This window comes from Panthera onca, chromosome B3 (genome assembly GCF_046562875.1).
Source record: "Panthera onca isolate mPanOnc1 chromosome B3, mPanOnc1 haplotype 2, whole genome shotgun sequence".
Lineage (NCBI taxonomy): Eukaryota > Metazoa > Chordata > Mammalia > Carnivora > Felidae > Panthera > Panthera onca.
The window spans coordinates 71844549-71916637 of NC_138344.1; the positions used below are offsets into that span (position 1 = coordinate 71844549).

At 37.0% G+C, this 72089-nt stretch overlaps 1 protein-coding gene across 10 annotated transcripts; it reads right to left on the reverse strand.

The window, feature by feature from the left end:
- Positions 1–4680: 4680 nt before the first annotated feature.
- Positions 4681–59623, reverse strand: HNRNPC (heterogeneous nuclear ribonucleoprotein C). Of its 10 annotated transcripts, XM_060619151.3 has the most exons (11): positions 59471–59621; positions 58802–58847; positions 55279–55442; positions 54923–54948; positions 32621–32898; positions 27056–27170; positions 26410–26457; positions 6207–6367; positions 5553–5666; positions 5150–5310; positions 4681–5050 (listed from the first exon to the last, which is right to left on the reverse strand). In XM_060619151.3, the coding sequence occupies exons 5-11, from the start codon at positions 32859–32861 to the stop codon at positions 4967–4969; spliced, it is 924 nt and encodes a 307-aa protein (XP_060475134.1). In that variant the 5' UTR covers positions 32862–32898; positions 54923–54948; positions 55279–55442; positions 58802–58847; positions 59471–59621; the 3' UTR covers positions 4681–4966. The 10 variants fall into 10 exon arrangements, with proteins under 10 accessions (XP_060475134.1, XP_060475140.1, XP_060475142.1 ...); XM_060619157.3 differs by lacking the exon at positions 55279–55442 and having other exon boundaries at positions 5150–5307; positions 59471–59623; XM_060619159.3 differs by lacking the exon at positions 55279–55442 and having other exon boundaries at positions 5150–5307; positions 27095–27170; positions 59471–59622.
- Positions 59624–72089: the final 12466 nt, after the last annotated feature.

Here is a 72089-nt window from a genome sequence, read left to right on the forward strand (position 1 = left end):
TCACATTTGTTCACTAAGTCATCTGTACTTGTTTGAAAACTGCTCAGTATTCTCTAGCACTACACTATCCAATAAACTGGCCACATGCTACCTGTGGCTATTTAAACTTAAATTAAAAATGAATAAAATTTGGGGCGCCTGGGTGGCTCAGTTGGTTGAGCATCCGACTCTGACTTCAGCTCAGGTCATGGTCTCAGGGTTGTGGGATCAAGCCCCTTAAGATTCTTGCTTTCTCTCCCTCTGCCCATCCCCTGCATGTGCTAATAAAAAATAAAAGTAAAAATTAGAATCCAATTAGTCACACTACCTACATTTCAAGGGTGGCAGCCACAGGGCTAGCATATTGGTCAATGCATTATGAAGTAATTCCATTACAGAAAGCTCTACTGGACAGTGCAATAGCTTTAAGAATGGTGGATGGATAAAATTGGGCTTACTTTAACATGTGTCTCTCTTCCAGCCGTAGCTTTTCTCAACTTATAACCCTACCCAGACACCTCCCCCTCTTCAGTGCTTTCTATACTTTGGCCATAGATTTCAATGCAGGTACACTCTCACCCTTTCACCTGACACTTTCATTTTTTAAAATAATGCGTTGCCACCATACTTTCTTACTGTAAGCACTTCTCTTAATCCACTTAAGTCCCAACTGAAGAGATTTAATTGGTCTGGAATGTACACCTGGGTGTCAGGATTTTAAAAGCTCCCTTGGTAATTTTAATGCACAACCAAGGTTGAGATCCACTCAACTAATAATTATTTTAAAACTGTTTGTGAAGAGGCCAGCCTGCAGGAGTCATTTTGCACAATCAAATCTTGGGCTTCTATTATGTAACTGCTTTGCCTTTTCGCACTCCATTATACTGTCCCTTCTTTCTATTGTAGTTCTGACTTAAGTGCGGGGTGGGGGAGGCTGACTAGCTCTCAACAGGGCTTTAAACAGGTTTTGCTTTTCCAAATTGGGATTTTAAGTTTTTGGATTAACTTGAAAGTTACTTATGAACCATATATTGTTTTGAGGCCTTCTTTATTAGGACTAATTTGATTAAAATTCAAATAGGTATTTTCCAACACTCCTACTTTAGTCACCCCTCTAAATATTTGGAATTGTCATCCCAGTCACATATATATCTAAAAATCTAGCCTTTTCTGTACAGTTTAGCTGGGCAGATTTTCACTTTATCCTAAGGTCTTTCCAAACACTAAAAATTCTCCAACATAATGCCCCATTTGTCAAACACAGTGTAAATGATACCTGTTCTCTATGAGATTCAGCATTGATAAGGCAAATGAAGTTCTTTATAGTTACTTACCAGCCCATACTCTGCATATTATATGTAGCTCATTTACTGGTCGCTCTCATTTTATGTCTTATCTGTGTGTCTACTATTGTTAACTGGCTTCAACTCATCACAGTGTCTTTTTTCCTTAAATCTATCTAGAACTCCACTGAATTGCAATTTTTGGTGTGATCTGAACCAGGGTCCAGAAACTCAAACCCCATTTGACACTGGTGCAGCTGAATTTCCCTCACATTCAATAAAAAGGTCAACGGATATGGCTAAATCCTTCATTCTCCTAGGCCACAATGATGAGGCTTTCTGGTTTTCCTAAAAATAATATTCATTAGTTCATCATTAGTCAATGCTGTCACAGGTCAGCTACATGTGCTCAGAACTAAGTATAGCTTTCAATTGATCTCATTAAATACACAGCTATTTCCTATTTCCCAACTACTTCCATAACATACCTCATTTGGTAGTCTAAAACCATGTCTCATCAGTTCTGTTTCTTTACTTTGCATATCATATCCATGGGCTTTGCTTCTCCTAGCTACTTATTCTTTTGAATAAACCTATTGCTAGAAGTCATCCAGTAGACTCCTTTTTTGGATCTTCTGGTTACTGTATGGCTGGAATGATGCCTATTTTTCTATTCCTTCCATTACATTTTTAATATTCATTTGACTTGTTTATTCCCTGGTTCCAATTTACCATAATCCTGTTGTTCTTGTTTACATTTTCCTATTTTGTTATGCCTAGTTCCCTCTGTAAAACAGAGGCTTTAAAACAAGTATTGAATAGTACTAACAATCCTTGCAGTTTTCAGATGAAACTTGAAACTACCTTAGCCAGTCAACTCCAAAGAAGTTTCTCCATTAAAAATTGGGTATCAGGTATGTTTCAAAGCCTAGGGGGCTCAGTTAATCATCTAACTCTTGATTTTAGTCATGAGATAGAGCCCCACACTGGGGTCCAGACTGGGTGTGGAGCCTGCTTGGGATCCTCTCTCACCCTCTTCCTTCCCCTGCTTGTTCTCTCTAAAAAAAATTAAAACTCATTAAAAAAAAAAAAGTTTCAAAGATTTCATTTTAAGTCATCTACCTTCTTAATTCCTGGCTGGAAACCATTCTTAAAAGCTTCCAAGCTATTTTTTCTATTTCTTGGCATATTGGGGGAAAAAAGGAAAACATTATTCTGAATTTTATACCCAACAAATACATCACCATATTTTACTGTTTTAAATCTTCTACTGAATAGCTTTAAGGTCCTGGAATTTGAGATTGTTGTTACCCAGAATTCCCTCTAAACAATTAGCTGAGTCTGAAACTCAAGCTTTTCATCCTTACCTGCACTGCTAACAAAGCCCACCACTTGCTCTGCCTAGATTTCTATTAAAACTACTCCAATCTCTTTCCTGGGGCCCAAAGTTAAGTAACGTAACAGTGACTATAAACCTTCATTAGATCGGTGGTAAGACGATGGCCTCTCTTTTTTTAAAAAAAAGTTTGTCATCTATCCATTTCATCAGATTGCAAGATGTAGAACTATATGCTATTTCAATCATGTTTCCTTTACTTTTGTACAGTTTTGGCCTTGGAGCCTCAATTTCAAAGTATTAAAAGAGTACACCTATGACTATAGAATTCTACAGTATTGTTCTTAGTTCTAAGAGGATCTTCAAGTATGAAATGATTCTTCCCCATCAAGATAAACTAGAGGTCTCTTGGCATTGTATCAATAACCCTATGTGTATATGTTTTCTAACAGCATATGATCATTTCTCTAAGCTTTCTGCAGTTTCTTTCAATATTTGGTTTCATACGAAATTATAAAAGTGGGTATTTTTAGGCCTGGCCTGACTAGTCTATTACCTTTTAAGTACTGATGGCTAACATTATAACCTTAAACAGGTTTTATTAACATCTTAGAACCGTGTCCCTTTCTTCTAAGCATCCAATTTATTTTCTTGTTGGGAGTTATGTGCCGAAAGGGAGTTTGTGTAACATGAAATCATGTCAGATCAGAAACAGGGTGGGTAAAAAGCTACTTTCATACTGTGGACATGAGGTCCAAAGGTAGTCCATAGTTCAGCTCTTCCTTCTTTTCTGCTTTGTCACCTGTTACATAAAATGATTTATGAAATTCTAATAAATAGGACAGGACTTCTCCTAGTAGGCTGGATACAAATGCCTTGTTGCAACAACTTTTCTGGGGAACCCAAGGTTTGTGTGAATGATAGTAGTCTAAACTAACCATGTTTTTGTCCTGTTCGGCTGGAAACTGAAGTATAAAACATAAATAAACTGGACCTTTCAGGATTAGGCAAACATCACAAATCTAGAAGCTGTTTAATAAATCTGTCCTTAGAAGTTTGGGTGCTAATTAGTATCGTGACTAAAAATCACAACAATTAATCATATTGGCAAAGGCGCAAAAATTACTTACAGGGATTAAACCAATTTAAAGTAAAATACATGTTCTCAGCAACCTTGCAAGGTTATTATATACTATAGAAGAGAAGTAAAGAAAGAGCTTTCCTATTTTTAGTAACAGTGAGGCATAGACTCAATCCAGAAAGCAACTGGGACTATATCAATTAAAAGGATAAAATGGGAGAAAAAAGAAACTTCGTTCTCCAGTTGTTTCAATTTTCCAAAAATCTTGACATGTCTGAGCCTCATCTATTTAAGGAGAAAACAATTTAGCACACAACAAAAATCTCAAAAAGGGTGCCAACTGGACCACAAAACATTGATGAAAAGGCTTAATGTAGTTCCCAAACCTTTTCATTTGGAAAGAAGAGCCATTCTGCAAAAGAATTTAAGTAACTTGTCTCCTTAACACAATACCCACCCCAATGATACATCGTTTGAGTAGTGTATGTTGGTATGCATAATGACTATGACTCAAAGAAAAATATATTTAGTACATTTTAAGGGTTTTGTGGAAGCCGCTGTGAAACAAAGAATTGGAAGTAAACAATTATCAACTACAAAAATAAAAAACCAGGTTCTTTTTTTTCTCCAAATTCCTGGTTTAATAAGGACTTGTTTATTTTGAGAAAAAAGGGTCCCAAACATCAGGCTGTTCACAAAAATAACCCACAGTATCAACTTTAGAAAACAAATCTTAAGACTATTACACTAATTTTTCTAGAGGATGCATTTGACATGCCAACTCTCATTCACAAAAATACATTGTTACATTTGTGTTGAACATCCCCACATAAGCACTCTTATGTGGGGTATAACACACATACCTCTAACTCAAAGCTCTCTCAGGTGCTACTCAACTAAAGCGATTGCCTTTGCAGTTAGGGAAGCAACTACTGAGCTCATGTATGAATGGAAATAACTGCACTCCCTGCATAACAAGAGATTATTTTGGAGACAGTTGATAAAAACCACACATCCTTTTTATTGTTAAGTCATAAAGAGGTATCAAAATTAAAAGCAAAAATTACAGGGTAAGACTTAACATAACTACTAGGAGCGTCAAAGGAAGTGAAAATGGGACTAGGCGCAGGGCAATATGAATTAATGAACATGGGAAGGACAAGGATGGGGAGAACAGTGAGCATGTGCTGAAGATACTAGGGGAGAGGATCTGGTGAAAATTTTGATCTTAGACAAGCGCCTAGGTAAAGAAATAATGGGACAAGATTTCTAAACCCCACTATGTGCTTAAGAGTCATCCTCGCCATTGGCGCTGTCTCTGTCATCCTCTCCTTCCTCAGCCTCTTTTTCATCATCCTTGATCAACTCCAGCTGTGAGAAACAGACACAAATAGGATGGAGTTAGAGGCACTCCATGTGTCCCTGATCCCCCCTCCACCACCTCTTTCTTTCCTTTCCCGTGGTTTTCACCTGGTCATCCCCCCGATCTTCATTATCATCATCATCCAGTAGGTCCCCCTCCTCAGCAGAGTCATCTGCACCCCCCTCAGACTCCATCTTCACATTAGTCTCATCTTTCTTCAGGGAGCTGCTGCTCTGCTCCTCTTCTGACTTATCATTCTTCATCTCTACTGGGGATGAGAAGGACAAGTCTGTCTAGGGGCAAGTAATGTCCACAGGATGTAGACAATCCCCACTAATGATCACAGAACTGCAGCACAAACCTAAATCCTCCCACACAAATGCCCTTCCCAATTCAAACTCCCCAAGTTTCATATTCAATTGCTTTATATCCCACTACTCCAACATATACCTTCAACTATCTTAGGTGGCTAACCCAACTTTATACCCAACAAGCAGGAAAACCATTTACCTCCTTGTTTGCTCTGTTCTTTCTCAATTTTTTCCAGGCTTTCCAGTAGAGAATCCACTTTTTGCTTTATCTGGGTCAACTCCTTCTTAATGGTCTGAAGGTCATCGCCTTTCACTTTAATACAAACGAAACTCTAGATTAGAATCAACTATACCAGAAAGCTGCCAGTTGCCAAATTCATCCCCAGCTAAACCATATGGCCGTAGCCAACAGAAGATCACTGGAGAGAAATGGAGCCAGGACCATATTCTCCCGGTAATGTGGGGACCCTCGGTTTTATAGCTGGTAGCTAAAAACTAAATCTAATGTGCCTGCTCACTTAGCAGTAGAATCTTACTTTTGTAGGCCCGCTAAAGACCTCAATTATATTTGAAAGCATTTTTTGTACTGTTTTTACTGACCTACACATTTCATAAATTTATAAATGCTTAGTTAGCTCCCTAAAGTCTAGCAACTTTTTTCAAATTACCAAGGCCTTGTAATTTATGTAACTTATAGAAGGCAGTCTAAATTGGCCCCTGAACCACTACCTTCTCCTCTTCCACTGTTTTGATAATGCGGAGCTATTTGTATAAAAATTGACTACTGGCTGCACTAATTTCCCTATTTCAACACAAGAAAATAGCAGAATCACAAAACTGCAGTAATACATACACTTTCCAGACTTGGACGAAGATCCTCGCTGTCCACTCTTAGAATTAAAGCCACTTTTGCCTCTTCGTGAGGTGTTTCCTGATACACGCTGGCGTTTTGAGGGAACCACAGCCCGAGCAATAGGAGGAGGAGGAGGAACGCGTGCCGGGTAACTATACATCCTATTGGATAAAAAGAAAACAGAATTCCTTCACAACTAAAATTAAGTCAGCAAGACCCAACAGTGATCTTATACAAGAATAATATTCACTGTCTATTTGTTTCTTTTGGCTAATTTCATTCAAAAGTCCACTTCAAACCTTTCTTCTTTACTGCTTTGAATACTGCAGCTACTTCAAGAAGATGCATACCCAAGGATAGTTGGTTGATCTTAAGGGATGGACATAAAAGCCTCCTTTGTACTAGGGCAGTATCAATAAAGCACTGCTTTTTATAATGAATAGTCTATATTGATCTCTTTTTATACGTGTTACAATACATAGTAACACAACACATAATATATAACTCAAAAAACAAACAAAAACAATCCCAAATAAAGTTCTCACAAGAAGGGATTGCAATTACTGGTGTCTGCCAACAGTGGTATATTTACTGTTAGCTAAATCCCTGATTTTTATTATCCACAGAATTATACAGATAAATCATTACTGCTAACTAGTTTGTGATAACAGACTGAACCACATAAAACTGCCAAGATTAACCAGCTTAGGACTATAAAAACAAAGAGCCACTCAAATGTGTTTGCTGTGTATAAAAAGCCATGATTAATTCTAACAACATTTAAACATAAGATGTACTCATAGTTACAACAAGATGGAGAATATTGTCTGTCTTATTTGCTATTCACTAGTGCCTAAATCCAATGCCCAGCATGCATTCAGCTCTCAAATACAGACACTGGTTGCTCAGTTGGTTCTTCCACTGGGGAAGTATGGCTCTACAATTTGTAAAGAGAAAATTCAAAGCACAACAAAAAGCTTCTTCCATGGGTATCAGTTTTAGAAAATCTCTACATTCCATGTCATTTTTACAAAATACTGTGGCAGCATAAGAAGGTAAGACATAGCAGTAGGAAAAAAAATCTTATAATTCTAGTTCTGCACCTTTTTAGTAACTAACTTAATTTCAAGGCCCAGTTTTCTACGAAAACTACCCACCAAGTGCTGCTCTGCCTAACTTCCAAAGTTTTAAGGAGCAAATGTGATGTATTAAAATTATGTAATTCATATATGTGGACTCTCCCTCTAATATACTTCATTTGTGGCTAATCTCTGAAATCTCTAAGGTTTCAATCCTCCTGGTAGTGAAAACAGTGATTTTATATGGTCTTTCAGAGAATTCTCTTCTCCTCAACCCAATTTAATATAAAATGTTTCCATTATACTTTAACATAGTAGTATTTTAGTTTTTCCTAGGAGTAGCTATCACAGGAACATTTTCCTAAATTAAGAAAGAGCACATGTACATTGCCAAACAAGTGAGGGCACAACTAAATTTTCACTTAAGCAGTTTTCAGTCAAGACCACCCTTGAAACACAGCAGTTATTGATTTGCCAAGTGAAAAATGATGTTAAGAGTTACTGAAGTGCTCATAATTCTTGTTTTTAAGCTCTATCAAAAACAATTTTTTATTCGAGAGAGAACGTGAGTGTGAAAGAAGACGAGTGGGAGAGAGAATCTTAAGCAGGCTCCACACTTAGTGCAGAGCCCAGTGCAGGGCTCAATCCCAAGACCCTGGGATCATGACCTGAGCTGAAACCAAGAGTGGGATGCTCAACTGATTGAGCCACTCAGGCACCCCTTAAGGATCACTTTTATGTTTGAGCTCCAGGAAATAAGAAAATGTATGATTTAGAAGGTAGGGAGGTATTGGTGCTTCTACAGAGGTTGTTGCTCAGTAGACAAATTTGTTAATGAGGAAGAAGATACTTTAAAAGCAGTTTCAGTCAATGATGGTGAGTTAATCCATATCTTTGGGCATGGAACAACTCATGGCCCAATCCTGTTGGATTTAGAGATCTAACCTACCCCTCCTAACCAACCCACTCACTGTCATTGGCACAAGTCTCCAAACCAATGACCTTGCCAGTTCACATTCCTTATACTTCACCTCACTGGAAATACACAATTTCACTCAATGCAGGTAAATCGTCATAATGAAAATAAGGCAAGAAATGCAGTTTTCAAGTCAAATGCTCCAATTTTCAGAACAAAAGTGTATTTTGGAAGATAAACTGTTAGTGCTGAATGGCTTTTAGTGCCATGGAACTTAACTGCTACTCAAACAAAAATGAACTCTTGAAAAACTCTAAGGAAGAAGTTTAAGTAGACCTTCCTTGTAAAATCTCAAAGTGTATGACTGAAAACATGAGGAGAAAACCATACCTACTATAACCCTCAAGGTCAAAGGGATAGGAAATACAAAGCTGAGTATGACACCTTCAAAAACCAGCTACAAATTTAAGTAACCATTTTCCCCACAAGAAAACCTTATTAAGATGAACATCATGTGCTGATCCCCTACTGATAATTGATAAAAGCCCACGTCCTTAAAAAGCCTTCACACAAGTTTCACTATTACCAAAGGAAAAAGCACTAGAAACCCTAAACGGGTTATGACTGCCCCATAAACCAGCAAACTGGACATTAAGTGTTGGTATAAAATCTAGCCAGAATAAAAAGGTAATTAAAATACCGTAAAAAAAAAAAACAACCCTAAATCACTTCTGATCACACATGAGCCAGCTAATTATCTGAACAGATAAGACAAAGGAACTCTGTCCTAATCTCTAAGCAAAACATACGCCTAACAAGTCATTTATTAAAAATAAAAGTTTAGGGATGCCTGGGTGGCTCAGTTAGTTAAGTGTCTTGACTCTTGATTTGGGCACAGGTCATCCATCATCTCCTTTCATGAGTTCAAGCCCTGGATTGGGCTCTAGGTTGGGATTCTCTCTCTTCGGCCTTCCCTACTCTCTCAAAAATAAATAAATAAACTTTAGAAGTTTACAGAGGTGCCTGGGTGGCTCAGTTGGTTAAGCGTCAGACTTTTGGTTTTGGCTCAGGTCATGGCTCAGGTCATGCATGGCCCCAGGTCCAGCCAGCTCTGTGCTGGCAGCACGGAGTCTGTTTGGGGTTCTCTCTCTCTCTGCCCCTCTCCTGCTTGCTCTTGCTCTTTCAAAATAAATAAACTTCAAAGAAATAAAATAAAAATAAAAGTTTATAGAGGCGCCTGGCTGGCTTAGTCTAGCGTGTGACTCTTGATTTTGGGGTTAAGTTCAAGCCCACGTTGGATGTAGAGATTACTTAAAAATAAAAATCTTAAATAAATAAAGTTTACAGAGTCAAGCTTATTAAATGTCTAGATGTAAAAGTGATCTTTGGGTCTCAAAAACCCTGATTAATAGTATTAAATTTCAATCACTATCAAAGCAGAAACAACTAGAATATATTAGTAAATATCTATATTCTCCTGAATTTATTTGTTTAATGTACCATACCTGCCTTCAGGTCTTAAAAATTTAGATAGATTAAAAATGATGGTTTAGGTTAATATTAATTATCAAATTATCAATTCTGGAAATAACTGCCAGATAGCTTAGGCCCACAAATATGTTAAAAAAGTCATTCAAGTGTTAGGTATTTTCTTCTGCTTCATTATGATCTATAATGGGATTTCAAGATGGTGTTTCTTCCTGCTTACCTTTGATTTTCCTAGGATTGATTTTATAGGCTACCATGTTGTTTGGGCTTTGGAATGTGTAAGCATCTCTGAAACTGCTAAAATTCTACAAATGTACCTATTCCCAATAAGGTGAAAAATCACTGAGGCAGAAACAAGAGGAATCTTCCATTCTATTTAAGCTAATCAGGACCAAATCTAAAATGACTGCTCATTTCTAAGAAATGTGCTCTAATTCACTAAAAAAAAAAATTTTTTTAGGTAATCTACACCACACATGGAGCTCAAAATCATGAGCCCAAGAGTCATAACGCTCCACTGAATAAGCTAGCCAGACACCTGAAAACGTGCTTTAATTTAGAGAAATACAGGGGAAATTATGTACAATCCATGTTATACAAAAGGCATGATCTTAAGAAAGTGACAGGAACAAAATCCTGATGAATAAATAGAAGTAATCTATTGGATAGATCTAGATGAAACCATAGAAATCAATGTGACACAATAGCAAATATGTATAGAGTTTAAGAGCCAAAAGAGCAGATTTTTTCCATCCTAGTTCCAGTAATTACTAGTCGATGACAGATACCTCAAACTCTGTACCCACGATGACTCTACACAGAAACTAGCACACTAACAATTCACTTAATTTTTTTAAACTAAAGCCCTAAGTGAAGACCTATTAACTGTCCGGAGTTTGATTCTTGTTAGTGTACTCTCCTATGACAATCTACAACTTTAACTACAGGTTTCCCAACGATTTATCCAGGGTAAACCTTCAGAATACACACCTTACATTACATTCTGTATGGTTTTGTAGAAAAGGACTTTACAAATTTTACTTTATCTTTGGATTGTGTAGACTGAAGCTAAGCGTTGCACTACACAAGATGACTGATACTAATGAATACCAGAATCTTAAGAACTATTCAAGAACCAAAGCCTTCAGCAATTGGTATCTTTGAGAATTAGAAAAGAATATTTCTTTCTCACTTTTTTTCTTAAAAATTTTTAAATGTTTTACTTTGAGAGCACCCAAGCAAGCAGGGGAGGGTCAGATAGAGAGGGAAACACAGAATCTGAAGCAGGTTCCAAGATGTCAGCAGAGACCTACCCAGGGCTCAAACTCATGAACCATAAGATCATGACCTGAGTGAGCGTAAGTTAGACACTTGACCAACTAAGCCATCCAGGCACCTCTGTTTCCCACTTTTTATAAAAGCTTCTATGGGGGCGCCTGGGTGGCTCAGTCGGTTGAGAGTCCGACTTCGGCTCAGGTCATGATCTCAAGGTCCGTGAGTTCGAGCCCCGCATCGGGCTCTGGGCTGATGGCTCAGAAACTGGAGCCTGCTTCCGATTCTGTGTCTCCCTCTCTCTCTGCCCCTCCCCCGTTCATGCTCTGTCTCTGTCTCAAAAATAAACGTTAAAAAAAAAAATTAAAAAAAAAAAAGAGCTTCTATGAAAACATATTTGAATGATTTAGATTAACTATTTTCCATTATCCTTAAGACTACCAAAACTTTTTCACTTGACTACAGATAGTGCAACCCCTAAGACTTTTAAAATCATGTTATTAAAAAATAAATAAAATAAAATCATGTTATTCATTTTTAATGTGCTAGAATTAACATAATCAAGCTACCTTAAATGCACAATTAAACACTAGTATAAAATTCATTTTACATGTACACAAATAACTAAAAACCAAAATTTTTACTCAACATCCTAATGGCTAACAAACACGTGAAAAGATATTCAACATCACTCATCATCAGGGAAATACAAATCAAAACCACAATGAGGTACAAACTCACACCTGTCAGAATGGCTAAAATTAACTACACAGGAAACGAAAGATGTTGGTGAAGATGTGGAAAATGGGGAACCCTTTTACACTGCTGGTGGAAATGCAAACTGGTGCAGCCACTCTAGAAACCAGTAAGGACGTTCCTCAAAAAGTTAAAAATAGAAATACCTTAAAATTCAGCAATTGCACTAATACGTATTTTTCCAAAGAATGCAAAAATACAAATTCGAAGGGGTACATGCACCCTGATGTTTATAGTAGCATTATCAACAATAGCCAAACTATGGAAAGAGCCCAAGTGGCCAATGACTGATGAATCAATAAAAATGTGGTACACATACACACTGGAATATTACTCAGCCATCAAAAAATCTGGGGTGTCTTGGTGTGAGCACTCAGTTAAGTGTCTGACTTTTTTTTTTATTAAAAAAATTTTTTTTTAACGTTTATTTATTTTTGGGACAGAGAGAGACAGAGCATGAACAGGGGAGGGGCAGAGAGAGAGGGAGACACAGAATCTGAAACAGGCTCCAGGCTCTGAGCCATCAGCCCAGAGCCCAACGCGGGGCTCGAACTCACAGACTGCGAGATGGTGACCTGAGCTGAAGTTGGACGCTTAACCGACTGAGCCACCCAGGCGCCCTTAAGTGTCTGACTTCTGATTTTGGCCCAGGTCATGATCTCACGAACCAAGAGACTGAGCCCTGTGCTGGGCTCCACACTGACAGCGGGAAGCCTGCCTGGGATTCTTTCTCTTCCTCTCTCTACCCCTCATCCACGTGTGTTCTCTCTCAAAATAAACAAAAAAATGAAATCACTGCAATGACATGGACAGAGACCGTCAGAGAAAGAGAAATATCATATGATTTCACTCATGTGGAATTTAGGGAAAAAAGATGAACACGTGGAAAGGGGGGAAAAAAAGAGGGAGGCAAACTTTATAACAATAGAGCACAAACTGAGGGCTAATGGAGGCAGAGTTTGGGGGGTAGGCTAAATGGGTGAGGAGTATCGAGGGTACTTGTTACGAGCACTGGATGTTATATGTAAGTAATGAATTACTAAATTTTACTCCGGAAACCAGTATTACACTGTGTTTAACCAACTAGAATTTAAGAATTTAGGAAAAAAAACTTTTTTAAGTTCATCCTAATGTAATTTCAATAGTATATGTTTATTTAAATCTCAAAGACTTATGAGTAGGCTACTGATACGGCGCCTGGGTGGCTTAGCTGGTTAAGCATTGGACTTCAGCTTATGTCATGATCTCAACAGTTGGTGGGTTCGAGCCCCGTGCTAACAGTGCGGAGCCTGCAAGGGATTCTCTTTCTCTCTCCCTCTCTCTCAAGAATAAACAAACTTAAATAAATACATGAGTATGCCACTGACTTTGCTTTATGTAAGAAATGGGGGGGCTTAAAAATGTCTCTGTAACGTGTTTAATTAAGATTTACATTAAAATGTAAATATGAAACTATGTCATACCAAAAACAGATCCCAAAAAACCTTTCATGTTGTAAGAATACTTGCTTTTGTCCCTAAAAATAAATCAACTAGCTAAATTTTTATAACTTGTTTTATTTCTAAAGTAAGATAATTTTACAATCATTTTTATGTGTCTTTATTTTGAGAGAGAGAGAGAGAGAATGAAATCTCAAGCAGGCTCTTCTGCACTGTCAGTGTAGAGCCTAATGTGGGGCTTGAACTAACCAACTGTGAGAACATTACCTGAGCCAAAGTCAAGAGTCAGATGCTTACCCAACTGAGCCACCCAGGAGGCCCAGTAAGAGACAATTTCTAAACCTTAGTAGCAAGTAGTTTCTCCACAAATATGCTGCCTTAGTTGAGTCTTCTTCAGAGAAGGACTGAAGTGAATGCAACTGTTAAATTTGTTTCCCTAATACAATTTATGTTTAGAGTGCCAATTACCAATATAAATTTGCATGGTTGTACTTTGTATTCCTTAACTTTCTTCATGTTGCGCCCATTAAGGATACAGATTTGTAGGACAGTGGAAAAACAGCAAGCCCTACTCATATGAATGGTAAAGGGACTGAAGGACAAACCAGTATGCTGCACAGGATCATTTCATATATAATGGCTGGGTGGCTCAGTGGGTTAAGGGTCCAACTCTTGATTTGTACTCAGGTCATGATCTCCTAGTCCTGGAATCAAGCCCCAAGGGATCAATCCCCAAACAGTTTCCCCACTGACACTATCAGCCTGCTTGGGATTCTCCTCTCTATCCTTCCCCTGCTCACGCAGGTATGCGCTCTCTCTCAAAATAAATAAACGTTAAAAACTTAAAAAAAAAAAAAAATTTTGTAATTAAAGGAAAACGAAGATTACCTAACTACCTTTTTTTTTTTAAAGAACACTACCCAAAGAACAATGATCAAGGTTGAGACCACCACATGCATTCCTGCTTACAATATAGACATATACATAGACAGCCCCTGTATACGTAGAACCAAAGTTGTCAATGAACAACTGGCTCTACAACCTTCTTTCACAAAGAATTGTTGGTTTAACACTTACGGGTATTTTTGTAAATTCAAAGATACATTTGATTAAAAATTGCTTGACTGATTTATTTGCATCTCTCAAAGAGAAGGAAAAAAATTAATTGCACATACTCATTTCAGGATGCATCCAGTTTTATATATTAAAAAAAGTAAAAAGTTGCATCTTAAAATTACAGTGATTTGTCTTGACAAATTCATTTGGAAAGCTGTTAACACAAAACCAGAGGTTTCCAGGAAAGACAATTTGAAAATTCATCTCAAAACTTTCTAAATGAAAAATAATCTGAGCAATATGTAGGTTGCTTTGATCAATCCTTTCAGAAACAGTACTGGATCCAAGACTATGTTAAGAAAAAAAATTTTAATCTGTCTTTGCTTCTGATTATGAAGCTTTATATCCAGGTGACCATCTTTAATTGACACAATTTCCGCCAAAATTACAACATTATTCATTTGTCATAATGTTAACACATATACTTCCCCACATATCACTTTGGGTCTTTCCCAAAGGTAATAAACTGTAGGTGTTGTCAAATTTTTTTTTAATAAAGCTGAAATTACAAAACAGTATTTATGACAAATATTGTTTATAAACTGTATGTTAAGAACATGTAAGACCACTCATTCCTATATTCTCAATTTACATCCAGGTCAAAGGGTACACTTCTTTTGCTTACAATGAAATTTCCTTTAAGGAGTTGTCTGAGAACAGACTTGTGGTTGCTAGGAATAGGGTGGAGAAACTGACTAGAAAAAGAGTTTCATGGTGAATTTGTGAGAAGCATGACCTATCTGTATCTTGATATCCTGGTAGAGATACTGTAACTTGAATATACTATGTTTGTTAAAAATTATACACTGAAAGAGTAAATTCTGCTATATATAAAAAGGTATCCTATTGAGGTCTTCAATTTCTTTCCATTCTCGAACCTCTTTGTAAAATTTCTGCCGCTACCATTACCCAAACCTACCCTTGTCAAGTCACCAATGATCGCCGCATTTCTCAATCTTCATATTACTTAACATTTGTAGTTCATCCTTCTACTCTTTTAATACATATTCACACAGCTGGGACACTTCATGCTTCTGGTTTTTGTCCAGCTTTTTAAAATTTTTTTCTTTTTTTACATTTTCTTTATTTTTGATAGAGACAGAGCACAAGTGGGGGAGAGGCAGAGACGGAGACACAGAATCCGAAGCAGGCTCCAGGCTCCGAGCTGTCAGCACAGAGCCCAACGTGGGGCTCGAACCCACAAACCCCAAGATCATGACCTGAGCTGCAGTCGGACACTTAACCAACTGAGCCACCCAGACGCCCCAGCTTTTTTTTATGGCATTTTTCAATCACTTGTACTCACTCCTCATCTCCCTAGTTTTTAATAGTTGCAGTGCTCTAATGATCTCTATTTTCTGTCTCTACTCACCCAGTATTGTGGTTTTGTGACCTACGAGCAGACAACTACTATGTCTCCACATAAACAACTGCCTATATAACATCTCTCAATAATAAACATGTCACTGGCCAATCTGTGATAGTCACTCCTCAACCTAGTTTCCCCTATGTTCTTCTATCACGATTTCTGCAAATTCCAAGTCGCTAGTTGTGCAGGCCAAACTTTGGTGACATCTGATTCCTCTCTTAGCCTTCACAGTGATGTGTAAGTGAATTGGTCTTTATTAACTTCAAAATTCAACTACTACTTACCATTTCCAAGTCTACCTCCCAGGGTCCTTTCCCAAATGATTGTTTATCTAGATAATTCTATCAGCCACTTATTATCTATAATCAGACTAATCCTGTTACAATACAAGTAAGATCCTCTCACTCCTCAGTTCAACTCTCCCCACTGCCTTCTCATCTCATTTCATAAAAGCTAAAGATGCCTTAACATGCTTTTATGTGTTCAACCTACCTTCTCTGAGACGATTTATTTTCCACTATAGTATCCCTGGTGAACACAACAATGCCTCTCCTAAACTAGACTCTAGGAAAGATTTGTCACAAATCACACTATCAGCACGCAACAAATCAAACCTATCTTTATAGCTGGAAAGCCAAAAGCACTAATCTGCTTTTCCCCCAGCTGTATGAAAACTATTGGAAAAGCTAAATAATCTACCCCAAAATAAGTATCAGATCCTGTGCCTATAATGGGATGTGATGAGACTATCAGGTCATACCTGCTGTTAAGGAATTCACCCGCAAAAAAATTCCAGTGGTAACTTTGTCTTGCAATTATATATGTTTTTTACAATATTAACCTATTTCCCTTCTTAAGCCCCATCAATCTCACAATAGTAACACATTTATTACTATAAAGTAATAAAGTCCTGGGAAAAAAGTTGATCTGCCTGAATAAGTCAAACTATATTTGGTGGACCTTTTCCTCTTATTCCTGGGATTACAGTCTTTAAGAGGAGATTAAATTATCATCTTATCCTACGTATCAACAGGTACCCTCTCTTTTTTTCCCTGAAAGACTGATTTCCTGGATATTCCTTCAAATTCCTTGTAGCTTTATTTCAAAACTGCAGTCTGGGTTCTCTAACTTCCTGCCTGAAGAGCAGTCCTCAGTCATTACAATTCTCATATTGAAACACTGCTCAAAATTCATTTGTGGGGTACCAGAGTGACTCTTGATTTCAGCTCAGGTCACGATCTCACCGTTTTTGAGATCGAGCCCTGTGTTGGGCTCTGCGCTGACAGCACAGGGACTGTTTGGGATACTCTACACCTCCCTCTCTTCCTGTCCCTCTCCTGCTCTATCTCAAACTAAATAAACCTAAAGGTTCTTTGTATAAAACCGTAGTTAACACATCTCCTGTGATCACAAAGCAGAATCGTGAAACTATAAAAAAAAGTAATAAATATCAAAAATGTCAGTATTGGATGTTGTATCAAGACTTGTATCTTTAATATACGAAGCCTTACAACTCAGTAAGTAAACTCAATATAAAAATAAGCAAAAGATCTGAATACATTTTTCTAAAAATAGATATCCAATAAGCCCATGATTACTCACCATAATTTTTTATTTTTTTTTTTTTTTAGTAAACACTACATCTAATGTGAGGCATGGACTCACAACCCGAGATCAAGAGTCATGTGCTCTTTCTTTTGACCAAGCCAGCCAGGTGCCCCTCAACGTCATTAGTTTTTAAGAAAATGCAAGGGGCGCCTGGGTGGCGCAGTCGGTTAAGTGTCCGACTTCAGCCAGGTCACGATCTCTCGGTCCGTGAGTTCGAGCCCCGCGTCAGGCTCTGGGCTGATGGCTCGGAGCCTGGAGCCTGTTTCCGATTCTGTGTCTCCCTCTCTCTCTGCCCCTCCCCCGTTCATGCTCTGTCTCTCTCTGTCCCAAAAATAAAAAAAAAGAAAAAAAAAAAAAGAAAACAAAAAAAGAAAATGCAAATCAAAACCACAACGGGATAACATTATTCAAACTTGAACTACTATAGTTAAATAACAAGGACAGGTAATAAAGTAAGTGTTGGCAAGGATGTGAAAAGTGCAACCTTTATACATGGCTGACAGGAATGCAAAATGTTACAGCTGCTTTGAAAAGATAGTATGGCAGGTTCCTCAAAAGGTTAAAAACGAAATACCATCACAGCCAGCAATTCTACTCTTAGTATATACCCAAGACAGATGAAAACACATGTCTATGCAAAAATGTACATACAAATGTCCACAAAAGCATTATTCAAAATGTAGAAACATATCAAATTATTCAGCAACTGATGAATGGGTAAACCAAATGTGGTTATCACCCATAAAAATGGAATATAAAAAGGAATGATGTACTAACAAATGGTAAAATATAGATGAATTATGAAGTATAAAGTGTAAGAAACCAGCCATAAAAGACAAATATTATATGAATCTATTGATATGAAATGTGCAGAATAGGCAAATCTATAGATAGAAAATGGATTAGTAGTTGGCAGGCCTAGGGATAGAATAGATATGACTGATAATAAGTAAGGTGTTTATTTTTGGGGTGATGCAATGTTCTAAAATTAAATCATGATCGTGACTGCACAACTCTAAATATACTAAATTGAATTATACACGTTAAAATGAATTTTATAATGTTATATATTATACATCTGTCTCAATAAAGCTACATTTTAAAAAAGAAAAAAAAACTGATGTCAAGGAGCTTGACAAAATCTACCTGGATTAAGAATATCATGAAGTAGAATCCTAAAACAGCAGTGGCTAATTTTGCATTAGAGGTCATAACCAGAACACCACTTAATTCAGAGCCATATAGCAGATTCTCTGACCAAGTCAAATGCTTCCCCTGCAAAAGAAATACCTCCCACCTAGTAAGTAAGAGTCCAAGACACAATAAACATCAACAACCCGAAATGAAAGTGAAGTGAAATAAAGAATATACTGTCAAAATTTTAAGTCAGTAATAGCAGGTTTATGTTGAGAGTATACTTGTACTAATTGATGTCCTCAACTAAAATCTTCCTGGCAATGAGGTTTCCATGCAAAAGATAAAACCAACAGAAGGGCTCTTAGCAAATGCAAAATTTCACCTTATGCTTAAAATCACATCTACAGAGGTGTCCCTTAGCTTTTCCAAGTAGCTAAGAACCCTCTTATCTCTGAATCACATGCCTGTCCAAGCAGATGGTCTAAATCAGTTCTTCAAAACCTAAAATATTTCAGGAGTTCTTCCTTCAGGTCTAGTGTTACTCAGGAATATCAGAAAAATGGAAGGGAGGGAGGCAGGATGACAGCCCCACTAATCCCAAGAACATGGGGGGTGGAAGTATCCTTTAATCTGTAGTATTTCTTTTTTTTAAATGTTGATTTATTTTTGAGAGAGACAGAGACCCCAGAGCAGCAGCAGAGGAGGTGCAGAGAGGGACAAAGGCACAGAATCTGAAGCAGGCTCCAGGCTGAGCTGTCAGCACAGGGCCCAATCTGGGCTTGTATCCACAGACCAGGAGATAATGACTTGAGCGGAGTTGCCGCTTAACCTACTGAGCCATCTGGGTGCTCCTGTAGTCAGTATTTCTTTAACTTACTAACCAAAACCTAAAACTGGGTGCTTAGAACAAAAAAGGGGTAAATATTAGTTTAATATGATTGTTAGCCGCTTTCACCTGTCTTGCATTTCAAAGGAAACTCCCCTAACAACTGTACTTCACCTCAACTGCTGTTCTACAGTCTACCAGGATACGTTCCTAAAAAAGAGCTCTAACATAAGTATTAACAGTAAAATTGTTCCCCAAAATTCAAACAACTCAAACCCTCCAACATCCCTTTCATGTAACCTTTAATGGTATAACTGTAGTCATAAAAGATCTCTGCTATACATCATTTTTTCTCCCTACAAAACATTTAACTTTAAACTCAATAAATTATACCAAGACCAGTCTACCCCAGAAATTCCTGTACATCCTTCTCCATTCCAACATTTACAATGTTAACTACTTAATACATCTTTTTTTTCCCCTCCACTTTCTCTTTTCTATCCATGAAGCAGTTTCTAAGACCTCTCTACCTGCAGGACACAACTCCCTAATAGACCATAAAAGGCTTTTACAACAACCACTCTTTCCAATTATACCAGGCTATTTCTCCAAATACAACCAGGGATATTTACCACTGTACCTTTACTCTATCTGCCTCAAAACCTTTGATACTTAGTATCAAAGGTAAGTTCAAAAATAGCACTTTGTGAAACTACCTGGGGATCTTTAAATGTGAAGAGAGCTCAGAGCTCCACAACGGGAAACACAACTCGGAAACACAACTCGTCTTTCTATGACACAATCCTATACAAATGCAGGACACATAGCAGCCAATATTAATTCCACATCACTGTCTTCACTGTATAATATTGTGCTTCCTACAATAGCTTCTTCATTGGATAACATACTGCTTGTCATCCATGTGTTGTATTTGATGTGAGTTGATATACTCCATTCCTCTATTCATGGTGCGATGGCATATTTACTTAATATATTTAGATATGAAGCAGTATTAGCACTCTGAAAAAGCTCTCATGTAAGAACTTTTACAGTCCAGTCACTTATACACTATTTACATTATTATTCATGGCCCATACGTAATGTGTGATAAGTTACTTATTACCATATCTTTTGCTACTAGGTTTATTGTGTCTTCACTTTTATACTGTAGCCTATTGTCAAACCTAATAAACCCTTATTGCTTTCTGTGCTCCCAAGTTTCTATAGAAGAAATGACTGAGAAAGAATTACTTGGCTGTCCATAATGGAGTAATTTTTTTTCCAATTTATATTAACATATGATTCACATACCATAGAAAAAACACCCTCCACACACAAACTTCTGCAATCATTACCACTATGTAATTCCAGAATAATTTCATCAGGGATCTTGTAAGGGAAAGAAAAGTGGGACTACAACTGATGAAAATCTAAAGAATTCCAGAATTTTTCAAAAAATGGATACAGTTTTATACTTAAGGAAACACTAAATCTTTGTGACACAAATGTAAACCTTAAAATTAAAAATAAATTTTAAGAAACTAAAAAGCAGGGCATCTGGCTGGCTCAGTCGGAAGAGCACGCAACTCTTGATCCTAGAGTTGTGAGTTCGAGCCCCATGTTGGGTGTAGAGATTATGTAAATAAATAAAACTTAAAGAATTTGAAAAATCACTTCTAAGTATTTCAAAGCAACTGCTCACATAAGGAGTCCTTTAGCAACAATTTTCCTAGAAGCAACATGATTCTCAACAGGACACAACAAAAACTGGATCTCTGCTAGAATCTTACAGGTTCTCAGGATTAAAAAAACTTTTTTTTTAAATGTTGATTTTTTTTTTTTGAGACAAAATGCAACGGGGGGAGGGGCAGAGAGGGAGGGAGAGAGACACAGAATCCGAAGCAGGGTCCAGGCTCCGAGTGGGGCTTGAACTCATAGACTGTGTGATCATGACCTGAAGTCAGAAGCTTACTCAACTGAGTCACCCAGGCACCCCCAGGTTTTCAGGCTTTCAAAATCAACAAATAGTATGTTCTGCACACAGGTGAGACTTATGTAATTCCCTTTGTTTTATACATAGAAGCCCACGAATAGTCATCCTAAAACAAAAAGCTACTTTTGGGCTTCTATCCTACCAGAAAAATGTGTTGGTTAATGAATTTCTAGGTAATTCTAAACTATGTATAATAGAGTTTACAGCATACATGAAACAGTTGACAGTGTCTGTCAAACATTAATACATCTATCTAAAATGGTAGTTCCACATATATCAGTAATTTTATGTTAAAAATTCATCCCCAAACTTCCAAAACCTATAAAATTAGGAATGGTCTTAAGAACAAAAGACAGACTGAATATTCAGACCTACCTAATGAAAGAGGTAACTTTTGGGGAAAAAAAACTAATAATAATAATAATAATAATAATAATAATTTCATCTTAATGATGAAAAATCTGGGGGTGCCTGAGTGGCTCACTTCAGTAAACCATCCAACTCCAGATTTCCCCGACTTGTGCTCTCACTCTCTCAAAAAAAAAAAAAAAAAAAAGCAAAATCTGGTAACTGTAAAAATGCTAAAATATTAACAAAATACATGTAGTTAACGTTGGAAGAACAGCAGCATTCCTGTTATGCCAACAGCAAAAAATGTACTAAGAATTCATTCACACTACAGTAAGCTTTAATGATCACAGGTAGGGGTGCCTGGGTGGCTCAGTCGGTTCAGCGTCCGACTTCAGCTCAGGGCATGATCTTGCAGTCCGTGAGTTCAAGCCCCACATCGGGCTCTGTGCTGACAGCTCGGTGCCTGAAGCCTGTGTCTCCCTCTCTCTCTGCCCCTCCCCCGTTGGTGCTTTGTCTCTCAAAAATAAATGTTAAAAAAAAAAAAAAAAATGATCACAGGTAACAGTTTTGCATTTTTCCACCCACACCCTGAATTAAAACCAGTAATATTACTGCAGTGCAGGTGGCAGCATTAAGGCTACAGAATTTGATCCTGTTGTCTCCCTCAGGAGACAAAATACTAAAATATAAGTAACTTGGTTTGAGTTTTAAAGTTTGATTGCCCTCCAGTTTTAAAGATAAAGAGTATTTTACAATCCTTGGGTCTTGATCACGCATCCCCGAACAAAATACAACACAGGTAGGAGAGGGCTCTCAAAACAATAAAAACCAAGTGACTCTAATTCTAACAAAAGTGTTAATTACCTATTTCCTGATATCTAAAGTGTTTCTTCTTATAAAACACCCAATGCCTCCTGTATTCTTAAAATTTCTGCCAAATCAGGTTAATGATTAAAGTGCACAATACCTCTATGAAGTATTCTGGGCTCCTTCCCCACTACTCCCAACATACTCCCTCGGGGGGGGGGGGGGGGGCGGGGGGGCGGGGAACGGGGGGTGAGAAAGAAAAAGAAGATAGAACCTGAAATCTGATCAAGCCTGCAGATCTATCCACCAATTCACAAATACAGGTGGGACTGAAACATGCTTAACACAAAGTATAACCCACAAAATGAGATCTATGAAAAACTGATGAGATTAATATTATTATAAGTATGGTGGTGTGATTATGTTTATAAAAGCAATCTTTTAACCATTAAAAAGAGGTCCAGAAAACACTAGAAAATACTAAGCATTTCAATATGCATTAAAGTTGAGAAGACGGTTGTCACACCTGAAGAGAACTGGAGTATGCTAGAGATGTTAGTTTTCTGGGGAAGAGGATTGGAGGGGTATCCACAATTCCCTTCGTTCTGATAATCCAGAAGTGTAACTTGCAGCAACTTTGCATATAAGAAATGTGAAGATCTTGATAATTAACAGGAATGAATCCTCATGCTCTAAAGACTGGGAATTCTATTGATTGGTTGTAAACAGTTATGATATTTGCGAATCATCACATTTATAATGCAATTTCTAGTCTTTCATGTTTCCATTAGTCTTCATAGCAACTCTATTAGTAAGATTATTTCCATATTAGGGATAAGAAACTTGAGATTACATAGGACTTCAGTCAAAAATTTCTTTGCTAAATATTAGGTCTTTGGATTCTTCAATTGTTCTTTTTTTATAGGCTCCAGATCAGCTACCTCTCTACCATAAAAATAAGTAGAACTCAAGATCCCAGAAAGTTAGATAATTAAGAAATGCCAATTTTAGGTCTTGAAATATTTGTGTGAATCTTATGTTCTTAAAGGTATGACTAAAAGGTTTAAATAAACACTGATTTAACCCATTTACATAGGAAGATTCAGAGCTTTCAGCTCATCTCAGAGCCATTATCAATAACCTATTTCAATAAAGAATCCAACATAGTTGATTTAGGACCACTATGTTGTTATGACAATTAATACAAATCTTAACTTTCCAAATAAGTATCTTCAAAATGACTTCTCAGTGTGATTTAAAAAAAAAATTTTTTTTAATCCTTATTTTAAGTTTTGAGAGAGGGAGAATCTGAAGCAGGCTCTAGGTTCTGAGCTGTCAAAACGCAGCTTGACATGGGGCCCAAACTCATGGTCTGCAAGATCATAACCTGAATAGAAGTCGGACGCTTAATAAACTGAGCCACCCAGGCGCCCCTCAGTGAGATTTTCTAATGCAATTTTCCTGACTAGTTTCTCTATGCCTGACTAAATTTATTTTCTCATTATAGACCTCAGTACTATACTTGAATCCGCTCTTTACCAGCTACTACCTGGCTGCTCCATCAGTCATCATAAGGCTTTTTCCATTGGCTGAGATTAGAATGGAAGAAAATATTACTCTTCACTGACACTCTATTAATACCAGGCAAATACACCAGAGTAATTAAAGGTATTCTCTCGCCTCTTGAAAAACTGAAGAATGAGGTCAACAGTGGCACCGCCACTAATTTTTAGGATCAAAGAGCAGTGGCAAGAAATTTGAAGGTATTTCTGCAAACATCTAAATTTCCTTACTATTCCTTGCTGTTGATACCTTAACTCATCCAAAATCCCTCACTCAAAAAAATCTTTTCCAAACATACTTACAGTGGCATGATAGAAATGGTCAATGTTTTGCTGCCTCACCAAGACAACTAAAAGTAAAACTTTAGAGGACTATTGTCATGAAGTTAGGATTGTACACGTTAATTCTCTATATACTAAATTTAAAACAGGAGTTTTTTGTGCCAGAGTCCAGGATACCCCAGAAATTATACATACATATATAAATGTATTAGAATTTTTCTAAAGAGATTCATAGACAAAGAAATAGGGTTAAGAATCAAAGAAACAAAACTACTTCCTCATTCTTTAATCAAGGATTCTCAACCCTTTGACATCAAAATCTCTTGAGAAGCATTAAGAAAAATATACCAACACTCAAGCATCTATCTAGACCATATGTATAAGAATCCCTACAGGTATAGTTGGGCATGAGTATTTTTTTAAGAGAGTAAAGGGCAGCTGCTTCAGATAAACTCATTAGGTCTCTCTCTGTCCCTTGAAGTCACCCAACCAATGATCACATTTTTAGGAGCAAAGAGATGCCCAGATCTCTCAACTGCCATCTTTTGTATTTTAGTATTTCCAAAATATGAAAATAATCATGGTTTTCAAAACATGTGTTCAAACATAAATAGACATAAAAATATGAAGAAATCACGAAGGACAAATGAAATAGCCATACTGATGATGCACAAAGAATACTCACACAATTTTAATATGGCATTCAAACACTTTTAACAATGTAGGCCCAAACTATGTTTCCATTCTTAATTCTTTTTGGCCTATTAATGACTAGCTTACCGCAGCCCATATATTTCTCAAACAGAAAAAACATACACGCTCAGATCTTTACACAGGTGTTTACTGGCTGACTTGATAATCCTTTACCCAACTGCCTTAGCATGACTCATCAACTCAGTTCAAAAGTTTTTCATGTGTGAAAAAAAAGCTATTCCCAAATCAATAAAGCTATTACTTTTACTCCCAAAGCAGAAATTTAATTAATTTTCTTATATATTAATAACATTATACTAATCATTGGAATACTGAAATCCTAAGATGAAAAACACCAAAGAAAAATTTATACTAGATCAAGCCCAATGTATCAGCATACACCATACACTTCCATATGATACATAATTTTAAAAGCAGGAAACCAAATAAAACTAATATTTTTTTAATGTTAATGAAAACTGTTATCAGAATGCTAGTATGATACTGATATCTTTTGTGTATTATATCATTCCAAGAACTAATTCCTGTATCAGCAGGTCTAAATCATTCATAACCTTCCATAACCTATGCCTATCCACATATATTCCTATTTTATTTCTCAGCATGCTCCAACAAAGTAATATTGCTTTTCTAAAGGTATGTGCCCATGCACGTGCACGCACACACCCACACACTCTCCAACCATTATTCCAACCTCCTTGTCTTTTAGAAAGGTGTTACCACCATCCCCAGTCTGCAAGTCTTCAACACCTTTTACCTCCTAACACAAATTCTTAAAATGTCCTTCAAGGAGAGGATTTTTTTTTTTAAGTTTAAGTGGTCAGCAAAGAGCATCACACAGGGCTCAATCCCATGAACCATGAGGTCATGACCTGAGTGGAGATCAAGAGTCGAATGCTCAACCGATTTAGCTAACAACACAGGTGTCTGGAGTGCATATTATTAATTCGTTTACGTATGCTCACTGTATCCTGTTTTGTATTAGTTGGTTTACTCAAGGGAGACTTAGGGATCTTAAAAAAAAAAAAAAAAAAAAAAATTGTTGTAATCCCCTACAAAGCAAAGCCAAATGACAAGTATGTGACAGGGACAAAATGAAGAGAGCATGGAAATGCTAATTAAGTTCTATTTCCTCATTGAGCAGTCAATGGATCCTTACTTCTCTATCTGGCATACATATTCAAACAAAACACTGGACATGTCCCCATATGCCCAGACCATATTCAAACAAAACACTGGACATGTCCCCATATGCCCAGACCATATATAAACTGATTCTTTGAAACTAACAAAAACACCACCCTCATCTACCTCTGACAATTTGTAAGAAAGTATTTTTCATTTTGTTTATAAAGGGGGGGACTCTGACAACCTGCTTATTGCTCATTACTACAAAAGGGAATGTTTGTTACAAAATTGAAAAATAAAATGATTCTTACTTAAATGGCTTTTAACCAGAATAGACAAAACAAAACACCTTTAACATACCTGTCATAATAATCTCGTTGAAAGTCATAGTCCAAGTCAAAAGAGGAGCTGAAAAACAAATACCAAAAAGGATTAATTTGGAGCTGCTGATGTAAATTTACAACAGTAGATGGGAAAAACAAAAACAAAAACCATGCAAAACCAATCATAACAAACAGATCAAGAGATTAGCATGGAATAATATCCAATCATTCAAACAAATCACTAAAATTTCAATCATTTTAGAGGCCACTGGACATGCAGCAGCCAATTTGCAAATTTAGGCACATACGTATGCTACAATTTCAACATACAACATTAACAGCTAATACAGGAACACTGAAAAATACAACAATAAACCAAACATTCTTATGCTACCCTCCTTCCCTTTCTTATTTCCCAGCTTCTTAAACTAAACAATTCCTCTTGAAGGATTTCATTTTATGTTAAAAATATCAAACTGCTCTTTAGTAAGTAAAAACCTCAGGGAATTCTAATAATTCTCTGGGAAATGGGCGAAAAGGAGGTATACTAATACAAGATTAATAAAGCATCACTTTTACACAGATAAAACATACTACAGTTAACCCTCCCCACATCCAGAAAACAGATAGAGAAGATGCCCACTGATGGACACAATGCAGTTATAAATAATAAAGTTCCGGACCTGAGTAGAGGGGACGGAGAAGGGTGTTCTGGTACTGACCCGTACATCTCCGCTGCAGATCGTTTCACACCTGCTTTTCCTCGGTTCACTTTTGGCTCTGCAGCCAGATTAATATCTGAAAAAGCAAAAACAAAGACAAAAACTTTAATGACAACTCTGGGTGGGGTAGGGTATATCTTAAACTACAGTTTTAAAATGCGTACACAGTATATAAGTCAACAAAGGACTAACACTGTATCTCATCTTTCCTTAGATAAAAGGGGCTCATGAATTTTTATAAGGCTAAGACTTAGTCTTTCATTCCTTTGTCCTCTGTTCTGTAACAAAGTATTCATTATACATAAAGCATTAGGTTTGTCTTTGGTACCTTCTACCCTCAACTGCCACTGAAACTCACTATTCAGAGCATATATTAGGAATGAGTAAGTGACCTCAGAGACATAAAATATACAGCAATTCATGAATATGGAGTATGGTGCCCTCAGATTTTCATTCCCCTTACAAACAGAATCAGCTGTAAAGATGAATAAAAATTGGTTAAGAAATACTATGCAGGGGCACGTAGAGTTGCTCAACTGGGTAAGTGTCGAACTCTTTACTTTGGCTCTGTGCTGGGCGTAGAGCCTGCCTGGGATTCTCTCTACCCTTTCCCAGCTTGCACTCTCTCTCTCTCAAAATAAACATTAAAAAAAAACATATTATGCAGACTAAACTGCTGAGCAACTGTTACATGAACAAAAAGAAAAGGGAAGTAAGGGAACAAAGGAAAAGCCCTAGTTTCCATATGCCTCGTCATTTTTAAAACACATATTCCAACATGGCCAGCTGTTTACCGTTACCCACTGTCTAACAAACAAAAGAATTAATGATTGCTTTCTTATTCTAATAAGAATACATTTGCCAAAAACCAGCTCTCCAAAACTCAGTTCATCAAATGACCAATTGAAAAACAGAATTTCAGTACACTATCTGCTGAGCACCACTACATTTATGAATAATCTTCAGTTCTTAGTTCACTAAACTCATTTTTAATTTTTAACATTTGTTGTTGAGAATGTAGTTTTTAAAAATTTTCTAAAACAAATACAATAAACTATGTATCATGCTAATTACACAACCTTATAGAAGAATTATTTCAAGTGATGATTTAAACTATAGTACTGTGTTGATATCCATAATAGAATATATATTAATAAAAAGAAACTAAAAGCTAAAATTGCATTTAATAATCTTAATTTTGGTAAAAACAAAACAAAACAAAACAAAACATAACAAAACCTAATAGGCGTAGTTATTTTAAAACTGTGGCACAATGCATAAAATTATGTTTTGTTTTCTAAAAACCAAGGTGCTCCTATTTTTCCCGCTGAAACTAGACAGAAGCTATTAAAAATTCAACAATAATAAACACTCTCAGTGTACAGATCATGGTTTCTATGTTAAGTGCCATTTAAAGGAGCCAAGGCTCCTAGAAAAAAGGGGCAAATCGAGATTTAGGTCAAGAAATCTATCAGATGACCTGAAATATCTTGTGATGCCAGAAAGTTAAGGATGCAATAAAATATTACAAGAGTAAGATCTCAAGGACATAGGAACCAATTTGAAGGTGATCCACTGGCCACAGAAGAAATATTTTAAGCTCTAAGGAATGATCTGCAATGCACGAAAATGTATCAATTTATAAGTTTATGGGGATGCCTGGCTAGCTCAGTTGGTAGAGCATGCAACTTTTGTACTTGGGGTTGCGAGTTCTTCAACTCATGCTGGGCATAGAACAGAGCTTACTTTTTTATTTATCCACTTTGAGAGAACAGAGAAAGAATCCTAAGCAGACTCCACACTGTCAACCCAGAGCCCAATACAGGGCTCAAACTCACGACCATGAGATCATGACCTGAGCAGAAATTAAGGAGTTGGAGGTTTCACAGAGTCATCCAGGCACCCCTAGAGCTTTCTTTTTAAAAAAAAAAAAAAGGCTAGGGGTGCCTGTGTGGGTCAGTGGGTTAAGTGTCTGACATTGGTTCAGGTTATGATCTCACAGCTCTTGAGTTCAGAGCCTGGAGCCTCGTTCAGATTCTGTGTCTCCCTCTTTCTCTGCCCCTCCCTGCTCCCGTGTTCTCACTCTCTCAAAAACTAAATGTTAAAAAAAATGAAAAAAACAAAAATAAAAAAAGCTAAAATATAAGAGTTTATATTATTAAGCAATGATTATATTTAATGATTGCTACATAGCAGTTTAGAAAAATTATTTTGCAAGCCCTAATGAAATACGTAGGCAATGATCATCAATGGATAATCACCATTAAAGTTAAAAACTGATGGGAAACCTTATCATTGATGTGTCAGGATGTAAACTCAGAACCCACAAATTATCCTTAACATCACTAAAAATGGGACCATATTAGGTCACCTGATGTGGTATAATATAAAACACAGAACACGGTCCGTATAATATTTTCACCAAAATAAATAGTATCTGAATTTTATCAATATCAAGCCTCTAGATCTGCAGTCTAAGGAAGTAAGCTGCTAGTCTGAATTCAGATGTGTTTTAAGTATATATTCTCTTATACATCTATTGGACAGCACTGCTCTAGATGTAGCAGTATTACACAAAACAGAGGTAGAAAACAAATGACACCACAAAGAATCAATCAGTACACAGTGTGGAACACATTTTCTTCAACAAATTAAATGTCATACATTTTTTAAATTGGAAGGACAGGAAAACTCAGATTTAAAAACATCTAAGAGGGAATTAATCAAACACACATACAGACATGAACTGGATCTTGATTTGAATTAATCAAGTTATTTAAAAAAAAAGTTTGAGGGGCACCTGAATGGCTCAGTCAGTTAAATGTCCGACTTTTATCCCTGCTCAGTTAATGAACTCACAGTTCGTGGGTTTGGTCCCACATCAGGCTTTCTGCTTTCAGCGCGGAGCCTGCTTCAGATCCTGTCCCCACCTCTCTCTGCCCTTACCCCTAGCTCTCTCTCAAAAAAATAAAAAGTAAACAAAAAATAAATAAAAAATAAAAACACACAAACCACAAAACAAAAACTTAAAAAAAAAAGTTTGCAACCAGGGGACCAGGGATGCTTGGAAAGCACAGTCGGTTAAGCATCCAACTTTGGCTCAGGTCACTGATCTCGCGAGGTTCATGGGTTTGAGTGGGGTTCTGTTGCTGACATGACAGCTCAGAGCCTGGGGCCTGCTTTGAATTGTGTGTCTCCCTCTCTCTCTGCCCTTTTACCCCACTCACACTGTTTCTCTCTCTCAAAATAAACATTAAAAATAATAACAATAAAAGTTTCAGACTCTAAAGGAAGAAATCTAAACATGGAATGAATATTTGATGGCATTAAGGAATTTCTAGGAGGCTTTATTTTGGTATGTGATAAGGGCAGTGTGGTTAAAAAGTCCCAGTCTGCTAAATATATGTTGGAGTCTTAAAAAGAGACTCGACTCTAACAAAATTTAAGAGAAAAAAGGGAAAAAAAAGAAACAACAGACGAAAACAAGATTAGTCAAATGTTGGTATCTGGTTGGTAAGACAGGTGAGATGGACATACACACATGCTCATTAAACTCTTCTATTTTTGTATTAGTAAATTTCCATGACCGTTAAAAAATAAACAAGTATCATAAAAAAAAACCTGACTTCATTTTATGATGGAAAACTGTTTTAGTTCACTTTTGCCACCACACCCATTTTACAGGTATCAAAGTTTTCCTATACTTTGAGTTTTCCTATAGTTTGAATATAGGACAAGTGGGTATGGAAATTTCTTATGTATTCTCAATTAAAACTGTTACTTTTATCTTCAATAGCAAGGATTACAAGGTTCTCTAACTTCTAATATTTCTCCTTCCCAATCCATTGTGGTTAAGATTTCTAAAACAGCATTTGAAAAGGGTTTACAAATGAAATACAAATTACACTAAACTTTTATTCTAAAATCAAAGGGCTTTCATGAAATAGCCACTGAAAAACCATAAACATCCAAAATAGTCTAAAAAGCTGTTGAAACTTTACCATAAATCACGATATAAAGTATTTATTAAATGCTACAATCATTATGAAATGCTCAAGTTTTATCTAGTATTAGAGGGAAAATCACCAACATGAATACACTTAAGGAGGAAAGAACCCACTCCAACCTGGAGAGGAAGGCAGTTAGAAGTTAAAATGTTTAAATTGGAATTCAAATTTGCACATTATACAACTGAATACAAAGTCCTGAAAATGCTGAAAACAAAATGAAAACTTAAATAAGCCTCTACAGGAATCATCAGAAAACTAAGTTCTCAATTATGAATTGCTATAAACTTTATAAACCTAAATAATTGTTAAATTGATAACCACAGTATCATCAACAATGCCACTAGCCATTATATGGCATTCAAAATATATGTGCTTATTCCTTTTTATTAATAAAAAAAAAAAAGAGAGAAATTGACTTCTCTTACTGAACCCTTCAACTTCCCTAATATTATTCACACCCAAGAAAATATAAGCTATATAAAATTACTATGATTCTGACAGCAAATCTTAGCAACTGGTAAGTTGTTAGAAAACTATTCAAGGAGATGAAATTCTGTAAGACTTATGTGCTAAGTCTTAATATGTAATGAAATCTTCTGAAGTTTAGAATATAAACTATTATTAAATAGGGCTTAAATCTCATTCTAAAATATCTGAACATGCTAGATCAGAGCAGACACTTATTGGGAAAACTAACACCTACGACAAAACCACTTTGTGCTGCTAATGCTGAAATATATTTAATAATAAGTACCTTTTATTAAGTGTAACATGCTAGACTATACTTGAAGCTTCTCATGAATCATCTCAACTAAGACAAATTCCTGATAACACCAAAGTACTATTACCTCAGGTAAGAATAGATAATAAATTCTGAGGTACAGTTTTTAAAAACTAAGAAAATTTAAGGCTCAGCCAAGCTATGCAGACTGCCCAATACACAGTTATGAATCGCCAATGCAGAGCCAAGCACCCGGCTCCACAGCTCAAGAATGACTAAGCTATATTGTCTTCACCTCATCCCTTCTGTGAATGGTAGGACACAACCATTAGGCAGCAACTGTTCCTTATGTAACATCATTCCTACTCTCCTGATCTTACTCAAGACTGCCAACTGAAGCTTATCCAAACTCTGCTACACAAAATGGAATAAAATCCTTAGCCAATTATACCTACAACCCTAACATTTTTTGACTGTTAGCTTAGTGGAAAAGGGAAAGAAAAACAGAAGCTTGAATAGAAAAATCTAGATCTGGGGGCACCTGGGTGCCTCAGTTGGTTGAGTCCAACTCTTGACTACAGCTCATGAGGTCATGACATCAGTTTGTGAAACTGAGCCTTGTGTCAGGCTCCACACTATCAGCATGTAGCCTGCTTGGGATTCGCTCTACCAGTACCCTACATGCACATGGGTCTCTGTTACTCTCTCAAAACTAATGAACATTAAAAAAAAAGAAAAATGACCGGTATGTGAATTATACAATCAATGAAAAAATTAATTCAACCCAGATCTTACCTAAAACCTGGCCAGCAATCATTCTTCCATCCTCTCCTGCCACAGCAGCCCGGGCATTTCTCTCATTAACATACTGAACGAAGGCAAAGCCCTTATGAACAGAGCAACCCACAATTTTGCCATATTTTGAGAAGATTGCCTCCACATCAGATTTCTTGACCACAAGAGTGTTGAGATTCCCGATGAATACACGGGAGTTCATGGAGCGAGGATCTGTCTTGTTGGTAACATTGCTTGCCATGGTCTTTGATGATATGGTTGTTCACAAAGCCGAAAAGCTGGAAGGAAAAAAAAAAATGCGTTCAGGTGAAAAGGAGATAAAAACAAAATACTCCTCGATGAAACTTTCTACGCTTTATTTTGAACCACTGTGACTAGAGTATCAGTCAACCAAAAGGGTTGTCATAGCAGCAAGTTATCTGACTGTTTTAGAGAGGAGAGCTCCTGAATATATGTATTCTTATAAAAATTTAGCTCCCTCTTCCCCAAGTCTATCCCATGAGGGGCTGGGGGGGGGGGGGGGTCCTCTTCAGAGACTACTAGTAACACAATCACGGACATTATTAATTATAAGTGACCATCTCTGTTCTAAAGTCCTGAAGCAAATTTGAAATCCTTAAGCCTTCTACTACAAACTTCTCAGATTTCTAACCTTACCCCTCATACTAACCTAACCATTCCTTGCCACGTATAAAGACCTCCACCTTCTTGCACAGTGCTATTACTAAAACGAGTCTCAACTATTCCAAAGATATATAAAACTCTGAATTCTGCCCACAAACAACCATTCTTTAGCTAGATAAATGTGGGCAGCTGACACCCTCAAGTATAATTAACCTTATTATACTAAAGCAATATATAGACCCAACTCATTCACTCTGGAACTATTTCCAGGTACTTCAATTGACTTATAATATGCCAGAGGTATCTCCAGTATCAGTACTAACACTTTACACAATGTACTGACTCTTGACCTACTTTACTTTTTATGTGATAATCTACAAAATACAGTTGGGACATTTACTACTAGATGATGATGATGATAAAACTAGTAAGTAGAACACTGCATGAATCAAAAGGGGACCAAGAAAACTACTTTCCTCAGACTTTTTCAAAACAAAAATTATCTTTATGTATGTTATAAAGGTTCAATCACAATTACATGGAGATTCATGATACTACCATCTTAGGTCTTTTTTTATGTGAGAAAAGTTTTGACATTCTTTAAGCTTTTTTATCTGCTGCCCCTTCCCACTCCAACTACCAAACTGAAGATGAACCCACTTTAGATTTAGAGTAACATTCTTAAGATTAATTTTTCCCCATTCATCCTTTTGAAACTCAAATCAGTTATCAGTGTCTTTCTAATCCTCAGGAGAAATCATGACAAACTAGTTCTCATGGATTATGTAAAAATATATTCTATATATGTATGTTAACAAAATAGTACAATATCATTTATACAGACCACTGGTATTTTTTTTTGGACCACTAATATTCTGACCCTTAAAACACCTAGTCTTTTCAAACAGTACTGATTTCTGTTTTAATTTTTTTTACATTTATTTATTTTTGATAGAGACAGAGCACCGGTGGGGGAGGGGCAGAGAGAGGAGGAGACACAGAATCGGAAGCAGGCTCCAGGCCTCGAGCTGTCAGCACAGAGCCTGATGCTGGGCTTGAACTCACAAACCATGAGATCATGACCTGAGCCAAAGTCGGACGCTTAACCGACTGAGCCACCCAGGCGCCCCACAAACAGTACTGATTTTAAAGCTGCCAAAACCATTTTTCCCTCCTAGCCATTCTAAAATTCAAGAAATTGTCTTTATTTGATTTTGGTTTCTAAATTATAGCTTTTTAAGCAGTTCTTAAATTTTAAGACTAAGCAATAAAAATTTATCAAACAGCAGTCGTGAGAGTCGTGAACACATTTTCAACTCTAAGTGTGAGTGCCAGAAAGCCTTAGAACACCAAAAACAAAAATGAAATGAAAGGCGTAACTGGTTTCAAATGTTACTGCTGGCTATTAAAGTTTCCTATTATTGTAAATGGGGACAACTTAAGCCAGGTTTCTACAAATGTTTTTCATGAAAAACAAACATATATTCTACATGTTATGGTAAATAATAATAAATACAGGAAAAAATCTTCCTGGGTTTAATTAGAAATTACCTGTAAGGGGAAAGAGGATGGTTCTACATGCTATCAGTATACTGAACAAGAGGGTAAACCACCAAACAATGAACATTAATGCCTGCTTCAAATATACTCCTTGGAACCACAAAACAAATGGACTTATATGACTGTTTTTCCAATTTTCACAAAGATGGTAGGTATATAGCTTGTACCAATCTAGAAATATAGAATTCATTATATATAAAGAATGCCACTGGGCATTACGGATTAATTCTTAAGCAACTCCATTTGGAAAGGCCAGTAAAGAAACATCCAGACACAAATAAGAAGGTGGTAAATTTGGGTGCCATCTCTGAATTTAAGAATATGATTTTATCTTTTAGGTGATTATATATGGTTTCTAAATTTGCTACAAGAATCATGAATTGTTAACAGAAAAATAATATATTGACCTCAACTTCAAAGGCTTGGCTAAAGTCAATGGTATAGCTTTCAATGCCCATACTCACTGTAAGGATTTAATCAAATTATGAGCAATAGTAAAGACAAATGAACCCACAAAGATTCATTAATCCTGGTTCAAGGAGAAACACATCTTCCTAAAAAAAAAAAGGGTTAGTACAAATAAATACATTTTTTCACTGAACATGTATCTGAGAAGTACGAGCTACCAAGGCTACTTCAGAGGAAAAACAGCAACAGCTATAATTCCTCAGAGTTTACACTCTAGTAATACTACTGTTTAATATTTTATTGAAAGGGCCCCGGGTGGCTCAGTCAGTTAAGCATCCAACTTTGGCTTGGGTCAGGATCTCATAGCTCGTGGGTTTGAGCCCCATGTAGGGCTCTAGGCTGACACCTTAGAGCCTAGAGCCTGTTTCAGATTCTGTGTCTGTCTCTCAGATATAAACAAACATTAAAAAAAAAAAAAAAAAAATTGAAGAGAGGAACAGATTCCCCAAAATTTTACAAATTTCACAAATACAAATTATCTCAGTTCACCTTTCACCCTACCTCTAAACCCTTAAGGTACCTTACCCCTGAAATCTCTGTTGGGGAGGTAGGGGTGGATAGTTACCAATATCCCAAATGCAAAGAAACTACTGGGAAAAAACAGATTCTCAAAAGAAAGCACCAACAGCAGAGCATAGTTTTTGATCTTTCTGAATCCCCAGATAAAAGCAACTAGATAGTGAGCTTTAGTGTCAAGGTACCCCAATGAAAATGCCAAAATGCCAGGCTGGTAAGGAAGCCAACGGCCCATGCAACAGCCCACATGGGGGAAATAGACTCAGGAATTGAAGAATCCCCAAATATCCATTTACTGGATAGCCAAGGGAACCAATTTTAAGAAAAGCAGTTGAAACAGAGTGTGTTTCCTGTTCCAAGTGTGGGTGAGTACAAGGCACTATTGTAAAAATCTCTAGGTACCAGAGCCTCTACAAAATCTCAAAACTAAGAAGCCCTCTATGTGCACCATTCCATTCTCAATCTCTTTCCAACCTCCAAAAGTTAACTATCGCCTTTTTTTTTTTTTTTTTTTTTTTGGGAAGAAGGCTTCAAGCCCAGCACAGAGCCCTAAGCAGGGCCCGAACTCAAAATCCTCAAATCAAGACCTGAACTGAGATCAAAAGTCAGATGCTCAAAGGACTGAGCTACCCAGGTGTGCCATAATCACTTTCTTTTCAAAATAGTTCTATCATGTTGATATATATCCCTAGTTAGTAGTCTTACCCATTAAAGTGAATTTGATGTGTCTTTTATGACTTCTTTTAGATATGTTCCCCTTCCATCCCTTTAACTCAAAACAACTTCTTTGAAGAGTACAGGGTATTCAACCTCAAGTTTCCCAGTCTGGATTTCCCATAATTTCATACTCTTAGTGCAATTACACACACACACGTCTTTTTTGTGACATTACTGCTTAAATTCTACCATGACTTAAAATTATAGTATCTCAGGTTTATCTCTAACGTATTACTCAGAATTCATGAGAATAGTTTCTCAGTTCTTACATGTTACTAACAGCTGGCCTATGCGGTCTATACTTGTCAGTTTTGCTGGGTATGAAATTTTATCACTGCATTTTCTTTCCTTAAATATGTTTCATTTACTTCTCAGCTGTCACAGGTCATTCCAAGGTGTAAACCTTGTTGGCAGAGTTGTATTTTTATGGACTTTAGTCATTAGAGGTTTTGCTTCCTAATTATTTTTCTCGGCCTAACAGAAATGGAACAGATGTAAATGAGTTTATTTGAGGCTACATTATGGGTCATAAAGGTTTACACTTGAGTAATTTTTCCTCATTGGGCAGATTTCTCCTAGCTTTTTAAAAATAAGTGCTAGGCAAGAAGATATGGGTGGAAGTGCTGCCTAGCTTAAATAATCAGATCCAAATGCTACAGTCTTCAAGACATACATCAGATTTCAGTATAAAAGCAGTTGCAGAACAATTTAACTTTTGCTTTTTTACCTTACAAATATCTATAGCATGTTATATTCTACATGCATTTTTGTACAGCAGATTTTTAATTTTTAACTCAGCATTCTAATTACCAGCAATTGCAGTCTTTAGACTAATCTGCACATCACTTTAGGTGTGCCTGGCTGGCTCAGTGGGGGAAAGCATGCAACTCTGGATCCCAGGGTTGAGCCTGAGCCCCTCATTGGGTGTAGAGATTCAACAAAAACAAACAAAAAACTTAAAGAGAAAAATCTGGCAATTACTTTAAATAATGTGGGGAATTATGATTAAATGTTTAGGTTGAAAAGCAGCATATATAACTGTATGGTAAAAGGAAGCACATATAAACTATTCACATAAAAGTCACATGCTTACAAAAGATAAAGCAGTAATATTTTAAAATGTTGTCCTGTGGGTACTCTGCTTTCGGTTAATGCTTATGACCTTCATAGTCTAGTTCCTCAAGCTAGTTTATAAATTCCACAACTTCTCCCATTTTTCTGACAACCAGAAGTTGCTAGCACATTCTAAATGTTCCGTAATTCCTCATAGATGAAATCAGTCTAGTAACATCCTTAAAGTTTTCTCAGAGAGGGGCTCCTGGGTGGCTCAGTCAGTTAGGCATCCCAACTTCAGCTCAGGTCATGATCTCACGGCCTGTGGGTTCGAGCCCCACATGGGGTTCTGTGCTAACAGCTCAGAGCCAGGAGCCTGCTTTGAATTGTCTCTCTGCCCCACTCATGCCCTGTCTTTCTCTCAAAAATAAACTTAAAAAAAATTCTTTTAAAGTGTTCTCAGAGAAATCATTTTTTTAAAGTTTTATTTCTAGTTAGTTAGCATATAGTGTTGTATTAGTTTCAGGCGTTACCAGAAAAAAAATTTTTTTTAAAGTTTATGTATGTAGGTAGGGAAGTAAGTAATCTCTATACACCATGTGGGGCTTGAACGGACAATCCAAAAATCAAGAGTCGCATGTTCTTCCAACTGAGCCAGCCAGGCGCCCCACAGAACTCATTTCTAAGTCAAATTCATTCTTTCTTAAACATCTAAGTAAATAAAAGTTACACAGAATAAAAAAGGTTCTTTCCTAAAATTGGTTTCAAAGAGTAAAATGAGGGGCGCCTGGGTGGTTCAGTTGGTTGAGTGTCTGACTTTGGCTCAGGTCACAATCTCACAGTCCGTGAGCTTAAGCCCCACATCGGGCTCTGCTGACAGCTCCGAGCCTGGAGCCTGCTTCCCATTCTGTCTCTCCCTCTCTGCCCCTCCCCCACTCATGCTGTCTCTGTCAAAAATGAATAAAAACATTTAAAACAATTTATATAAAAAGAAAAAGTAAAATGAACAGGGTAGACTTCTAAAATGATTATGTTCCCTGGATACTCTGCATCCTGTGTAATTCACTGCTGAAGATTTAAATAGATCTGGTTTCCAGAAGAGCAGAATTCGAACACAGTAAATACAATGGAAGGAAAGAATGAACACTTTCCTAAAGGTTATCTGGGTTGTAGCACTCAAAACTAGCACAGATGCACATGCACGCAGGTGTTTGCATACTACATACTTTACATATATATTTTTATCCCATCAAAGAATCTAAGGTGTGTTTTATCTGGTAAGTAAATCTAAACTAGGACTACTCAGTTACCTTTATTGCATTACACCAAAGGATCTATGTGTCTGATCATAGGCTTTATGCTAAAGCAATAAAACCAAGAGATTTTAGTGGCAGTGATGGACAAATATTTAAGACTTGTGGATATAGAAATGTTTTTATTCACACTCTTGCCATTCCAATTATATCCTAAAACCAAAAAAAAAAGGTAAATAAAATCTCCATCTGTTTGGAATGCAAACAAACCTGTCAAATTTTATTTCAACTGTTCATTCTCAGGTTTGCACTATCCCGATTCTTTGCCCTCTTGAGACCAACCTAACTTGGGACTGCCAATCTAAAAATTTGGGAGATGTTTATTAATGACTACTCCATCTCTCAAGTTCACATTAAATGTCAAGTAAATTCTGCTGGGAAGAGGGGCAGCAAGGGGAGATTCAGATTACACTCTCTGATTATGAAGAGTTTCAAATGGCCCAAAAACATAGGTTATGAAGGTCCTTGACTTTGCTGGGAGCTGGCCCAAAACAAATTTATAAATGGAACCAAGACTTTAGCTCCCTTGCTTTTATGTCTGGGACACCAGAAATGTACCTTTAGTGGAAAAGGACTGGAAAGATAAATGCTTGACAAAACTGTGCCACTCATTCAGACTGTGTTTAGTATCACAGTAGTAATATTTAGACATGTTTACTACAAACAAAAATCCCAGCAGCAGAAAGTTAAGTACACAAGCCGTAAGGTTTCTACTTAAGATTTCAGCCAATCCTCACTTTTGAATGTCCCCTCTCTGTAAAGAGAGCTTTCATACTATTTTCTTCCTTTCCCATCTTATATTCTAAAAAACTTTTGCCAGCTGCTCAAAAAAAAAATTTCAGCTAAACCTCTACCTGCTTACCCTATACACCTAGACTAATCACGTTTAAACTTGCTCATAGCACATTACCTTTTACTCCAGAAAAAAAATAAATCAAAGACAACATCTGTATGGCTTATCAGATGTCAAATCATACTAAGAAAAATAACTTGCCTCAAACTAGGAAATTCAGAACTCTGCCTTAAAATTTTCTTTATTACCCTTTAACTACCCTATACATCCAATTCAAATTAGATACATGACTAATGTTATTTCCCATCTTTCTTTCAATATAAAAAGCAAAGTATCACTAGATGGCAGCAATGAGTTGGCATTTTTAAAAATACATGACTAAATCTGGAGTGTAAAGATTTTCTACTTCACACCGCCTTTCACAACTTCTTGACAAAGTTTCTTTTTCCGATACTATAAATTTCTCTGCCCAATTAGAGTGTCATCATCTGTACTAAATTGTCCTCCTTTAACAATTCTAAGCTCTTATTTTGCCCCTTTATAAATCACTTGTCCCTCTTGGTTCCCTCTTACCCAATCTGGCCCCTTTTCTTTGTTCTCTGCCTGTTATCTTTATTGCATTCAATTATTTCCCTCTGGTCAACAATGAACTGTCCATCTGTCTGCAAAAAGAACAGTATACTTTATTTTTAGGGCATTTTCAGGTCACAAAAAGGGACGCTAGCCATTTTTAGATAAGCTATTCTAACTGCTATGTCTAAGAATTAAACTAAGAATACTCAAGATATTATAAATTATAGGGAGAAATAGATAATTCAATAAATGGTAGCACACAGCCATCTAAAAACAAACTCAGTACACCAAAATAAATTATAAATGGGTCAAAATTTAAATGTAAAAAATTATATATGCAATTGTCAAAACCTCAACACAAAACATGCAACTGTCCCAAAAAGTATGAAGAGAAAATAAAAGGCAGGAAACTCAAAACAAATCATTTAAAATCAATCAAATGTTTTAAAGAAAAACATACTGAAATGAAAAATTTTAAAGATACTTCTTAAAACTGTTAGAGTGGTAAAGATTACATCAATTTAAGAATTGATTCAGACAACTATTGATGTATGCTAAAATCACTGGGCAAAAGCTTGTTGAGTAGAACAGGATTTACATGATCTCAAAGTATTACCAAAAAGAATACTATTTTAACAGAAAAATGTACTTTTACAATGGAGACATAAATGCCACAACTTAAACCAACTGATCTGACATATGCCTGCTGATGTAACAAACACCATCACCTATGCAATATTCTTGGTAAAATACTTGAACCTATACATACGGAAACAATCAATTTCAAGTTTGTAGAGACATTATACAACAATACAACTGATTGAAACTCCTCAAAAATACATACATACATACAAAATAGGGAAAAGGAAGGACTTTCCTAGATTAAGAAAGCAATGTATGAACCTTGACTGGATAGGGAACATTTTTTGGTGACAACTAGAGAATTTTATTATGGACTGTACACAAGAGAATATTGAATATTATATATTATTTTGATAATTATGTGATGATACATACTATCTTTCTTCTTACATGGTGCAGCCACGTTCAAGTTCCTAAGTGAAGTATCATGCCTAGAATTTTAAAATTATTCAGGAGGGGGAAAAAAACGCATATAGAGAACAAACATGGCAATCTAGGAAGCAGCTACCAGAACCAAGCACAAGGCGGGAACACAGATGGTGTATTTTACATGTGTAATATTACCTGTTCCAAAGTTTCTTAAAGCTAGTTTAGGCAAATGGGAAAATGATATATACAGGGTCACACACTTTAACAAGTTCCCAGAAAATAGCAAAATTACATTTTTCTTAGATTTACTAATATAACAATGATCAATGATCATCCAATTGGAAGAGAAATGGCATTTCCTCTGCTATAGCTAAGTAAACCAGTACATGTTTCTATAGGTTCCTTTGAAAATACTTTATTATTTTTAAAAAAATTTTTTAATGTTTATTTTTGAAAGAGAGAGACAGCATGAGCCGGAGAGGGGCAGAGAGAGAGGGAGACCCAGAATATGAAGCAGGCTCCAGGCCCTGAACTGTCAGCAAAGAGCCCGATGCGGGGCTAGAACTCACGAGCCGCCAGATCATGACCCGAGCCGAAGTCGAAAGCTCAACCGACTGAGCCGCCCAGGCGCCCCTGAAAATTCTTAATTAAAGTTAAGTGCCAAGCAACGGGTAGGTCTATATACTTGCATTAATTAACCAAGTGACAATGTTAAATTAATTTCAGGCCATCCTATTTGGAACTGAAAATGAGAAACTTCGACGCCTGTAATTTTTATAGATCCCTATAACAAAAAACATTAGATAACCCCCTAATAAAAGCATGTTGTAGAAAACTAAGCGAAAAACACTTACAATATAAATGCTCTAAAAATACGTATGGTAACAATTCCACATTGCTAAAAACCTATAAATATATAAAATACATACGAAAAAAATAGAGATGTACAGGTACACCCATAGCTAAGACAGAAAAATGGACCAAGATAGCAAATATTAATAGTGATTATCTTTGCTGATGCTTTAAGTATTTTCTTTACATGTTTCCTTCAAATTTTAATAAACATTTTTATAAGATTGTTCCTGTCAAAGTATAAATAGGTAACGTAATACAACAAATTTTAAACTGTAGGTTTTAAAAATATTCCCAGAATCTCTAAGATGAAAAAACTAAATCATGTAGTTCAACAGCTTCACAATTCTTCAGAGCATGTTAAAATCCCCTAACAACATCCTTGCTCACTCACTAATAATCTATCTAGCTTCTTGAACTGCCACCAAAGTCAAGGAATCCACAATTTAAAGATACTCAACTCTAAAACCTAATTGGCTTTTAACTAATTTCTTTAGTTCCTTCTTCCCTTGTCTCTTCATTAGCATTAAAATTTTCTTTTTAACATAAATCATCTTATTCAAAGTGTTATCTATCCTCACCATCTGTGAAAATAAGAAAGAAGTCCCATGCAACAATTTAATCTGTCAATGTCCCTTTGAACACAGTAGCAGCCCAAATTTGGTTGCTCTTTCAAGAATGGAATACACTCTGGATGCTATCCAGATGCTAGTGCTTCTGCTAACTTTTGTCTTGTCAACATATGCAGAATTCATAAAGTAAAACCTAATTCTTATTAATATAATGCTAACTTCCTATTTGTACGACTATAGAGATGGGTCTCTTTACATCTTACACTTCGAATACCATTTCATCCTCTTCATTTTTTTAAATTTTTTTTTTTTAACGTTTATTTATTTTTGAGACAGAGAGAGAGCATGAATGGGGGAGGGTCAGAGAGAGGGAGACACAGAATTCGAAGCAGGCTCCAGGCTCTGAGCTGTCAGCAGAGAGCCCGACACAGGGCTCGAACTCACGGACCGCGAGATCATGACCTGAGCTAAAGTCGGCTGCTTAATCGACTGAGCCACCCAGGCGCCCCTCATCCTTTTTAGACCTATTTCAATGACCCTTGTTCCAGCCTGAAGTGTCAGATTCAGATTTTAAGTATTAAAATATTAACAGTCACTTACAATTACATATCCTTCACTGATGTGTTCAACATACCCTGAGGAATCTTGCCCAAATCATTTAGAGAAGTTTAATAAGATTAACACAATTTTCCTTCGATAGCACAAGATTTTTTCTATGTCACATTAGTTTTAAAACAATGACAACCAAAAGTCAATCTCAACTGACAAGTGCTTCTGCGTATTTTCTGTATTCTGATCAGCCCTATCCTGGTTTAGTTTTGAACAGGACCAGAGTCAATAACTTTAAAAATTGCAAATTAAAAGTTTAGGTAAACACTGTTTTCAAAAAAAAAATTTTTTTAAACCAAAATGGAAGATATGTATCCCCACAAGTTCAAGCCATGGCCACCATGACCAAATTTCACTTGCAATAGTGACTAACGAAAACTTCCTAAATAGAACATAAAAATACAACACATTCCCACACTAAAATACAAAAATAACGAAAAATAAAAGTTACAAAAAACCATAATGTCTATTTGTCCACAATTCAAGTTCTTAGTAACATACACAAAAATGCATGAAAAGAATACATCCTAATGATCAAGAGCTCTGAGACTAGGGTCAGACAGACTTGTTTCACTTTCAAGGTCAACCCCTTTGAGAAGCCAATTCCTCCAAAAACCAGCTATTTCAACAGTAAAATCAGTATCATTGATAGTATTTGTCTCATTGGTGAGGTAGGAGGCATAAACAAAGTACAGAAAACATTGACATGGTGCTTGGCACACAGGAAGTGTTGCTGCTGCAGCTGCTGCTACTACTACATCATTTACTATTATTGGTAAATACCAACAACAACAAAAAAATGGGCCAAGGACACAAACAGGTTATTAGCAAGTACTACTAAAGGTTTAAGGAGATTTTTTTAATTCAACATCACTAAAATGAAAACATAAATGAAATCAATTACCATACTTCATTTACCAAATAAGCAAAAATATTTTAAACTTGGAATGGTCATATTTACACATTTTTTCTATGAATTGGTTCCATTATTTTCAGCGGACAATGGGACTTTTTTTATCAAAAGCCTTAAACCTGTACACATTCTTTGGCTCAATCTCACTTTTGAGAACTCATCTGAAGCAAACAAGGATTTGGACATATTAACAGTGAAAAATTAGAAAATAAGTGCCTGACAATATAGGACTGGATTAATGAATTTCAGTACATCAATCTGATTAATACAAGCAGCAACAATTATTTAAAAATGACAACGTACTGACATTGAGAGATGTTCAAGATGCTAAGGAGCACACATGATATACAGCTGTCCCATGAACAACACAGGAGGCAAGGGGCACCAACGTCCCCACTGTGCAATAAAAAAGCCAAACGGAACTGGACTCCCCAAAAACTGCTGACTGGAAGCCTTACCAATAAGTTTATTAACACGTATTCTGTGTATGTTATATACTGCATTCTTACAATTAAGAATTAATTGTAATTAAGAGAGATTGAGATTCTCTACCTCCCCCCATCCCCCGCTCACATGCTCCTTAAAAATAAGGAAAAAAGTTACTAAAATCCTAAGAAAAGGGGCGCCTGTGTGGCTCAGTCAGTTGAGCATCCGACTTTGGCTCAGGTCATGATTTCACGGCTCGTGAGTTCGAGCCCCGTGTCAGGCTCTGTGCTAACAGCTCAGAGCCTGGAGCCTGCTTCCCATTCTGTGTCTCCCTCTCTCTCTGCCCCTAATCCACTTGCATTCTATTCTGTCTCTTTCTCTCTCAAAAATAAATACTAAAAAAAAAAGTTTTTTTAAATCCTAAAAAAAAAAAGTTTTTTTAAATCCTAAGAAAAATGCTTACATTTATACCTTATAATCCCTTGCGTTATAAATAATATACAAAAATATATATAAATATATATAAATATAATGCATTTATATTTTATAAATGCTTGCATTTATATTTTAAAAACCCACATGTAAATCGAACCATACAATTCAAATCCATGTTGTTCAAAGGTCAACTGTAGAAGTTATCTAAATTACTAAGTATTAGACATCTCAGGATGTAGTAATATTCTTAATTTTTTAAGTACTTTTTCCTTGATTTTTCTTCAACAACCATATTGCTTTCATAATTCGTCGTTCTGCAAAGATAGCTTAATGCAACATTGCAATTCAAAGATTATAATGCACAGCTTGGCCTAGAATAAGCAAAGATTTCTATAACCCACCCTCCCCCCACAAACCAGTTGTAATGGTTGAGTGCTTCCCTTCCACAAAGAATAGTTCCAATTCAAAACTATATACAATTTTAGAAAATGGGCATCTCTCAACCAAATTTTTCACTGGATACTGTGTTTCACAAATTCAAGGTATCTCATTAGTAGTCCCAACAGAGACAGGTACTTCTCTCCACATTTCAACCTTCATTATCAACTGTTGGCATTATTAAATAGTTACCTGTCAGTTTCAGTCAGAGTTACATCAGACTTAAGGAAATAAGGGGGTTAGGTAATGCCTGGCTGGCTCAGTGGGTAGAGCATGTGACTTGATCTGAGTTGTGGATACAAGCCCCATGCTGGGTGCAGAGATTACTTAAAAATAAAAGAAGAAAAAAAGCAAACCTCAGCATTTTAGAAGCGTATTGTATTGTTCTTGTTTTTAAGTGTTTTTTCATTTATTTTTGGGAGAGCCAGAGCATGAGTGGGGGAAGGGCAGAGAGGGAGACACAGAATCAAAAGCAGGTTCCAGGCTGAGCTTGTCAGCAGAGCCTGACACAGGGCTTGAACCCACAAAATGTGAAATCATGACCTGAGCCGAAGTCAGATGCTTAACCAACTGAGCCACCCAGGCAATCCCGTTTGTTTTTCCTAAAAAAGGGAAGGCTGCTACTTTCATTTATTTTTGAGAGAAGGGTGCCTGGGTGGCTCAGTGGGTTAAGTGTCTAGCTCTTGGTTTCAGCTCAGGTCATGATCTGGTTCATGGTTTCAAGCTCTGTGCTGACACTGTGGAGCCTGCTTGAGATTCTCTCTCTCTGCCCCATCCCCACTTGTTCTCTCACAAAAATAAACAAAAAATGATCTGAGGGAGAGAGAGAGTGAGCGAGAGGGCGCACCCAAGAGTGGCGGAGGGGCAGAGAGAGAGAGAAAAAGAGACAGAGGAGGGGGAGAGAATCTCAAGCAGGTTCCATGCTGTACAGAGCCTGATGTAAGGCTCATCCCATGAACCACGAGATCACGACACGAACCAAAATCAAGAGTCCGACCCTTAACCTACTGAACCACCCAGGTGCCCCAAAGCCTATCATATTCTTTTTTTTTAATATATGAAATTTATTGTCAAACTGGTTTCCATACAACACCCAGTGCTCATCCCAAAAGATACCCTCTTCAATACTCATCACCTACCCTCCTCTCCCTCCCATCCCCCATCAACCCTCAGTTTGTTCTCAGTTTTTAAGAGTCTCTTATGCTTTGGCTCTCTCCCACTGTAACCTCTTTTTTTTTTCCTTCCCCTCCCCCATGGGTTTCTGTTAAGTTTCTCAGGATCCACAAAAGAGTGAAAATATATGGTATCTGTCTTTCTCTGTTATAAGCCTATCATATTAACTAGACTAGCTTCTACATAGCAAAACTCCCCTTCAACAAACATCTACTCATTCTGGGAATTTTTTTTTAAATCTTCTTATTCTTGAGAGAGAGAGAGAGAGAGAGAGAGAGAGAGAGCGCAAGTGGGAGAGGAACAGAGAGAGGGAGACACAGAATCTGAGCTGTCAGCACAGAGCCCAATGGGAGCTTGAAGTCACAGTACAGTTCATGACCTGAGCTGAAGTTGGACGCTTAACCTAATGAGCCACCCTGGTGCCATTCTGGGGATGTTTCAACCCATTTCAAAAAAAGAGGTTCCCAAATCTAAAAGTATCAAACAAGTATTAGGATTATGTAAAAGAATGCTTTTCACAGGAAAAGAAATAAGAGCGACATTTCACAGTTACTTCAGTAAAGTCAATAAACCTTGACCAAACACTAAAACATCAAGGACACATGCAATATATAAAATAATTAAAAAAAAAAAATACAGGAAGTACTTATTTCTAGTATCACTGAGAACCTATGTGCATAACAGTGACAAAATGGTTAAGGTGCACATGAACTCTTGATCAAGAGAACAGTATCTTTATAGTATCTTTATACTTGAGATTAATGCTTTATATATTAGGGATCTGTCTTAAATCAGCAATTTCCCTTAAGTGGTTCAGTAAGTAACACTCAAAAGAAAACAGTAGCATGGCAATCTATGTGTGTATGTGTATATATATATAATATACAGTAGTTTTGTATGTCTGAATATTCTCTTTAAACGTGGGGAAAAGGTAAAAATGTTCCTAAGTATTATAGTCACGGATCCACATTGATAGGCAAAATTATGTTTTTCAAACATTTCTCTTTTCAGCTATCATTTATCACCAACAAATATTTGATTACTAGCTTCAGTGGTATCCACTAATTATCTACCATTTATCAAATTACCCGTCTGAATTACTTGATTCTTAATCCTATTTATGAGTCATTATTTCAATTTTTACATTTTTTTAATATTGTATTACTGCAAATTCACATACCATGATCCCCAACTTTCCCCTCAAACACCAAAAAACCCTCTTGCCACAAAGCCCATCAAAATGTCTACATCACAAGTAAGCAATAATAAGGGAATGCAAGTGGTCTACACCAGTACTTTTCTTTGATGTGCCCATCAGTTCTAGGATAGGGCATAAAATTCTGTATTTCTACGAAACTTCCAGGTTATGATGATGATGATGATGACAATGATGATGATGATGATGTTGCTGCTGGAGCACAGACCATATTCTGAATAGCAAATAGAAAGTGATACTTATTCACAAGATTTCATTTCTTTTTTATCTTGCAATTGAGTTCCAACAAATTATACTTTTCAGTTATAAAATTTATACTGTTTTATTTTACTTATTTTTTTTAGAGAGAAACAGAAAGAGCGTGTCGGGGCAGGGGGGAGGCAGAGAGAGAAAGGAAGGCTTCATGTTCAATGCGGAGCCCACACGGGGCTCAATCCCACAACTCTGGGATCATGACCTGAGCCAAAATCAAGAATTGGATGTTCAACTGACTGAGCCACCCAGGCGTGCCCAAAATATATTTTTTAAAGTCTACCATGGAAAGAGGTGTTTGGATAATCAGGATTTTTCAGTATTTACCAATACTGTGCCTTTTTTTTATGTTACACCCCAGCTGGATCTGGGGAACCACTCAGCTGTCAAATCAAATGTATTAGTTTTTATACAGTAATAGATATACATAATCACAGTCACTTAATGTAACAGACTGTAAATAATCAAGTCAATCGAAGTCAGGCTGTCACCAAATGAGTTTGTCAAACTGATGATAAAATTTGTCATAAAATTTTAATTTTTTATAAGGAAATAATTTTTAATAAGGAAATGAATTAAAGTTACAACATTCTCCATCACTCAGACCTAAGCAGCTAGAACATGGGATTATACCTAAATTTGAGAACTGACAATAAGATGACCATCTTGTTACTCTGAACTCAATTTTATCACCTATGAGAAAAACCATGCCAAGATTCACTCAAATTAACAAAAAACTTTTCTCTAATAAAAGAGCTTCTCTAAGTCCAGAAAGACCAAGCAAAAAAGTAAATCCTTGATTTACTTCAAAATAATGTGAAGCAGAGGGAGTAGATGCAGGTATAGGTGAAACAAGATTACACAAGGACTGTTAAAACTGGAACAAGTTCATGGAAACTGATTATATCCCTCTTTGTGTAAGTTCAAGAATTTTTCACAAAATTGAAACAGCATCAAATATCCACATACATGTATATAAAAATATAAAGCACTTATAAAATTTTAGTTTTAGGACTGTTCAATTGTGTATAAAAGGGAAAAATGGCAAGAACCTAAGTGCCCCAAATAATAGTTTTAAGTAAAATATTAAGTATGCAATGTATGCAGCTATTAAAATTCTTAGATTATCTAATTTTATGTTAATATTATATTCACATTAAGACATTTTTTCTACTTGAATGTTATGTGCTGTATGTATGACATGACTTTCTGAAAAGCCTATGTATGCATACTCCTGGAGAGTAACTTTTTAAGAAAATGACAAAGTTCTTCCAAATTTTGTCTACAGCCCCATTCCAGGAAACACACAACCCATGTCCTCAAATTACAATTCAACTCATTCCACCACAGCCAAACCTATTTCTTTAGTTTTTTCCTAATGTTATTTATTTTTGAGAGAGACAGAATGCAAGTGGGGGAGGGGTACAGAGAGGGGGAGACAGATTCTGAATGAAGCAGGCTCCAGGCTCTGAGCTGTCAGCGCAGAGACCAGTGCAGGGCTCAAATTCTTGAACCACAGGAGATAGTGACCTGAGCCCAAGTCCCCTAACTGGATGACCCACCCAGTTGCCTCCAGCCAAACCTATCTTAAAACTGCATTTCAACTTAACTACAAAACTGTTTACTAAACCCCTACCATAGGCCTTAGCTATTTAACTTCAGTCACAGAATCTGAAGAATTGAAGCATTTCTACAAAAGGAGTTAAGTTTTTAAATTAGAAACGAAATAGTGTTGCTCATTATAGTCCTCAGTCTAGGCACACATAAATCCCTCCTTGCCCAGAGGTAATCAATGTTTTTTCACATGTAGCTTTCCAGATATTTCTCTCACACCTTTACGTAGAAGACAAAGTTCTTAATACGTGTGCTGTCAAAAAGTGCTCGAGTATTTAGTGGGGGGAAAGCCTGAAGGGCCAAGAGAGGGAAAACACCAGTGAGGAGATAACCTTTGAGCGAAGTGAGGAACCTAATCTTAGGAATGTCTCAGGGAATAACATTCCAAGGAAAGGCTCTGAGACAGGACCATCTAGTGTGTTCAAGACTCAGTAAGGAGGCAACGTGGCTAGAGCATACTGTGTGTATACTATCAGTAAAGAGGAGCACAACACATCATGTACTTTGTTAAATCACAGTGAATTTTTAACACTGAAAATAGGGAGCTATTAGTTGAGTTTCAAGAAGAAACTCCTTCAGGCAATACATTTATCAAGCATTACATTTCAGTAGGACCAATGCAGCTACCACAACTGGTGGGAGGGGCAAAAAAAACCTAAACCTATTCCAATGGTGCACCAGACAATGACAGCTTGAAACTGGACCAAGGAACGGCAGTATGGGTCAATTCTTGTGTTTTAAAGGAAGCAATGACAGTATATTTCACAAGGCCAAAGGTAAGGTATGAGAGAAAACAGATAAGGATGGCTAACCAACATCTGACCTAAACTGACATAAAAACTAGAGTTTCATTAACTGAAACAGTCAACACTGGTTTGAGAGAATTGCAAGAGCCCAGCTTTGGACTTTTAAGTTGATACACTTAAAGGGAGTAGTCAGCCAGGCAGTTAAACAGATTGGCAAGTCATTCAAAAGAGGCCGAGGCTGGTGATGGAACCATGGGAATAATTAGCTTATAAATGGTATAGAAAACCATCCGACTGAATGAAATGACCCAGAAACAGAACAAAAACCAGAAAGCTAAGTAAAAAAACGTTTCAAGGAGGAAAATGGCTCCACTGGTTAAATCATACCAACAGTGATGAGGACTTAAAAAGACTGCTGGATTTGGCAACACAACCCTCTAGGATGTGTATTTTTTTAAACCATAAATACAAATATTTATTTGACTAAAACTCACTTTTAAAGTATATTTACTTCCTCAAAAGAATACTGTCACATCCAAATATTTTATAAGATTATACCACAAAGCTACATCTAAGTAATTCATTACCTTGGACACTTCATTATGCCATTTAACATAAGTTAAAATATGTAACGATATTTAGCTGGAAACTCTTTAAAAATGGAGGTCCAACACAATTAGGTGAGGGTAACTTTAACCCAATAAAGATTTGTTTTCCATAAATACCTCAATATGTCAAGTAAAGGTCAACCTAGTATGATTAAGAGTTGAAATCTGTAGGCCTAACTGCCTGAGTTAAACCCATGTGTCACCATTTACTAAGTATGTCTAACTGGGCAAATTTTAAAAATTCTGTGCTTCAATATTCTCATCTCCAAAATGTGAATACTTATACAAAGATTACGATCATGATTTAAAAAGTTCACACAAGGGTGCCTGGGTGGCTCAGTTGGTTAGGCATCTCACTCTTGACTTTGGCTCAGGTCGTGACCCCAAGGTCGTGGGATCTAGCCCTGCTCTGTGCTGAGCATGGAGCCTGCTTAAGTTTCTCTCTGCCCCCTCCCCCTCTAAAATAAATTAAGAAAAGTTACAAGAATTTTAACACTGATGAACACAAACATGGTAAAGTGTCCATATTATCGCTTCCAAAAGGAAAAAACTGTGTGTCTACTTCATTTTTCTTTTCAAATAGGGAAGCAATCCTATCATGTCTGAACCAAAGGGGTTGTCAGAGAAGTAACCAGTTAATTCCTACAATCTGATCAACCTGCCCTCTTCAAACTACTTACATCTGCTCAGTAATACATGCCCCAAAAAAACTCATTTGAAAAACCTGGGCAAGTAGGATTATGTGCTTTTTTTAAGAGATTAACCAGATAGTGACCATTCTGATTGGCTACTCTGGTAACTCTTCTAATTTATTGTCCTCTTTGAACTTTGTCCTCATTACTAACATTCCCCATACAATAGCCAGAAGGAAATTCCAAAGAAATAGGATCTCAGCATTCTCAAGTTCCTTCAAAAGACTCCTTTTCTTCCCAGAATAATCTAGATATTAAATGTGGCCCTACAAGGACCTATATACTATGCTTGGTACTTGCCTATCTTTCCAATTATTTCTTGCTCTGAAGCCAAGTTTTTTCTCCCAATCATCTGTGCTTTTAGGAAGGATAATCCACTTCCAGACCTTAATTTCAACACTAATTCCTTTAAGGTCTCTCACTGGCAGCACCCTCCCACCTCCATACTCTAAATTTGGTTCTCTTCCTATCATCTCACTCTGTTCTTTTCCTTCTAGATTATAAAATGCTCAATGATCTATAATAACAAAGAGGGCTAGGGAACAATGTTTTGTTCATCCCTATATGCCCCAGCCTAACAGTGATTTTCAGAATAAGCACTCAAATGTCTACCTCACAAAGCAGTATTTAAATTGCTTTCTCCTACTCTTAACTCTAATCTGCTCCTTTTGTTTACCCAACATCTATCAGCTCCTCTCTAATCCCAATTACACTGCTTTTGAGGAGGCCAGCTCATTATTTTTCTGTGTATTTGAGTATCTTATCACCTACTTCTAATCTCACCCTCCTCTAAGCCATTTCCACACTATTACATTTCTAAAATGAAAATCTGATCTCACTCCCCAGTTTAAAACCTCAATAGCTCACCAATGGTTTTGGATAAAATAAAAACTCCCTGGCATGGCATTAAAATTTTTATAATCTGGCATTATTAATTCTAAGGTTCACTTCAGTTCCTTCTCTTAGAAGCATTTCCTGACTGGGGCACATGGGTAGCTCAGATTGGTTGAGCACCTGACTTTGGCTCAGGTCATGATCTCATGGTTTGTGATTTCGAGCCCTACATCGGGCTCCCTGCCCCGATCAGGGAAGAGGCTGCTTCAGAATCTCTATCCCTCTCTGCCCCTCTCCTGCCTGCACACTCTAACATTAAAAAAAAAAATTTTTTTTAAAGCAGCATTTCCTGACCTTTTAAGAGTCAATGAGGAAAAAAAAAAAAAAAAAAAAAAAGAGTCAATGAGGTACTCATTTTTGCATACCTTTTATAGAATCTATGTTTACCTCTTAATCACATGGTGACATCTCATTCACCCATTTCCCTCACAAGGTTATGAGTCCCTGAAGAACTACACCTTTTTGTATCTCCCAAACTGTAACACAAGATAAATTTGTAGCATGAACAGGAAAGAGCATATAGCGAACAGAAACCACACAAAGACAATGACAGAGAGTTAACAGGTAAAAATAGCTTTCCTACAATAAAGGCCATCAATAGTACTTGGACCTATTAAAATTTTCCATTCCTGTTCCGTATAACCTCAGTACAGTTCATAGAATTTCTCCCATTCTGGTTTACTTTGAGGATGTCTTCAGTGTTCACTTTAATCGGACTTTATTCTTTTAGTACAAGCAAGGGATGTATGTTAATGACCCTAGTACCACACAGCATTCAATAATGCGTTTAAAAATCATTTTACTTTTTAACCTCAGTTCAAAATCTAGAGCAACTCTAAAGTGAGTTATCAAAATATTCCACTGTTGTCAGTAAAATACTAGACGATGCTAAATTTCTTAAGTCTTTAGGTTCTCATTCCTTCCTAGTACTCTTGGGAACACACCAGATTCCCCAACATTTAGCTGGGTCCCAAGTCATCACTGAAAGAGGTCAGCCCCAGATCTTTCCTAATTTGGATACAGGTTAGATTTCACTTTCTGAGATTAAAAAGCCTAGCTATCCTTTTTTAAAAAAACTCCCAGTGAGACAGCATTTATTATTACAGGATGTTTCTTACAGCTTGATTCATGTTAAATTTTATTAAGAATAAACAGAATACAATCCACAACGCAATGAAGATTACTCCGAATGACACTAATTAGCAATAATCTAAGGAAGAAAAAAAACACGTAGTATGTCCACGTCTTGTTGCTAATAAAAACAAGCCATTTTCATTCTAAAGTATATATAACCTTCAGCTGCTCTTTCCAATTACCAAAATTTCTCAGTCAGCCCAATTACAAACTCATAATTCCATCATAGTTTACAAAAAACTGAGGTGGCATCCCTTGGGAAACATCTGAGATACACAAAAATCTCAACCTAAACATTTCCAGAAGCTACCACCTACACCGTATCAACTAGACTTAAAGGGGTGTATTTCCTAGTCTTTGCAATGAAACCAAGTGGACCTCACACCTCTTACCATCACCCAGGAAGGGTGTGCATCTGTTCCGAAGGCCCCCCTGGCTCCAGATCATCCTGGCTGCTGCTGTTCCAGGCTGGGCATCCATGTTGCTGCAGCTTGTGGTTTGTGAGGGGTAGTAGTGTACAGGAAAAGCAGGATGGGATTTCAAGGGAAACAGGAGGAAGATGGCTTTCTGGGAAAATGCCATCACCATTATAGGTGTTAAGTAGTACCACACACATTTTATTGCAGCACAGTTTAAAAATTTAACAAATGAAAGATTAAAAATAAAAAAACAAAAATAAAAAATTAAAAATACAGACGTCCAGAGATGCTCTAAAACAGTTAAGTTAAAGATCAGGAAAAATAAGGTCACAGACTTAACAGCCAGTAAAATTCTTTCGAGCGTGGGGAAGGGGATGAGGGCAAGGGTGGGGTTGGGAGAGAAAAGGTTTATGTGATCAATCCACTTAAAAATGCTAATGCCTTCACTTTCTCTCCCAAGATGTAAAACTCCAAAGTCAATCAGGAGGCCGGAGAAATTCTTATGAACATTCAGAAAAACTCGATTTTAATCCGGTTAAAAATCATCAGTGTCATCATCATCATCATCATCACCATCATAAGTATAATAATAATAAATAATAATAGTAACTAGTAACAACAATAAAAAGGAAATCAGCGGAAAGTCAGGAAAAATGTAAAAAAAAAATTGGAATAACTTACTGTAGCTGAAGATCAAAAAAATCTCACTGTAAAAAAACAAAAATAAAAATAGCCCAGATTAGAAAAACGGGAGGTGCAAAAATGTCAAGTCAGTAAAGTTCATTTCTTTTCTTTCTCCAAAAGCAGTTTCCACAAAAACCGCAAGGGTAAAGTTCTCAGTAGCAGACAAGCAAAGCCCTTTCCACATCATCAATCAATCTTAAAAATACACGAGGAAGTAGAGAGGTCAGTTTATGAGAGGCTAAAAGGCTCCTCCTCCTCTAACCCAACTGCTGCAGAAAAAATAGAAATAGAAATTTTAAAAATTACATCTTAAATCCAAGGCCCGTTTTTGGAAACAATTAAAAAAAAAACACCTGTAAATTTGCCGTAGTGCACACCAAGTTGCATCATTATGTTTAAAATGTCTTTATAAAATCAGTTTTGGAATGGGAATGTGTGTGTTCTGGAAGGGTGGGGAAGGGAGGTTAAAAATCAAAGCTGAGCTCCAGTGAGTAGGGATGGGGTTCGCCTTGCTGCCCTGTGAAAGGAGAAGGGACAGATTGAGTCAGAGTTCCTCAGAAATGTTGTGCCCTAAACCCCCAAGACAGAAACATCTGTCCACTGCATCTAAAACATTTTGGTAAAGCATAACATTACACTGGGATGGGAAAGCCTCTACAGAACCATCCCCTCCTCCAGTGACTGTCTTCACAATTCTTCAATTATCAGTAGGTGACTAAAATTTACTAAATATATGCCTATATTCCCAAAAGGGTCTAAAAAAACAAAAATCTACAACTGAATGTTCATCTTGAACATCAGCAGTTTGGGCAAGGAAATTATAGAAAAACCAGGCCAAAAGAGATGAAGAAGTGAGCATAAGTCAAATATCAAGATTATGAAGGGGGAATGGTCTACCACGAAGATACATACTAGAGATGGTATCTATTCTCAAAACTAGTAAGTGATCGAACTACAAGACCTGGTAGATTCTACAAAAAGGGGAAAGATGTTTTAAATAAGAAGCACATCATAAAAATAAATAAGGAGCTCATCATTCCACTCACTGACAATAGAAAAACCACAAAGGACGGACAAGATTATTAGAGCTACTGAATATTTAATGTCATAAAATAGGTGAAAAATAAATTATGGTCCTTGAGGAATTTGTTTCTGTGGTCCCACTGTTTATAAGCCAGTATACACGGCTAATTCCAAGATATGAAATCCAAGAATCTGATACATAACACCCACTGAAACATACATGACCAGATTGGCTGTTTCATCAGGTAAGATTTGAAATTAGATTGTAGGTCTTCTGAGCAAATAAGGAACTGGTTGCCCTCACATTTCAGTATTCGGCCAAATGTCAGTAAACTAAAACATCTTATGCTGAGCTTTTAAAGTGTTCCTTACATCAATTATGTGTCAATGACTACAGCAACAGAACAGGTACTAAACCTCTAAAATTTTAACTTTTTCAAAGCAGACTAGTTGAGGCATGACAAGGAAGTTACTTTTATACTTGGACTGATGTGTTAAATTGTACAAACTACAGGGGTGTGTGGCTGGCGCAGTCAGAGGAGCATGTGACTCTCGATCTCAGGCCTGTGGGTTGAAAACACCACATTGGGTGTAGAGATTAAAAATAAAATCTTTTAAAAAAAATTATACAAACTATGAAAACAGAAGTTAATATGAAAAGCATTCACAATTCTGAAAGTCTTCCAAAATGTTATGTTAAATAGATGAGCTATCAACACATAAAAAAATAAATAAATAACTTTAGTGCCTAATTATACCTAGAGAATACTTTGTCCAACCTCTGGGAGGTTTGGATCCCTTCTTCTAAAGGACTATTCTCAAAGTGAGGGTTGCGAACCAGCACCAAGTGGCACTTATTAGAAATGCAAATTCTCAGGGCCCACACCAGACTTAATTAGAAACTCTGGTGGTGGAGAGCCTTGAAAACTATTTCAACTGTTCTTCCCCCCGCTAATTCTAATGTCAGTTCACATTTAAGAACCACTATGAGAGCTTAACTGGTACCCCTTTAGGTATGAGCACTATAAAATAAATCTAAGATCATAACCTATCATAGTAATTGCACCAAGAGAATTAAAAAACTGTACAGTAATCCTTTTCCCCTTAACACACCCCAGCTTTCTATTATCTAAGAAAATACATGCAGTTATACTACATCTAACAACTAATAGTACTAGCAGTTCTCACCAATTCTCTAATATATCTAATATGTACAAAATCATCATCTTCCCTGATCCCTATGAGTATACTTATTAAGCATGAGTAATGCACTCCAGATAATTAACAACTCTTTCAAGACAAAAAAAATGTTAGTAAGGTAGAAAACAATTACTAATATACAAAAACTGCTTTTAATAAAACTTTCTGTACACTTTTCAGCCTCCGTACAACAAATGACGAGTAGAAATCAGACATGAAAATAGGTAAGATGTCTAAGCCCCCTTGTTAAGTATAAAACTGAAAGCCATAAGGTTTAAATGATTTGCTAACGCAATAAAGAGGGTGGGGGAGATAAGGAATAAAGTCTAGTTCTCTTAACTATGTCACTCCCCAGTTAACACCTTAGACAATAACCACTTAATGTGATCTTTAATATTACAATAATGAACTATTTTGGATTTATACTTTTGTTCTTACAGCAGTCCCATTCAAAACAAAGTCGCATGCTATATGAAACCCAGTGAAGACCTCATTACAAATAACAAGGAATGTTTAAATTCTCTACAGAAGAAAACAGCAACCACCACCAAGCATTCCCCTGCTACGGGCATGGGAAACACCAGAAGGTCAGGAGACCTGCAACTTAGTCACCCTTCTTAAACCCTTCCTCTTTAGCCATATGAAAGTGCTACTAAATCCTACGAATCTAAAAACACCTCTAAAATTGTTTCAGACATGAATTCTGGGGTCAAATCTTTCCAGCTGGATACTAAAGTAATTGCTTCTTTGGTACATGCTGATCCTAAGAAACCCCCTATTTCTAACACCTCGAGGCAAGAAAAGAGCCCTTCAATTAATTTCAATTCTTACCAATAACTGCTATTAAATATTAATTCTTCACATTTCTCTATTTGCCAACGACTTAACCAATCACTACCCTTATCTCATTTCTAACAGTTCTGCAGTGATAAACTTTAGTTTTAAGCCCATTTAATATACGTTTACATTTTTAATGGGCAATGCTTTTAATCCCTATTACAGTATCTACAGAGTGAGGGAATTAACAAATGCATCATTATTCCTGGTAAAAGTACTTTTACCTTCTGTTTCCTGAAGGATGAATTTACCCTGCAGTATTGGTTTAAATTTTGCTTAGTAAGTTTTTCTAACACATCATAAAAAATAAAATCAACTAAATCTTCCCCTTCCCAGAGTATTAAGAAAAAGTGGTTTCTTGGATAAGTGAATGTGATACCTAGAAACCTATGTAATTTTTATAAATTTCGTGAACATTTTTAGTAAATTTCAGGATCTAAAAAGTAGGCACTATAATAGTTTCTTAATAAAAAAGATTTAGATATTTCGGGAGAATTAATGCCAGAATATCCTGAAAATCAAATTTTAAGTTTATTTTAGAATGTTAAATTAATAACAGCTGCAATTCTCGTAACTAATATTTTCCCCAAGTGCAGTTTGGAAATTTCCAGTTACCGCTAGTGGTTGCTGTAATTAGTTTCTTGTAAAGATTCAAATATAGTACTTTTAATACCTACTATTCGAATAGCTAGGTAAAGCCACTTGACTAACCAACCTAGTGGTCAAATTCCTTAGTTCCGCTACTGATTTAGTATGACCCTAGTAACCGACACTCTAGAGCCTCAGTTTCTGTCTGAGAAAGATAGTAGTACCTACCTCAAGCAAAGTTCCACTAACTTATATATTTCAAGTGATTTGTAACCTGCAGATAAAAAGTAAGCCAGCTTTAATTATTACTGTTAACATGCAAACGATCACAATTTTTAAAAAATAGAATTGAAAGTAACTACTTCGAGGTCCGCCATTGCTCAGAGAGGTGTAAAAAAGTAATCGGCAAAACGTTAAATCTATTGTTATATTTACTACTCATACCCTGCGGCACGCTCCAGAATTTAAAGGCTTGCGGTACAAGATTTACTCTGTAACCCTTACCCATCCCCCGCCCAATTTTTAAATTTAACAGGAGGCATCGACATTACAGGAACTTCCACTGCAATAAGAAGCATCTCGATCTTCCCTTTCATATCTCTCCTGGAGTCCTCATGGTCGTAGAAAATGAAAGGAAGCAGCCGTTAACACAGAAAGAGCGAAAAAGAAAAAGGACATTTCCCCTGCCGATCGTGGCCCAGAGGACACCAGGTTAAATCTACGCAAGGGCTGAGGCCTATAAAACTCTGTCCTGCATAAAACCTAATGGCCCAACGCAAATTGAATAAATGGGGGCCTAGTTACTCTATCGAGAGTAGGGTTCCCTCTTCTCTCCCACACCCCTTCGCGCTCCGGGAGGAACCCAGCGCCTGCCCTGCTTCCGCCCCCTCCACTTACCAGGAGGGGGGAGGGAGAAGGGATTCGATTCTGAATCTCCTACTCCCGAGTTCTACGTGGAGAAGCCAACTGCTGCTCGAGGTCGACAACGCGGCCGCAACCGCTCAGTCTTCGTCTCTTCACAAAATGGCCCCCGAGTCTCCTCTGCCGCTGAGGCGAAGGCCTAGCCCCCGCCCCGCTCCCGAGAATCCTGCTATTGGCTGCGACTTTTCTCGCTCCTGCTTCTAATTAGACAGTTCTACTGCTCTTCACAACGCTGCCCAATCACAACCAGTAGTGGGTTAGACTATTGGGGAGAATTTCCACATGCGTGGGAGAAACTAGTTTGCAAATGGCTACTTTTCCTGTCATTTATCATCTGAGAAGTGCTTATTGGTCACTGTACCTGACGAAGCGCTGGGTGGAAACTCGTCTTTGTATCGCGCACCGCTTCACATCCGGGTATCCGGGAGGTCTGATTGGCGGCCGCATTCTCCTATCTCTGCTCCTTAGATCTCCAAGTAGAAGGCCCGCCCAGATCTCGGAATTCCCGCGGCGTGGGGGCGGGGAAGGATTGAGGGATTTTTTTAGATAGCAGGCTGGAATGAACTGCCCTAGCCTCGGGTCAAGGAAAAAGGTGACGCACCTACTGAATCCTCCACCGAATGTGGGTAAAGAGAGGACTTTTCTTAGAGAGGAAAGGGAGCAATGAGGACCAGGCTGCCGAAAACAAACCAGCCCTGCAGTTTTTCCAACCCAAGTCCCTTCTCAGTTCTAGACCCGAATGTCAGCCCTTTCCTGGACAGCTCCACTTGTCAGCCTGTCAAGCCTTGCTTCAGACTACCCATATCTCAGCCAAACCAACTAACTTCCTTATTCCTTTCCACTACAAAAAGTAAAGAAGTCCAAAGTGCTGGCCTGGAATACTAGGCCCACCCTCTGGCCTCAAGTCATCCTGCTGATACCCTAGTGCCAACCAAATTGGCTTACCCCTCCATCTCCTCTCACCGTCCAAATCTGGTCCCTCAAGTCCCCTCATCCTGAAATGGCCTACCACCTACTCCCTGGGGTTACCGCCTGCCAGTCACTCTGGTTATATTATAGCAGCCATGAACGCAATCAAAATAGCTCCAGCTCTACTAAGAATGGGGGAGATTTCTTTACACAGTTAAGGAAAGGAGGATGCAGAACACCTGATAATGTGATTTCATCTGTATCCATCTTAAGGGGTAAATGTATAAGTGAATGCAGTTTTATGCATTAGTTTTGAATTAATTCTGAATTGCAGAGAGATTCACAATGAAGCTAGCTGTTAACCTGTCAAATGACAAAACAATTTATTAACTAGCTTGATGTCTTTCCTTCAAGAGAAAACAATCCACGGATTGGGAGAATACGGTGCCTCACAAGCAATGTCTACCAGGGACGTTTGGGCAACGGCGACTTTTACGTAGCATTAGAAGAGGAAACTCAGAAACAGGATTGGGGTTGCATATCTGACCTTATTTAGAAAGGTCAAGGAAAAAGAAACAAGTTTAGAGGCCAGAGCTGGCTTGACGTTTGGGGATTGGCTAACAGGGTATATAGCGTTTCCGGTCAAGCAGAATTTATAGGGTACACCTGGAAGGAGGGACTCCATCTTGGATCTAGAAATTTATTTCAACATGCCCTTGGGGAGCAGACTTTATCTTTTTCAGTGGTATGCCTTGTTATACTGCTTGAATTTTTTGGCTATATGCTTTTAAGCAAATTTGGAAACAAAATCTAAGCATGTAAAAAAACATACTCAATTATTAACATAGTTCTCTTCCTGGTGGGAGAATTACAGGCACTTTTTGTTTTATTTGTTGGGTTGTTTGTTTGTTTTACTTGTTCTTTTCTGTATTTTCCAAATTGTCAACTTTAAACAAGTAACCAGAGGAAAACATCCTACAAGTGCTTGAAGCCTCAGCTCAAGCTGAGGTTGCATTTGAAACTCTCTCATAGTGCTGTGGTTAATTTTACAGTCTTGTCCCGGATGGTAAGTTGTTTTGTTTTGTTTTGTTTTTCTTAATTTTTATTATTGAAGTATAATTGACAATGTATTCATTTCAGGTGCACAACCTAGAGATTTGACAGTGCCATACATTATGCTGTGCTCACCACCTACAATAAGTATAGTTACCAAACAATGTTTTTCCATTATGGTAGCCTGTATTCACTATGCTGTACTTTTCAAGTCTCTGGCTTATTTCTTTTATAACTGGAAGTTTGTATCTCTTAATCCCATTCACCTATTTCACCTATCCCACCTACTCCCTCCCCTCTGACAATCACCAGTTCTCTGTATTTATCATTCTCTTTCTATTTTTTATTTTTTAGATTCCACACATAAGTGCAATCATATGATATTTGCCTTCTCTGTCTGATGTATTTCCCTTAGCATAATACTCTGTAGGCCCAGCCATGTTGTCACAAATGACAAGATCTCATTCTTTTTAATGTCTTATAACTATTCCATTGTGTTTGTATATGCATACATATACCTTCATCCATTCATCTATTGAAGAACACTTAGGTTACTTCCATATCTTGGCCATTGTAAATAATGCTGCAATACACATAGGGGTGCATAGATCTTTTCCAATTAGTGTTTTTGTTTTCTCGGGATAAATACCCAGTAGTGAAATCACAAAAGTTTAATTTTTGAGAGAGAGAGAGAGAGAGAGAGAGAACACGCACACAAGTGGGGGAGGGGCAGAGAGAGAAAATCCCAAGCAGGTTCTTTACTGTCAGCACAAAGCAGAGTGCTACACAAGGCAAGGCTCGATCCCAGAATCCTTGAGATCTTGACCTGCCCTGACCAGGCACCCCAGGGGGTTTTCTTTTCTTCATATCCTCACCAACACTTACTTCTTGTCCTTTTGAAACTAGCCATTCTGACAAGTATGAAATGATATCTCTTTGTGGTTTTGATTTGCATTTCTCTGATTAGTGTGTTGGACATCTTTTCATGTCCATTGGCCATCTGTATGTTTTCTTTGGAAAAATGTATATTTAGGTCCTCTGCCCAATTTTAATTGGATTTTTTTTTAGTGTTGAGCTAAGTTCTTTTTTTTTTTTTCTTAATTAAATAGACTCCATGGCCACCATAGGGCTTGAACTCAAGACCATGAGATCAAGAGTCACATGTTCTATTGACTGAGCCAGCCAGGTACCCCTGTAAGTTCTTTCTATATTTCAGATGTTAACTCCTTATTGGATATATATTGCACAAATATCTCCTCCCATTCAATAGGTTACCTCTTTTGCTGATGGTTTCCTTTGCTGTGCAAAAGTTTTTTATTTTGGTGTATAAATAGTTTACTTTTGCTTTTGTTTCCCTTGTCTGAGGAGACATTATCCATAAATATGTTGCTAAGGCCAGTGTCCAAAAGATTACTGCTTGTATTTTCTTTTAGGAGGTTTATGGTTTCAGGTCTCATGTTTAGGTCTTTAATCCATTTTTATTTTATTTTTGTGTACGGTATAAGGAAATGGCCCAGTTTCATTCTTTGGCACACTGCTGTCTAGTTTTCCCAGTACCACTTATTAAAGAGATGGTCTTTTTCCCATTGTATATTCTTGCCTCCTTTGTCATAGACTAATCAACCATATACGCGTGGGATCATTGTGGAATTTTCTGTTCTGTTCCGTTGATCTGTGTGTCTGTTTTTATGTCAGTACTATACTGTTGCAATTGCTATAGCTTTGTACTATATCTTGAAATCTGGGATAGTGATATCTCTAGTTTTGTTCTTTCTCAAGATTGCTTTGACTAGTTGGGGTTTTTTGTGGTTCCATACAAATTTTAGGATTATTTGTTCTAGGTCTATGAAAAATACTATTAGTATTTTGATAAGGATTGCATTACATCTATAGTTTGCTTTGGCTAGTTTGGACATTTTAATAATGGTAATTCTTCCAATCCATGATCATGGCATATCTTTCCACTTGTTTATGTCTTCAATTTCTTTCATCAATGTCTTACAGTTTTCAGAGTATAGGTCTTTAACCTCCTTGTGTAAGTTCATTCCTAGGTCTTTTATTCTTTTTGGTGCAATTATAAATGGGATTGTTTTCTTAATTTCCTTTCTGCTAGTTCATTGTTAGTGTGTAGAAATGCGACAGATTTCTGTATTTTTAACTTAGTATCCTGCAGCATCGCTGAATTCATTTGTTCTAACAGCTTTTTTGGTGGAGTCTTTAGGGTTTTCTCTAGGTAGTATCATGTCATCTACAAATAGGGACAGTTTTATTTCTTCCTCACAAATTTGGATGCCTTTTAGCTCTTGTCTGATTGTCACAGCTAGGACTCCAGTATAATGTTGAATAAAAGTGGTGAGAATTGATATTCTTTAATTTTTTTTAACATTTATTTATTTTTGAGACAGAGAGCATGAACAGGGGAGGGTCGGAGAGAGAGAGAGACACAGAATCTGAAACAGGCTCCAGGCTCTGAGCTGTCAGCACAGAGCCCGATGCGGGGCTCAAACCCATGGACCGCGAGATCATGACCTGAGCCAAAGTCGGACACTTAACCGACCGAGCCACCCAGTCACCCCGAGAATTGATATTCTTGTCTTGTTCCTAATCTTAGAGGAAAAGCTTTCAATTTTTCAGCATCAAATATGATGTTAGCTCTGGTTTTGTCATATATGTCCTTTATGATGTTAGCTATGGTTTCGTCATATATGTCCTTTATTATATTTAGGTATGCTCCCTCTAAATCCATTTTGTTGAGAATTTTTTGTCATGAATGGATGTTGAATTTTGTCAAATGCTTTTTCTGCATCTACTGAGATGATCATATGGTTTAATCCTTCATGTTGTTATAGTGATGTATCACGTTGATTGATTTGTGGATGTTGCACCATCCTTGTGCCCACAGTCCTACTTGATTGTGGTGAATGATTTTTTTTTAATGTATGGTTGAATTTGGATTGCTAATATTTTGTGGATGATTTTTGCATCTATGTTCATCAGGGATATTGGCCTGTATTTTTTTTTTTTTTTTTCTTTTGCGGTGTCTTTCTCTGGTTTTGGTCTCAGGGTAATGCTGGCTTGAGTTTGGAAGTTTTCCTTCCTCTTCTTTTTTTTTTTTTTTTTTTTTTTTTGGAATAGCTTGAGAAAAATAGGTATTAACTCTTCTTTAAACATTTTGTAGAATTCACCTGTGAAGCCCCTGGGTCAGGGACATTTGGTTTTGAGGAGGGTTTTGTTTTCTTTGTTTTTTGTGAGAGAGAGCACGGGAGGAGGGGAAAGAAAGGGAGGGAGGGAGGGAGAGAGAGAGAGAGAGAGAGAGAGAGAAGGAGAATATGAGTGAGAATCCCAAGCAGGCTCCACGCTGTCAGCACAGAGCCCAATGTGGGACTCAAACTCACAAGCCATGAGATCATGCCTGAGCTGAAATTGAGTCAGATACTTAACTGAGCCACCCAGGGGCCTCTGGGGAGGTTTTTGAATACTGACTCAATTTCATTACTAGTAATCAGTCTGCCCAGATTTCCTATTTTTTCCTGATTCAGTTTTGCAAAATTATATATTTTAAGGAATTTATCTGTTTCTTCTAGGTTGTACAATTTTTTGCATATAAGTTTTTGTAGCATTCACTGTAATCCTTTGTTGTTCTTTGATGTTGGTTGTTGCTTCTTCTCTTTCATTTCTGATTTTATTTGAGTTCTTTTCTTTTTCTTGAAAAAAAAAAGTTTTCTTTTTTTCCTGGCTGTTTGAAAAGATAAACAAAATTGATAAAGAACCAGCTTTGGTTTCATTGCTTTTTTTTTTTTTTTTCAGTCTCTATTTCATTTCCACCTTGATCTTTGCTATTTCCTTCCTTTTATTAACTTTGGGCTTTGTTTTTGGTTGGTAAGTTTTTTTTTTGATAGCAGAGTTTCATATTACTCTCTGTATTCCCCTGGCTTACTGCATATTCCAGGATCTTACACAAAGTGTATTTGAAATTTGTATTAATCAGTAACTTTATCAGGAGAAATTGTTATTTTCCCAGGACATACAGGTAGACTGTCTTTTCTTCATTATATATTTTATATAGCATTTACTCAGAGGGACCCAGAGGCTGTGAGGCTTCCTTGGTCTGCAATGCATGTAACTATTGATTTAAGTAAATAAAAATAATCACTGTTTAAAAAGCAACAACAGTCCCCGATGGAATCACCTGTGCTATGCCCACACTACCAAAATGAAACTTAATACTTTACCTAATTGCAGTTTGATTCTCTTCCAGGAGTGTAATCTTAACCAGTCCCTCTGAAATTTCCTGATCAGCACCAGTGAGGTAATCTGCCTAATAGACCCTTTTGTCCTCCATAGGAAGGTGACCTTGTCTGAAATAATCCTCCCCCCCCCCCCCCATTACGTCTTCCTTATCTCACCCTCTCTCTGCCTTGGAAAACCTTTCCTTCCTATAATTCTTTGGAGCTCCTTTCTATTTGCTAGATATGGTGCTGCCTGATTCATGAGTCATTGAATGAAGTCAATTAGATCTTCAAATTTACTCAATTGAATTTTGTTTTTTCACAACACTAACATGTTTTATTACTCATTGTTCTCATAGAATAAATACATCCATAAAATGTTAACAAAACCTACTTATTTTCATTTTACCAGAAATCTGTTTTAGTGCATTATCTTTATCACGACCTACTTATTAACCACTCTATTTGATGCAAGAGAAGTACTTAAGAGACCATTTATGTTTTCAAGGAGTTCATCCCTTTGCTAGGTGGGGTAGAGTTAGAAAATACAGGAAGAATTGACAACCAGTCCCTCCACCAAGTAACTTAGAATTTACTAACGGTGAGAAAACAATGCAAAAATAGCATAATACAAGGCAAACTACTAAGCACTCTGCTGAAGACACATATTTATGACTCTGGTTTTAAAGTTTTGTAAACCTAGGTAGGCGAGATGAAAAGTAGGAAGCGCCCTTGATCTCTTCTGCTTACTCTAAACACCTTACAGTTCTAAAGTTGAATGCTTCTGTTGGTAGTGGTGAATAGTAGAAAGCAAGCCAGGAGCCAGACTCCAGTAGTGGAGGAAGAGTTGGGGAAGAGGTAAGGAAACAAAGTAGTAACTCCTTACCTTGGGCTAAAGAGAAAACAAAACTAAACTTTTTTCTTTCTTTTTTTTTTTTTTTTTTGTTTATTTACTTTTGAGAGAGACAGAGTACAAGCAGGAGAGGGGCAGAGAAAGAGAGGGAGACACAGAACCTGATGCAGGCTCCAGGCTCTGAACTGTCAGTACAGAGCCTGACACGGGGGTCAAACCCAGGAGCCATGAGATCATGACCTGAAGTGAAGTTGGACAGTTAACCGAGTGAGCCACCCAGGTGCCCCTGAACTTTTGTTTTCCATTCAAGAAGTAATTCTCTTTGAGGAAGGCTTTATGTGGCTTGGAGTTATTATCAGAGTAATATATCCCCTGCAACCATCCCACCTCCCAGTTCCAAGCCACCTGCCAAGAAGAAGGAGGAGAAAGGAAAAGCAGCAACATCTGTGAAATGCCTAAGTTACTTTTTACCTAAGTAATTAGCTGAATGTTGTACTCTATGTCTATCATATTACATACCCTCGTTGTACTTCTCTACCTTATTATATTCAACAAGTCAAACAGGAATTTACTAGTCAATCATCATTGCTTCTCTTCCTCTGCATCCTCCATCATCCAAGGTTGTCATAAGCATTTCCCACTGGAGAGTGAGGACATGGTCTCTGAAGAATCCAGACAAAGCATTTAATTTAAACTTCACAGAGGGGTGCCTTGGTGGCTCAGTTGGTTGAGACTTCACCTCAGGTTCGTGGTTTAGAGCCCTGTGTCAGGCTCTGTGCTGACAGCTCAAAGCCTGGAGCCTGCTTTGGATTCTGTGTCTCCCTCTCTTTCTGCTCCTCCCCCATTCATGCTCTTTCTGTCTCTCAAAAATAACCGTTAAAAAAAAAGTTTAAACTTCCAGAGCTCCCTGATTTACCTAACACTACTTTATAATTCTTTACACTAATTTGGAAACCTTTCTGACTGTTCACAGTGTATCTTATACAGGCAACTTTAGTCTATATGAAAAATAAATATGATAAAGATATTACACATCACTTTCAAGACCCTTCCTCTTTGGCTGCATTCTGTTTCTCCCACATTGAATCTGTCCCCCAAGCTCATTCTGCAAATTACTGTCATGGTAATCATCTAAAAGCATTTGCTTTTTTTGTGTGACTCCCACACTAAAATCCTATAATAGCTCTCTATTTCAGTCCTACATTTTCATTGTTTCATTCACAGCTCTTCCCTGACTGAGCCTGCCTTACCTGTCAATGTTATCCCCTCCACAAGACCCTACGCCTAGGCAGCCCCTGCAGTCCTTTTTCTCCAACAGGCCACATTGCCATTCTCTTTCCCCATAGTCCCAACTATTTTTTTTAACTTTGTAATTTAACTTTATTTTTTATTTTTTTAAAATTTACATCTGAATTAGTATATAGTGCAGCAATGATTTCAATAGATTCTTTAGTGCTCCTTACCCATTTAGCCCATTCCCCCTCCCACAACCCCTCCTGCAACCCTCAGTTTGTTCCCCATATTTATGAGTCTCTTTTGTTTTGTCCCCCTCCCTGTTTTTATATTATTTTTGTTTCCCTTCCCTTATGTTCATCTGTTTTGTCTCTTAGAATCCTCATATGAGTGAAGTCCTATGATTTTTGTCTTTCTCTGACTAATTTCACTTAGCATAATACCCTCCAGTTGCATCCACATAGTTGCCCAACTATTTTTTAAAACAGAACTCAAGTCCCAATTAATGCTTTTAAAGAATATATGATGATTGATTCAGTTGCTTATTCAATCAACCAGTACTTCATGTATTTTTTGTTTTCTGTGTTCAATGTATTGACATCACAAAACCAGATATAACATAGTTTTAGTCCTCAAGCCTTGTACCCCTACTCAAACTCATTTCAGTTATTATTTACCCCATAACAAGATAGCACTCTTTTGTTGTGTAATTCTTTTATTAATGGACCTCATTTTGTACTTGGTATGTATGTGTGAATCACAAAATTTTATAGATTGATGGCTTGACTATCTGTCATAGCATCTTGTCATATCTATTTCTGTTTTCATTGCAAATGCCTTTGGCAGTGGGTAAAATCATACTAAGGGAATTTGGAATATAGACTCCAGTGAATAGATTATTGATGATCTGGCTTCTGAATTCTACAAAAAAGACTTCATGCATGCTGATAAAATTATTGGTCACTTTAGTTGGATATATGCCTTCTTAAGGCTTCCAGTGTTTTCTCCCCTATCTTATTATTTTAAAGCTTTCCATATGGAAATAAGCTTTTTTCTTTTTTCTAAGAATATGTAATTTTTGTAAAACTTTGAAATACAGAAAAAGTTAAAATTTCTATTTGATCCATCCTCTAAAAGCATCCATTCCTAATTATTTGGTATGTCTCTGTACAGATTAAAGAAAATGTATGTATGAATTTATTTTTACCTAAATATTATCATAATCTGTAATCAAGGACTTGTTTTTATCCTTTTTTAAAATGTATTAATGCTTTATTTATTTATTTATTTATTTAGAGAGAGAGAGAGAGAGAGAGAGAAAGAAAGAAATCCCAAGCAGGCTCCACGCTTTTAGCACAGAGCCCAATGTGGAGCTTGAACTCACAAACTATGAGATTATGACCTGAGCTGAAACCAAGTCAGACGGTTAACTGACTGAGCCACCCAGGCACCCTCACCTTTTTTCTTAACAGGCAAAACCCTGAGCTTAAAAATTAAAAAAATAAACAAGGAAAAGTGTTTACTCATAAAGCTTGAAAAAGTTAGATTAAAGAAATTTTGAATCATTACATCCACTTTAGTGTTTTTGAGGTTGAGTAGCATTTGATTTTGAGTGTCATTGGCCAACTTCAAATTAAAATAATAAAAGATAACTTTTATTGAACAGATACCATGTGTCAAGTACTTTTCTAAGTGTTTTACACAAATTAATTCATTTGGTGATTTTCTTATCCCCATTTTTTTATTTTTTAATGTTTGTTTATTTTTGAGAGAGAGGAGGAGGAGGAGGAGGAGGAGAGAGAGAGAGAGAGAGAGAGAGAGAGAGAGAGAGAAGGAGTGGGGGAGGGGCAAAGAGAGGGAGACAGATCTGAAGCAGGCTCCAGGCTCTGCACAGAGCAAAGAGCCCGCCGCAGGGCTTGAACTCATGAACCACGAGAACTCATGAACCACGAGCTACTGACCTGAGCCAAAGTCAGACGCTTAACTGACTGAGCCGCTCAGGTACCCCTTCTTTAAAAAAAAAATAATAATGTTTATTTATTTTTGAGAGAGAGAGAGACAGTGTGTGAGGGAGGGGCAGAGAGAGAAGGAGACACAGAATCCAAAGCAGGCCCCAGGCTCTGTGCTGTCAGTACAGAGCCCAACTTGGGGCTCGAACTCATGAGCTGTGAGATCATGACCTGAACCCAGGTGCACCATCTCATCCCCGTTTTAAAGATGAGGAAACTAAAGAGAGGTTATGTAATTTGCCTGAGGTGGCACAGCCAGTTTTTGTTGGAACTAAGATTCTGATGCTAGCAAGTCTGATTCTTGAGTGTGTGCATACAACCATTATACAGTTATTCATAGTTTGCCAAGGTGGAAAAATCCTATCCATTTATTCAACAAATGTTTATGAAGTACATGCTATGTAATAAGCATTGTGCCAAGTACTATGCCAGGTCATAAGAACACAGAAATAAATAAATAGCTCTGGTTCCTGACCTACAGAACAGAGTCAAGTGTTACGTGAATAATTAATTACTTATAGTAAATTGCATTAAGTGCTACTAAAGATAAGTATGGGGTACTTTGGAACCTGTGTAATATAGGCCCTTCGCCTCTTCAAGGAGATATTGTGAAAATATTTTCACTTAAAAAACTTCCTTAAAAAAAAACTTTATATTTCTTTGTTTCCTCAATTTGTTTTTTTCCCCTCCTACCAAATGTTTTTCTCCATCTTTTCCTTTGTCGTCTTTGCTTCTCTTGTAATTTTCATCCCAGCAATGACCTGAATCTGGTTTCTTGTAGGTTAAGCCTTCTTTAAACACACTCGCCATCTGTTCTCCTTCTGGCTCTGAAGCACAAGATTTTATCCTCTGGTAATGTTTCATTAGGCTAATCTTTATACAGCGTACAGAGTACATTTCAGTTGACAAGCCTTACATTTCATCATTAGTACTTATTTTACTATTAAAGTAGAAATTAACCTTGTAAGCACCCATCAAAATGTTATAAAAATACCATGTGAACTGGCCCAGATCCTTTCAGTTATGAAATTATATTTTACATAGTAATTATCTTTCACACTACTGACCACTTTAAAGTTTACCCAGGGATTTTTTAAAACACAGTTTGAGAGATGTCTCTTAATGCCTGAGGAACATTTCCAATAGAATGTGTACTCTTATCTTTGAGTACTACCTATTCCACAACTCCACCCCCAGAATCCTGCCATTTTCATCACTTCCATTTATGCTCAGATGCCTAAAACCTCAGAACACACTCCCCTGCTCACTTCTTCATTGTCCAAAGAACCCTGACTGCTGCTCTTTTCTAAAGAGTGGTGAAAATAGAATAGTAGGAGTTAAAAAATGGTAAATTTTAAAATGAAAAAAATGCTGAATTTGGCATTATATATTATATATATAATTATTATGATATATATATATATATATATCATTAAGGTAGCATGAATTTGAATTGGCAGATCTGAGCAATGGAGGAGAGATCATTAAAGTCCCTTCCCTTTTTTGGTGCCTGGGTGGCTCACTTAGTTAGGCATCTGACTCTTGGTTTTGGCCCTAGGTGTCTGACTCTTGGTTTGTCTCAGGTCATAATCTCACGAGTTTGTGAGTTCAAGCCCCATGTTGGGCTCTGTGCTGACAGCTCAGAGCCTGAAGCCTGCTTCAAATTCTGTGTCTCCCTCTCTCTCTGCCCCTCCCCTGCTCACGTTCTGTCTCTCTTTCTCTCAAAACTACATTAAAAAAAAAAGTTCCTGGGGCGCCTGGGTGGCTCAGTCGGTTAAGCGGCCGACTTCGGCCCAGGTCATGATCTCAAGGTCTGTGAGTTCGAGCCCCGCGTCGGGCTCTGTGCTGACAGCTCAGAGCCTGGAGCCTGTTTCAGATTCTGTGTCTCCCTCTCTCTGACCCTCCCCCGTTCATGCTTTGTCTCTCTCTGTCTCAAAAATAAATAAATGCTAAAAAAAAATTAAAAAAAAAAAGTTCCTTCCCTTTAAAAATATTTTTTATTTAATCCTAGTGTAGTCAACATACAGTGTTATATTAGTTTCAGATGCACAAATAGTGATTCAATAGTTCCATGTATTAGTGCCCATTAAGATAAGTGTACTCTTAATTCCCTTCACTATTTCACCCATCCCTCACATCCACCTCCCCTCTGGAAATCATCTGTTTGTTCTCTGTAATTGAGAGTCTGTTTTTTGATTTGTCTCTTTTTTTTCCCCTTTGTTTGCTCTTTCTTAAATCTCACAGATTTCACAAAGTGAAATCATATGGTATTTGTCTTTCTAAAATACCTAGGAATAAACTTAACCAAA

What these genes read in the sequence shown, in the direction of transcription:
- HNRNPC (XM_060619153.2), bottom strand. Translation starts at nt 32,861, where the DNA reads ATGGCAAGCAATGTTACCAACAAGACAGATCCTCGCTCCATGAACTCC. An exon ending in TTCGTCCAAGTCTGGAAAGT is followed by an intron (nt 5,667 to 6,206) that starts GTATGTATTACT and finishes TTTGTATTAAAG; the next exon opens with TGAAAGGCGATGACCTTCAG. An exon ending in AGAACAGAGCAAACAAGGAG is followed by an intron (nt 5,311 to 5,552) that starts GTAAATGGTTTT and finishes TCTCATCCCCAG; the next exon opens with TAGAGATGAAGAATGATAAG.